Below are 72,089 nucleotides of genomic sequence, written 5' to 3'. Positions count from 1 at the left end.
ATGAAGTTCTAAAAGTCATTAAATGCTTGAAATCCAAATTGTCCTCCGGTTTGAATGATGTACCTGTATCAATAATTAAGAAAATTGCTCCATGTGTTGTCAAACCTATAGTGCACATAGCAAACTTGTCCCTTAATGAAGAGATATTTCCGGATAAACTTAAAATCTCTAAAGTGATACCTCTATACAAAAATGGTGACAGACATAATATAGAAAATTACCAACCTATATATCTCCTTCCATCCTTCTCCAAAATACTTGAGGAATTAATGAAAATCAGGGTTTCAAAATATCTAGAAAAACAAACTAATAAATAACAGTCAACATGGTTTTCGAGCAGGGCACATTACAGAAACAGCCATATTGCACAGAAATAGTAAGAATGTTCGAGTCAAATAAACAGGTTGTTGGAATTAATCTAGATTTAGCCAAAGCCTTCAATACTGTGAAAATGTAATATTACTAGGGAAACTTTAAGCAATATGCATCAGGGGTACCGTTAAAAATTGGTTTGAATCCTATCTGTAAAACAGGTCACAAGTTGTTGAGCTGAGGTCATCCAACAATCTTCACAATTTTAAACCCATATCTGAACCAAAACAAATTTAAATAAGTTTTCCTCAGGGCAGCATTCTGGGCCCATTGTTATTTCTAATTTATATCAATGACATACAGGCTCCAGACAGCTCAGCCAAAATTCTACTATTTGCAGATGACACGAGTATCATAATTAGTGATAAAAAAGAATCACTGTGCACTACAGCAGAAAAAATGCTCTCATACATACAGTCATGGTTTTATTCAAATAAGCTGACATTAAATAGAAAGAAAACGAACTTTATACAGTAAGAGAGCAAGTGACAAGTGGAAAATATGTGCCTTATCCTGGATAGCAAAGAAATAGAAAAAATGTGCACCACGAAGTTTCTGGGAATGCGAATTGACCAAGATTTCAACTCGAATGAATACAGTGTATATCTTACTCAGGAACTTAGCTCAGCATGTTTTGCCTTAAGAATAATATCCAAGGTATGTAGCAAGGAATGTATTAGAGCGGTGTAGTTATTTCCTATCAGTTGCTAGCTGTGGCATAAGCTTTTGGGGAGAAAACCAGGTCAAGACTAAATTATATTTTTATTATGCGAAAAAGAGCTATTCGTATCATGACACACAGCCCACCACAAACTCACTGCAGACCCTTATTCAGACAACTAAAGATACTGACAATACCATTGATATATATCTTTAAATGCCTGGAAAAGATCAGTAAAAATAACTGCGATCTCCAAATCAACTCAAGCTACCATGATCACAATACAAGGCATTGTAAAGACTTCCACATTCCCTATGTAGCAAAAACTAGAAGTCAGAAACATGTTAGGCAATTAAAGAATTGAAAGGCAAAAATAATTTCAAGCATTAAGTAAAAAAATACTTGATGGAAAAATGCTACTAGAGTAAGCAGATACCCGTCTCAGACTGTGGATTGAAACCTGTACTTATTTTTAAAAAAATTTAAACTAATTTAATTGTGTTTTCAACATCATAATTATGGTACTTATGAAAAATCTGTTAAATATCTGTAATACGTTTTGTGTACAAGGCGTAGTTCATGATCTGTAATTGTTTATCATGAGCACGTACTTTTGTTTTTGTGTAATAAGTTCTTGTACACTACTTATGTACTATGTGTATGTAATTTGTTTTGCTGTTTGTATATGTTCTTCCATTTATTTTGTGTAAGTGTTGTTATGAGTTACGTGTAATCAAATGACAAATCCTATATCACATATGTGATCTATTGGATGCTAAATAAATAAATAAATAAATAAAGTAAATAAATAAACAGACATCCAAAGGAACAGACACCACACTTTTATAAATATTCATGCCTGATGTAATATTGGCCTTTCAGTCCAAATGCACTGCAATGTCAGATATCCCACAGAAATACAGTAGACCTGCAAGCAAAGAACGCTAATATACAGGGTACACTACTGTGGAGATTTGAGTTAGGAAGGAAACAGACTGATACCAAGAGTATCAAAGAAATTTTCATCTGTCTCTTATCAGTTTTTTCAATGCCCTGTTGCAATAGAAGTCAAATTTCTTTCATCAGGCCTCAATAATGTTTCACTCCAAAGACATTCAACATGTCTATAGTGCTTGGCTACATCCAACAATGTCTTCTCATTTATGTGTAAATAATCTTGCAACATGAGACAGCCAATGCAGTGAGGAGTAAGACTGGAGTCAATGTGTACACATTGAAGAAGTAAATAAGGGTGATCTAATCAGTGAAGTATATAGTACATTTTGATTGGTTATGGATGGTAAGATAAAGTCTAGTAGGTACATATTGCACATATACAGCCTTGCATTATTGTGTTTACAGTCAGGAACCACTCATTTAAAGCAACACATTTGTGATAAAACCCACACTGACACAGCTCCTTCAGAGATACTGGAAGAAATAAACAATAGTATAACACGGAAGTGTGTTGCAATGTGTGCCAAAGACAGGGGTCCTCATAAAGCTGTTTCTGATGAAGGTTGCAAAGAACTAGGCCAATGATTAACACATTTATGTGCACAGTATAAGAATTCAGTAGTTCAGATGCCATACGGCATGCCATCTCTTGTGAACTTGGTTTTCTGTACACCTAAATTTCTGGATTTAGGAGGACATGAGTAAATGTTATGAAAATCAGAGGAGAGTAATGCTGTTTACAACATTTCACTGGACATGTTTCATAATTTTCTTATTTTCTCCAACCAGGGTACCAGAATAATAAAACTTTTGGAAAACCACAAAAGGATTTCTTGCTTTGTTCTGATCTCTGTGTTATTGGTTATAATTTAAAATTAAAGTAATCACTGAATAAAACAGGATTATCAGTCTTTTACTTTTATTAACCTTCAAAATAAGCAAGGTGTTACACCAAAATAGCAGGGTTCTCAGTGTTCCATAACAGCCATAAACCACTCTCAACTACAATGATCACACTAATTCCCCCCACCCCCCCCACCCCCACCCCCCTTCACCATGTTGTGCTGAAATAGCAATAATTTGTTTGAAGACAAAATTATCATAAACACTAAAAATCAGATAATGTGACTCATTTGTGGAACATCTGCTGTGCTTACCATAATCAGTGTCCCTGTGGAGCACACGGAGTATAATTAGTTTCTTGAGCTGCTTTACCCGCATTTCCTTTTCATCCACCTCATTAATTTGTGTACAGCATGCTTCACAGAGCATTCCTTTTTTGTCAATTTCTACGTTCCACAAGTATATAATTTCAGCCAGCCTCTGGCTGAGGCTGATTCTGCTGGTGCTGGTGAGGGCAGTCATGGGAGTCCCTGTAATTCCCACCGGTTCACAGCACAAAAAACAGCTACTTGTCCTGGCTGGTAGCTGTTCTTGGAACTGGAAGTACAAGCAAACACAAATCTGTGTTAAGTATTTGTCAATATTCATTTATGTTACACTGGACTACAATACTACATACCCTAAAAGGAGTACCTGTAACCACTACAACCAGTTATATTTGTGACAGTCTTTTTGTTGTGCTTATCTGCGACTAAACATCTCTGCTATATGGTGAGTAGCAACTTTCCTTTCCAGGGCAACTTGGGGACAAGCTACTTAATTTTAGGTGTATGTGCAATGCTGTGCTCTAATATGAAAAGCCACTGTGAACTACTTATCCAATTCTTTGACGTGAGCTCTTCTATCCTACTGTGTTTTCATTACTCCATTGAAACTCCACATTTTGGACGACACAAAACAGTCCACCTCTAAGTTTACACTGGAGCAGTAGGTGACAATTTCATTCTTTTTGCAACAAAATTCAACCATATGAAGCTCATCTGTTAGATATACATTTCACATGGGAATCTAACAGTCAGTTAGCTTGAGCATCAATATGAATTGCATAAAAGAACATGTTTGACCTGCTGCTGCAAGGTATGTTGCTGCTCACAGTGTTCATCCTCACACAATAGCCACACTGAGGACAACCTTGGAAGAAAGTGGCACTGTCTCCCACTTTATGGGTCAGTAAGACAACAAGACGACCCTGCAGGCTAAATCAGTAAATATAAATGAAATATTGACATCATCTTTAAAAATTCAGTGAATGCCAATGACAAATTGGGACGGGCAGTACAAAGTTTTCATGATCTCAGATGAGAATCATGAATGTATTAGAGAGACAGGAGGCCAAATGGAGAAGTGAAACAAGAAACTGGTAGTGTGAGAGATCTGGCAGGAAAACAAGATCTAAACCCTGTCAGTGACACAGATTTTATATGATGGTACTTGCTGTCTTTCACTGTCCCGCCTCTTCACTAATTTTGAAAAGGAATTTAAATTTCTTGAGTCTTAGAGAAACACGACACCATTGAATGAATATATCCAAGCTTAACAACTTATACAAACTAAAAGCATTTTTGCAGTAAGAATTAATGGTTTGTGGATTTACTAATGTGCTTGTAATTCAAATCATCTTATATTATTCATTAAAAAGACAATATTCAGAATTAAAATCAGTTATATTGCTACAAGTCCAACATGATGAAGATGTAAGTTAGGTAAGCATAGATCTGCTTGGTTTTCCTGAAAGTCTGTAAGAGGGGTGGCCAGGATGCAGATGGCTAACAATCTCATGCCATGCAACTGTCACTTACAGTGCAATGCTGATTTATAATAAACTCTTAATCGTCAGTGCATATGTCAAGAGGAACTGTTACCCAGAGAATTCAATGCTGTTCAGCAATGCTGTCATTGTTAAAATACGAAGGACCGATAATTAAATATTTATTTAAAATGTATTCCAATTTGTTCAATTTTACCACTACAATGTAATAGAATAAATATCTTACCGAAATTTATGAACTATTTTACCTTTAAATTTTCTAAGTATGTCATTTAGCCAAGTACATCTTTCACATATTTTTCCTTTCCTCTTCACCTAAAGAATAGTTATAGTAAAAGGATTGTAAGCCATAAATTATGGCCACAAAGGAGCAAGAAGGTTCTGAAAATACAGATCAAAAGGTGCAATGGAATTACTTTATTTGATTTACATTAACTATTTTTACCCCATTTCCAGGGTTCTGTTATATCATATTACACAAATAACTTCAGTTTTTCACACTAAGTCATTGACACTTTGAGTTAAATAGTTCCGTATATATGAAGAAACACTGCTTCACTTCTAAAGAACCCAATTGTGCATTTCCTGTCAGCACTCATAAAGGGAGTCCAGTCAAAGCTGCAAAAGGGTTCCACATGTTCTGAACACTTTGATTGTTTTATTCTAGAGCACAAGAACAACTAAGCTCCTATGTGCCCACGTCAGAGCATCTGAAAACTAAGACAAAAAAGAAGTTAAAAGTAAGTGCACATTAAGTTGAATCTACAGAAGAGAGACAGTTAAAACCAAAAAATTCCGTGTGGAGAAAGTTGCATAAAATTTTCCATAGAGACAACAGAGGTCGTGAACTAAAGATTAAATGTCATTTTCCAAACTGCTACGATAGATGAAAGGTAAAACAGGGTCAACCAAACTGTGCAGCTTTCACTAAAATGGGTAACAACTCAGGCAACAAACATAAATGAGAACACAAGTGATTCAAAAAAGGGAATTCGTTCAGGAAATGGCGAATTGTCAAAGGCTGATGACAAGCAGCTGGACTTTCCTGGAGCTTGTTCGCATGAAGGGGAGACCAGTGGCAATGCCCAAGGGTACCACCTGATGACCGATGGCAACACAGAGATCATCGTATGGTATGGAAGAGCTAGCAGGCTGAGGTAGTCTGTTGCCTTGACAGCAACAACAGAAGCTGCATTTCCTATCAAACCGACATGATCAGGTACCCACAAACATCACAGTAGCCCCATAAAGAGTGAGCAAGGGGAAGCTTTCTTCAACCAGTTGCACTAAGGGATGGATCTTGTGCAGCACACAGAGGATCTGAAGGGGTATGAGAGAACTGGAGCAGATGACAATTTAAAAGCCTGTGTCACCAAATATAATGTGTGGCTTGATATAGAACAAAGAGCTCTGCTGTAAATACTTAGCTGTGTTCTGGAAGCTGGTACTGAAATTTGTCAATACAAATGACAAAGGCACACACGACACCACAGTCAGTCCAAATGCAATTAGTGTACACAAATGTACTATTGCTACGTTCCGTGTGAAGGTTGAGAAACTTATGCAATAGATCAAATCTGGATTGGATTTCTTATGAAGTCTGTTGTGAAGACAGGCTGCTGCATGAAGCCGAGGTTGGCAAAGTGGCAGGTAGCATGTGTTTAAGCAGCTGGAGCAATAGCCAAAAGGGAAGTAACGGAAGAAGGATGCACCTCACACTGGTGGTGAAAAGAATCATCAAAAAAGAGGGCAGAGGATGAGTGGCCAGGCATGGCAGACAAACGACATGTGCACCTGTTGAGGAGAACATCACACCAGTATGACTGTGGTAATTCAGCAGCTTCTGCATTCATACTCTCCAATGGGCTAGCATAAAAGGCTTCAGTAGCCAAACAGATGCCATGATGCTGTAAGATGGATGCATAAAAAGAACACCAATAGCCTAGTTTTGAATGGGCAAGGGATCCGTAGGACTGGAGGAGTGAAGTCCAATCCACTCCCCAGGAAGTGCTGTTGAGGGGACATTGAGGGACAGAGTATAGCAGGCAGTCAAGTAAGACATGGGAGGACTAAGAAAATTTCCTATCAAGCATGAGCCCCAGGAATTTTGCAGTTTCGGCAGACAGAAGAGCAACAGGCTCAAGATGTAGAGACAGTGGAAGAAAACCATTGCACCGCCAGAATTCTTACAAACAGTTTTGTCAGTGGAAAAGGAAAAGTCTTTGTCAATGATCCATGAGTGAAGTTGATCAAGACATCACTGAAGACGCTGCTCAACAAGACTAGTCTATGGGAAAGTGCAATAGATTGAAAAATCATCAATGAAAAGGAAGCCAGAGATGCCCTGCGAGAGACAGGCCATAACAGTATCAATGGTGACAGCAAGGAGGACAACACTCAGGACAGATCCCAGAGGAACAGCATTTTCCAGGATAAATGGGTTTGACAAGCCAAAACCCTTATGTTCCTTTAAAGTTGTCTTATAAAAATTCCTGAAGGCAATGGAACTAGTATTAATCTAATCTAATCTAGTACGGAGTATACCAGTCCTCCAGCATGTGTTTTACACTTTCTCCAAGTCAAAAAATGTAGGTACAGTGTTATTTATGCAGAAATGACATGGGTTGACAAAGTTATGAGATGGTCAACTGCAGGATGGTGTATTGGAAATCCACATTGTGCAGTGGTTAGTACATTGCAAGACTCAAGCCACCACACCAGCCAGACCTGAATCAAATGTCCCAACACCTTGCAAACACGGATGGTGAGAAATGGGACTAGAACTAGAAGGAATGTGTTTGTCCTTACAAGGGCGTAGGTAAGGAAGGGTATGACAGTGGCTTTACACAAATGTCTGGGAAACGTGCCATCTGCCCATATGTGTCTGTATACATGACGGAGAATGTGCTTGCCCACAGGAGAAGAGTGCTGCACCATCAGAACGCTACATTGTCTGGTTTTGGGGCAGCTATCAGGAGGAAGTAAGAGCATGATCTAGCTCCACCATAGAAAAAGTGTCATTTCAGCATTCACAATTCTGAGGAAAGAATGGTATCACCCAAGCCTCCTCAACTCCAATGGAGAAGGCAGGGTGAAAAGTGTGTGGAGCTTGAAATCTCTGCAAAATAGTGGCCTAAGGTGTTGGAGATAGCAATAGGATCCATCATGATATCATCTGCTATAGTCAGGCAGCAAATGTGGGAATGGATCTTGCTCCCAAAGAGCTACTGAAGAGTGGCCCACACAGTGGAAGATGAACTGGAACTGTTAAAAGGACTAGTAAGGCAAATGCACCTAGCATTTCTGCTTCCTGAAAAAATTCAATGACACTGAGTATGCAACTGTTTATAAAGAGCACAGTTTGCCATCACAGGATGATTGTTAAAAATGTGGAGAGTCCGTCTCCAAGGGCAAATTGCATCACAGCATGCCTCAGTCCACTGAAGGACCAGGACACAGCATGGTAGAGGTGAGATGTGAGGACGGCAATGTTCTGCAGCAGTAAGAATAATGTGCATAAGGTGTTCTACCTTGTCAGGACAACTGAGGATATCATGTTTGTCGAAGGGCATCGGTGAGGAGTAAAGCCTCCTGAAACCCTTAAAAAGCTGCCATTTGGGTTTACATGTAGGTGAGGTAGGAGTCCGCAAACAGAAATGGTAACTTGAGTATGTGTCAGAGAGAACACAGCACTCGAGGTGAATGGCAAGCTGGACAGTGCCAAACCAGAAGTCCAAGTGGGAAGGTGTGTGTGGATTCTGAAAGGAATGTGAGTGACCCAGTGTTAAGGTAGATGAGGTTGAGTAGATTGAGGTGATCAGCTGAAAGGGCACCTGTCTGACAGGTTCTGTGAGAGCTTCAAATGGGATGGTGACATTAATGTCACTGAGCACATAAAGGGATGGGAGAGTTGGCCAATAATCTGGAGGAAGGCTGCCGAGGTGACACTAAGTGATGGAGAGATATAGATGGTACAAAGAGAAAAGGTGAAGCAAGGAAGGAAAATGCAGACTGCAACAGCTTGCACCCGGGTGTTCAGAGAGATGGTGTGACAATGAACATCACCTCGGATGAGTTGCAAGACTCCCCCATGAGGTAGAAAGCCATCCTTGGGCAGGAAGATCAAAGCGGACTGAAAAAAAAAAAAACATGTGAGTGGCCAAAGCAACGCAATTTTGTTTCCTAGAGGCAGAGAACAAGTTGGCAGTGCAATTAAAGAGCAGCCATAATTCCTCCTCATTGGATCTAACACTGAACATTCCATTGGAGGAAAGTCATGACAGAGAAAGGGCTGGAGGTAAAAAATGAAGGAGGGGTCACCCAGATGGCTGCCAAGTGCCAAACTTTGAAGAATCACTGCTACATGGTGCAGGGACTGAAGGATTTTGCTTCACAAGCTCCACAGAGGTGTCAGCATTCTCCCTTGCTCTGCCTGCAAATTCCAGGGCAGAAAAGTAGTTGGCGGTGACCATTTGCCTTTGGTTGGTTTCTTGGATCCTTTGCAGCTGACAGATGAGGAGTCAGATGTTTGATGGCTGGAGGGACATCATAAAAAGTTTTCGTATGAGTATTCCTTCTATCCTTTCTGTCATGCTGGTTATGTAGCAGGTGATTTTGTTCTGGAGGTGAAAATTTAATGGCTTTTTGCACAGCTATAGGAGAAAGAGGTGGGGATGAACCATGGTGATGAACTTTATGTTGCAAGTCTGCATGCGCATGTCCTTTGTGGAGCGAGGTACACCAAGAATGGAACTGTAAGTTCCAGATGGTAAAATGCAGGCCTGTCGACTAGCCAAGAACATGTGAGCAACAGGGTAAGGCACTTTTTCCTTGATCCTGATCTCATGGATGGTCCACTCATTAAGATACATGGGACAATCTCTGGAGGAGACAGCACGGTCGAAATTGCAGTTGATACAGTGGAGAGGAGGCAGCGGGCAGTATCACTTTTGAACATCCCTACCATAAGTAACACATTTGACCAGGTTTCAGTGGGAGATTCAAGTGTGTGTGTGTGTGGGGGGGGGGGGGGGGGGCGGGGTGGCGGAGGCAGGAGGGGGGGGGGGGGACAGACAGGCACACAGCTCTGACTGGACATCAAATTGTGTAACCCTACTAGATATCAAGTTAGGTTTGCAATCGACAACCTATGTGGCTGTGCATTCCTTGGTGTTTTCCTTGTCTGCAGGTCAGCCTTACCCTATCCCACACTGATTACCAAGAAAAATGTGAGATTACTGTCACAAAGACAAATTGAAACAATGGTCTGTCCATTCTCGAACCATTCCCTAAACTTTCTGTTCTCGCACTGTAGCTCACTAAGAAAATTCTGGTGAGTACACTGAGCTTATTGCTATCTAGGCCTTAACACTCCTTTATTTTTGTTTCTCTCTTTTCAAGCAATGCTCACCACCAGCATTACATTAAATTCTGCTGAGTAGACAGTTACCTATTCAGCATCCTTTCCAAAGAAACTACAATGAAATTTTATGTGATAGTGTAAAGACTGTAGTGAAGTAATTTTGTCAAAGTAATTTGACAAAAATGTGTGTCAATCATTTTTTACAGTGTAATACAGGCATGAAGAGCTGCCCAGAGGGCACAAACAGTCATCAGAGCATAGTGATGACAGCCAACATCTCACTACTGACAAGGGAACTACTGCAAGTTCAAACACCTACATCCAACTGCAAACATACTTAAAACATGGCGATGTACCCCTCCAAGTGGCTATCAATGGTATTCACCAATAACAACACATATGTGACGGCTAACATCAGTGTACTGGTCTCACTGCATTGTAACTGTACACACAGTACAGATGAGGCCGCTGCTGTATTTGGTAGTGAATCAACAGATGGAAGTCATTTAACCCTTAACTCAAGAGACGACTTTTTTGTAACGTATATCCTGAGCTCCACAGCTCATGGTCTCGTGGTAGCGTTCTCACTTCCCGAGAATTGGGTCCCGGGTTCGATTACCGGCGGGGTCAGGGATTTTTCACCTGCCTCGAGATGTCTGGGTGTCATCATCATCATCATCATCATCATCATCATCATCATCATCATCCATCCATCCATCCCCACTGCAGTTGGAGGAAGGCAATGGCAAACCATCTCCATTAGGACCTTGCCTAGTATGGCAGTGCAGGTCTCCCGCAGTGTTCCCATATGCTCTGTCATGAGGCATGGGAATTGATTTCCATTTCCTACCACAAGGAGGGGTCTCTGGGAGCCCAATGTTTAAACTGGGATCAAGGCAAAAATGATTTGAAATTTTTAATTTATGCTATATAACAGTTATTTTTACAATTATTTAAGTGTTGTCTAAATGCTTCTAGTTTATTTTATTGCACTAAACAAAGTCTGCAGCATTTTACTATTTATCACACTAAAGCACAATTTTGTGTGGTTCTTTTAAATAGTACACATAAACAGACTGTTAGATTACTGAATTTTACATCCTGTAAAATTATACAACTTCCGTAGCAAACAAATTTACAAATGAAACTAACGTCCAGGGTTTAAAATTACACATAAAAAGTCCACCTAATAGGGACAAAAAGAAACTTTGTCAAATTGAAATTCATTGCTAGGAACAAATTTTTCTTATCACCACTCTTAACACAATTGATTTTAACAGACTAAGTATTTCCTTGAAGAAACAGACAAATCCTCATCACAGTTTTCCTGACGTTCTTCCTCTGAATGATACTCTAGTTCAATAGCAGAACTGTGGTCACTGGATAATGTAAAATCATAGTCTTCTTCATCTATTTCTTGATCTATATCACTGACACCTTCCTGCATAGACCGACTAACAATTTCATCAAACTCGGGAAAGTTAAAAATGACACAATTGCACCAACACATTTTGAACTATACGGTACCATACAGAAGAAAACAGGTATGTAGTTCAGGAGACATGGTCCAGGAGACTCCAATGCCAATCAGTCAACAATAAACACAGAAGGTGATAATGTAATCGACAACAAAACACCATAGGCTTGGCAATTTAAGGAGGTTAGGTGGAGTATAGAAGCATTCCACCACAACTGGCCTTGGAGAGCGAGTTCGAGAATTTTCATTCACTCTGAGAGACCAAAACTTTGTGAGTTGAGGGTTAATCCTGTGAATGTTGTTCAGGTGATGTGCAAAAACCTAAGTCAGATTTACACATTCAATAGTGAAGATGCAAGAGGAGTGGAGGATGGGATGTTATATGATATCATAATGGAAAAGTGTTATGGGACATTAATTAAACTTCCAGGATAAGAGCACATGGTGGAACAGTAGAAATTCTTCTTCCTAATGTTTCATTGCCAATTGCAGGTAACATCTGAGTCGAGCCATGACTGGCTGCTAGGGTTTGGAGGTCCAGTTTATAAATAGAGGATACCACTACTCATCGTGTGCTTTTGCAGTAAAACTCACTCTAACATCATTACTCTCAATCAAAGGTCATCTATTGTCACATCATTGGTACAAAGCCTACACCATATCTTATCCAACTTTAAGCCTTCATTTTTGCTAAAATTATTGTGGTGTTTATAAATCTCTATGGCTTTTTCTGTACACACATACATGCATGCATAATAATGTGATGCTCATTTCACTACATTTTATTTTGTGATCGCCATCTTTTGAAAAACCATGTTCTGTTAAAGCTGATTTGTCAGTTTGTGTTCTGATAATTGCGAATTAACACTTCCTTTTGTTGATCCAATATAAACCTTCTACAACTACACACAAGTTTATACACCACAGGTGTTGCAAAAGGGTGTCTTGCATCTTTCACAGACGTTAAACATCCACTAATCTGCTTGGTGGGTCTGAAGAGCAGCCAGAAATTTCCCAATATGCCCTATAATATTGTAAATAAATGGAAGAAAAACTTTCCCACCCAATGGTGGTGGTTGTTGGATGTTTATGGACATCTTTCATCTATGAGGGAGTGCTCGATCTCTCTCTTATCAGTGTATTTGTTTTTCTTAAAAGCTGTTCACAAGTGATTTAATTCCTCTCACAAATAAACTGGCTCACAGATTTTGTCAGCCCTGTTTGCCCAATGTTCTAATGACACCTCTCTTTGGCCTGGGATGATGGACCGAATCCATATGGAACTAATGATCGGTATGTGTATCTTTCCTTTATACCTTTGACCTGAAGTCCTATTTGCCTATTTAGTTATTAAAGCATCCCAAAAATTAAGCTGTCCATTACTTTCCTTCTCCACAGTAAATTGTATCTTTGGATTAATACTATTTAAATGCACCAAGAAACAATTCACTTCACCCTGACTACATAACACAAAAGGGAACTGGGTGTGTATCATCTATGATCATCAACAGTGGCTAGATCAGGCTCCGTAAAGATTGGGACTTTCTGTGGGCACTGATTACCATGCAGCTGAGTGCCACACAAACCAATCACCACCACCACCACCACCACCACCACCACCACCACCACCACCACCACCACCACCACCACACAAAAGTGTCATCCACATACTGATACCACTTCAAATGACTTTTATTGGCTCACTGCAGTGTCTGCTGTTGAAAAATTTAGCTTGACTCAGAGGGCTCCAAATTGCCACTCTTTCAGTTTGCTACTGATACGTGTCATGGACAGTATGAAGGGACACCCTCCTCTATCATTACTTTTCCTCAAGAGAATTAGGTGATACCAAAAAATATTTACGAATTTGTAAGAAGGTTAATATCATCTCACTTTTTAAAAAAAAAAAAACAAAGAAAAAGATTTGCATCTGATTTTGTACATGATACATTATATTTCAGGCAAAAATGTATAAAAAGAAATTATTTTTGTTGTTACAATGTATAGTTAAAATTACCTTTTTTTTTTGAAGTATTTGAAATTATGAAATATCCGGTGTACTTAAAATTCCTATTAATAATTGCATAATCTGATGGTATCTATCAAATTTACCTCTGGATTCATTTATAAAATAATGACATAAATTGATAAAAATTCGTCAAGAAAATTATAAATTATTTAGAATATTGTTAGTACCACAGAATAGAGTAGTAGTGGGCATGCCTCTGGAGTGATCAGACGCGTTTTTATTTCTGGCAGTAACAATGTAGTTTTCGATTTTGAAGTGAAAATTGTAATGACAGTGTGATATAGAAAAATGTGAGAGAATAAAATTAACTATTCAGGCAATTCTTCAGGAGGTATTACATCACTTGGAACCATGAGAACCTACGATATCAAAAATTTTAGCTTCAAGAACCAACCCCTAGAAGTGAAAGAATGGAACAACTTTTTAGCTCAACAGATTCAAAATAATCAGCAGGTTTAATTTAGAGCTTTTTTTTTCCACTGCCTTTAATATATTGCACCATCCAAAATGCAGCACCACTGTAAATGCAATTCTCAAACATGGGACAAGTTGGTTTACATTTGTAAGCAGCTAGAAATTGCTTCGACTACTGACAAACAATTGACAGTTGCTGCGAATTGGTGTGTTGGGAGAGCTCTAAAGAGCCAGGTACCTGTGATACGTGTACCACAGGTACCTCAAGTACTATGCTCTGTGTGGATCCTGTCTCCTCTGCAGGAAGTACAGGATCTGTTATTACCCATCCACTTAACTGTGAGTGTCATGTTAATGGCACATTTAGGCATCCTGTACAGGGTGGACAGGGACCATGGACAATTCAGAGTGTTGGGCTGATCCCCTAAACCAACAAGTTTGCGACACTGTCTTTCAGTTAAACTGAAACTGGCCCATTGAGAATAATGTCACCTGTCACATGGAAACCTGTCCGATGACAGGAGGAGGCAAACACAAAAAGGTAGGGTTCTATTAATTGTCAGCAGTTCAAACATATGGAAAATGCCTCAGAGAAATAGCAGTAAGGGACAGCAAAGAACACAGGTGCACTCAGTGGGCGTGCCTGGGGCTTCATTCGACATGTTGAATTCCATTGCAGCAGCCATTGAGGAACAGGGTGCAACCTATTGCAGACTGTGGTGCACATTGGATGTGAAGAGACTGTCAGCTGGGCTCTGCAGTAATTCTTGGATCATTCCAGTGACTGGCAGAAAAGGTTGAGAATACCAGCTTTGTGCGTGGAGTTTCCACGAAGCTCCAAATTTGCAGCATTGTCCCTACAACTGATCGTGGCCCTCTGATTCTCAGTAGAGTGGAAGGACTGAACCAGAGACTTAGAAAGTTCTATGGTAAGCTAGACTGTGACTTCCTGGACTTGAGCCATAAGGTTGAGAACTGAATGGTCCCCCAAAATAGGTTGTGTGTGCTACACATCAGAGGCTGCTAATCAGGTAACTGACTGTGAGTGGGTAGCACAAAACTGTTTCTTTGATTAGGCAACTCTCCCTCCAATCCAGATAATGATAGCTGTAGGAAACACAGAAGTATCAGTGTGAGATCAAAAGAAATGCCTCCCCACAGGTGAGAGTATTAAAATCCTAATAATAAACTGCCGAATATTTGCAAAGAAGTGCAAGAGTTAGAAGAGCTCATGAAAAGCATTGAAATGCTCATAATACTAGATACAGAAAGCCAGTCAAAACTTGAAATTGACAGCAGTGAGATTTGATGGTGAAAATTTAAGTGTATATCAGAAGGATATGATGATGACCATAATTATGATTGATTGAGGCAAGAGGCTCTCAGCTTCATGGTCATCAGTGCCCTGACGAGAAGTCTTACGGGTGGGGACAAAGGCTGTCCCCACATGTGCAGCAAGTTATGAGGTATTGAAGTCTGCCTCCCTTCCCGACCAATTTATGTATGAGGCCTGAAAGTTCTCATAATTTCCCACTGTTGTTACATTGGAATCAGTACCGGTATGGATGGTGGGCAAATCTTCATTGATAGAGAGCTACCCTAATATCAGTATATAGGACACACATTGCCAAAATATTCTGAGGAAGAAACCACCTGTTAAAGTGATGTGTCTGATGCAGAGCCTGCTAAGCAGGATCTTGATCCAGTTGTGAGGCTGACATACCTGTGTGGTTGATTTGAGCAGCTGCACTGGCCTCTAAGCCAGTGGTCTAGGGGTAGTGTGTTTGATCAGTAAAAAAAATTTCATCAGTTCTGGGCTCAAAACCCACCAATAGTGTAGCTGTACAGTAGTGGATTTCTTTTCCTATATATGCACAATATGTTACATTTATTTACATTCGGAGTCAACTGCCAGAGTCTGCACCGTTGATCAATTCTCTGCAGGTCATTCTGCAAATTCTTACCATCATATGCCATTGCTGCTTTGTATAAACAACTGCATCATCTGAAAATAGCCTTAAAGAGCATCCCACACTTCCTACTAGATCATTTACATATACTGTGAATAGCAATGGCCCTGTAACACTTCCCTGTGGTACTCCAGATTTTATCTTTACCTCTGTCAATTTAGTTCCATTACAAGCGACATGTTGAGTTCTATCTGCAAGAAAGTCTTGAATCCAGTTGCAGGTCTGGTTGGTTAGTCAGTTCGTTTAAAGGAAGGATAAGGGACTGAACTACCAGATCATCGGTCCCTTGTTCCTAATAAAACAATTCCAGAAGTGTGAGAATAAAATGGACGAAACATATAACACAAAACAGAAAGAAAGGAAAAGCCACAAGAACGAAGGGAAGGCAACAAACAATAAAAGGAACAGAAGCGGACAAGAAAACAACAGGGAGACACTAGAAACAGAAAAGAGTAAAACATGAAAGCAGATTAGAGTGGCTGGGAAACCACAAGAATAAAAAGGGAAAGCTAGCCACTCTGCAAGACATTGAAAACCTCGAATCTAAAAGCACTACGGTGAAGGACACAGAGGGACAAAGGACATGTGCTAAAACCTACATAAAAGTATAAAACCTGCTCTCAGAAATAAAACTTAAGACTAAAGATTCTTTGGAGGCATTGTTGCCCAACACTGAAGGCAGGGTGCTGGGAAAGTTAAAAGTCTGCTGCAGAGTGGCTAAAAGTGGGTAGTCTAGCAAGAGGTGGATGACTGTCATTTGGGATCCACAGTGACACTGAGGTGGGTACTCGCGCCAGAGTAGGTAACCATGTGTTAGCCACATATGGCCAATGCGGAGCCGGCAGGTGACAACTGAATCCCTGCGAGAGGCCTGCATGGAAGACTTCCACATATGCATAGTCTCCTTAATGTCACACAGTTTGTTGTGCATGCTGTTATGCCATTCCATCTCCCAAAACTGTAAAAACTTGCAAGTCAGCTTCGGAGATGCCTATTTCCAGAAGCAGTTTTTGTGTCGCCTGTTTGGCCACCCTGTCTGCAAGTTTGTTGCCGGAGATTCTGACGTGTCCTGGGGGTCCACGCAAACAACACAGAACGTCGGGACTGTTCCAGGGAATAGATGAACTCCCGAATGGACGCTACCAGAGAGTGGCGTGGGTAGCACTGGTCGATAGCTTGTAGGCTGCTCAATGAGTCAGCACACAGGAGAAATTATTCGCCAGGGCATGAGTGGATGTAATCAAGAGCACGAGATATGGCCACCAGCTCTGCAGTGAAAACACTGCAGCCAACTGGCAAGTAGTGGTGTTCAACTTAACCTCCATGAACATATGCAAAGCCTATGTGTCCATCAGCCATTGAGTTGTCAGTGTAAACCACTTCAGAGTCCCGGAACCCGTCAAGAATCGAGAGGAAGTGACAGCGGAGAGTGGCGGGGTTAACGGAGTCCTTAGCACCATGCAAAAGGTCCAGACGAAGCTGTGGCCGAGGTGTACACCATGGACGTGCATGTGAACGGACCTCAAGTAGAGGTGGTAAAGGGAAGGACTCCAGTTTGGAGAGAAGGGACCACACGTGAACTACAATCGTTAGGCCCATTCTGGGCTCCCGATGTGGGAGTTGGACTGCCGCAGGTGGGAAAAGGAGATTTTAATCCAGATGCTCAGGTGAACTATGAATGTGTGATGCATAACTGTTGGGCAGTTGCGCATGTCTGATCTGCAGTGGAGGGACACCAGCCTCCACCAGTACGCTGATCACCAGACTCATCCTAAAAGCTCATGCCGCTAATCAAACAACACAGTGGTGCACAGGGTCGAGTAAATGCAATGCTGAAGGTGCTACCAAACCATAAACCACACTCCCATACTCAATTCGGTGTTGGACAAGGGCTCTGTAGAGCTGCAGCAGCGTACAGCGATCTGCACCCAAATTGGTGTTGCTCCGGCAACAGAGGGCATTGAGGTGCTGCCAGCAGTTCTGCTTAAGCTGATGAAGTTGAGGCAGCCAAGTGATCGATCATCGACAACCAGTCCTAGGAACTGATATGTCTCCACTACAGTGAGTGGATTGCCATTAAGGTAAAGTGAGGGTTCCAGATGAACGGTACGACGCCAAAAGTAGTGCCTGACACACGACTTTGTGGCAGAAAACTGGAAGCCGTGATAGAGCCAATGACTGCACCTTGTGGATGGTTCCCTGGAGGAGACGCTCAGCAACAATAGTGCTGGAGCAGCAGTATGAAATGCCGAAGTCGTCTGCATACAGAGTAGGTGAGACAGAGGGCCTGAGAGCTGCTGCTAGAATGTTAATGGCCACTAAAAATAGTGAGACTCTTAATACAGAGCCCTGTGGGACTCCATTCTCCTGGATATGGATGGGACTATGGGAGTCACCAACTTTGACATGCGAAGTATGGCGCGACAGGAAGTTTTGGATAAAAATCCAGAGTGGTCCCCGGAGACCCCACTCATACAATGTGGAAAGGATATGATGTCACCGATTCATGTCGTATGCTTTATGCAAGTCAAAAAAGACGGCAGTCGGGTGTTGCTGTCTGGAAAAGTCTGTTCGGATGGCAGATTCGATGGACACAAGATAATCAGTGGTAGAGCGACCCTTGTGGTAGCCACCATGACATGGAGCCAGAAAGAAGCCACGTGACTCCAGGACCCGACCCAACCCAACCGCCAACATACCATACATTCCAGTAGCTTACGAAGAACGTTGGTGAGGCTGATGGTCTGATAGTTACCCACATGAAGAGGGTTTTTACAAAGTTTGAGCACCAGAATGATGGTGTTCTCCCGCCATTGCTATGGAAGGACGCCATCGCACCAGAGCCAGTTGAAGATAACATGCAGATACCGCTTGTAGTGAGATGAGAGATGTTTAATCATCTGGCTGTGGAAGCAATCAGGCACAGGAGTTGTGTCGGGGCAATGTGCAAGGGCACTGAGGAGTTCCCACTCTGTCAATGGGGCGGTATAGGATTTACTGAAGCGTGTAGTTAACGAGAAAACATTCACTTCTAGCAGCCGCTTGAGTATGTGAAAGGCTGGGGGGGGGGGGGGTGATTCTCCTACACAGAGGCTCAGGCAAAGCGCTCGGAAATCGCGTTCACATCGGTACATAACTCGCAATTTATGGTAACCACGGGGACAGCTGTTGGGGCCTGCTACCGGAAAAGACGTTTGACCTTTCCCCAGACTTTGGAACATGACATGTGGCACCCAATGATGGAGACGTATCGCTCCGAACACTCCTTTCCCCATTGTTTGATAAGGTAGTGAACACGGTACAGAACCGTTACAAGTATATGAGGTGCTCCAGGGACGGGTGCCGCTTATGCTGCTGCAGACCTCGCCAACGCTCCTTAATTGCTTCAGTGACTTCCGGCGACCACCAAGGGACTGCCTTACACCTCGGGCACCTTAAGAGTGAGGGATCACGTGTTCTGCCACAGAAACAATTGTGCTAGTCACCTGCTCAACGATTACATGCATGTTACCGTGTGGGGGAGATTCAGCGGTGACAGCAGAGGTGAAGTTCCCCAGTCCGGCTTGTTCAAAGCCCATCTGGGCAGGTGTCCATGTGCCTGATGCTGGGGCAGTGACAGGAAGATGGGGAAGTGGTCACTCAACACAGGTCATCATGTGCTCTCCAGTGGATAGATGGGAGAAGTCCTGGGCTGCAAATTGATAAATCGATGGCCGAGTAACTACCATGAGCCACATTGAAATGTATGGTGGTCCCAGTATTTAAGAGGCGGAGGTCAAATTGCAGAAGTAAAGTTTTGACATCTCCAACTCAGTCAGTGAGCATAGTACCAACCCACAAGGGCTTATGGGCATTAACATCTCCCAGACGTAGGAGAAGTTTAGGGAGTTGATCAATCAGTGCAACTAATACATTCAGGGGTACTGCACCACCTAGAGGAAGGTATACATTGCAGACAGTTATTTCCCACGTCGTCATTATTCTGACAACCACAGCTTCAGCTACAGACCGAGTTTAGGACATAAATGCAAACTCCACCTGACACTGGATTGTAGTCGCTTTGGTTCCTGTAACATCCCTTATAGCTGCGGAAGGCAGGGGTCCGCATTGCTGGGAACCAGGTTTCCTGGAGAGCAATAGAGGCAGCAAGTGTAAAGTGTAACAGTTGCCATAGCTCTGCCTCCACTGGAGGATGACATCATGAGACTGGGAAAGCATGGAACATTCAATGAGGCAGTTTCTCCCTCCCCCCCCCCCCCCCCCCCCCAGAGTCACCCACTGCCACCAATTTAATGCCTGAGCAGTCTATATCCTTTGTATCTGAGGTTCTGACTAGATCTAGGTCCTCAGCAGATGCCACAACCTCCACCCCATCCTCAGCCACAGAGCTTGTAGGTAGCGGTGGTTTGGGTGCCACCGCAGTTTCCTTGGCCTGGGGGGTTTTCTTTTTGGATTTCTCTCGCTGCTCCTTGGGTTTCCCTGGCTGGGAGGACTTCACAGTCTCTGGGACTGAGGATGAGGGTGAAGCCCTAAAACCAGCTGCTTTTGGGCTCTTCAGACACTGGCGGGTGTCGTGTTTCCCACTATAAGGAACCTGGGAATGGAGGGTCCCAAGGGACCCTTCCTTGTCAGAGAACCAGAAGAAGACTTTCGCTTCTCCAGCTTATAAATGGGGACGAAGATCCCTGATGGTTGAGGGGTGTTGCTCCTGAAGTATATGGTGCAGGAACAACAGGGACGAAATGCCCCCCCACCATCAAGGGGGCAGGTGTACTCTTCCGGCTCTGAGAGGTGACCTGGGTTGGCGGAGCTGATGGTGCCAGAACTGTTGTAGTGGCGGCATAAGATGGTGTCATACGCACAGGATGCAGATGTTCAAATTTTCTCTTAGCCTCAGTGTAGGTCAGGCGGTCCAGGGTCTTATATGCCATGATTTTCCTTTCTTTCTGGAGAATCCTGCAATCAGGCAAGCAAGGTGAATGGTGCTCTCCGCAGCTGACACAGATGGGAGGCGGGGCACATGGAGTATTGGGATGTGATAGGCGTCCACAATCTTGGCATGTGACGCTGGAAGTAAAGCAGGAAGACATGGCCAAACTTACAGCACTTTAAGCACCGCATTGCGTGAGGAATATAGGGCTTTACATCACACTGGTTGACCATTGCCTTGACCTTCTTGGGCAATGTATCAGCCTCAAAGGCCAAGTTGAAGGCACTGGTGGCAACCTGATTATCCTTCCAACACCAGTGGACACGCCAGATGAAATGTACACCTCGCTGTTTTAAATATGTATGCAGCTCATGGTCTGACTGCAAAAGAAGGTCTCTGTCAAATATGATACCCTGGACCATATTTAAGCTGTTATGAGGTGCGATGGTTACAGAAACATTCCCCAGCTTGTCACAAGTGAGTAACTCCCGTGACGGGGCAGAGGACACTGTTTTGATCAAGACTGACACATTTTCAACAAGCTCTCCCCCTCCCTGAACTCGTCCTCTAAATGTTCAACAAAAAACTGAGGCTTCGTCATAAAAGATTCCCCATCAGCTCTTGAACATATAAGGTACCGGGGCGAATAAGATCCGCTGTCATCCTTAGCCTGATGTTCCTCCCATGGTGTGGCCAGGGAGGGAAACTATTTGGGGTCATACTTCCGTGCATTGTATCGAGTTCGTCATCGCTTAGAGACTGCTGGTGTTTCATCACCAGCAAAAGATGATGGACTACACTTCATCGCGTGTCATCCACCCTTATGCCACCCACTGACTAGGGGTCCTCCCCACGGGCACAACCCAGCTGCAGCAAAGACCACCTGGAAAGGATGGCCATTATCATGAGTCCTGATGCCCCAAGGGGCTGGGCATCTAACCCTTGCCATACGTGGGGAGTTAATGGCACAGGCATCAGCAGAGCAATCCCTGTGTGGTCAGGGGGCTACAACCAACAGGGTACATGGCGGTCCCACCAGAAGACTGGCCACTGTACTGGATATTAGGTGCAAAGAAGTCCATGTTCATCGTCAATGCAGAAATCGACGCTGAATAGTAAATTGTGGAAAATGCACCCAGGAAGGTGTCCTCACCCACGAGATGGAGAATGGCAGGACTGCAAGTGTGCTAAAGATGTCAATTTATGATGGACACGATACACCTTGTAAGGTGCCCTTCCCCAATTGGCTCGCTCTTTGAAAAAATTTTGAAGAATTGAGGTCAAACTCTACAGGGGACCATCACGTAGAGGCTGAAATGTGTGAAACTCCTTTCAGTCACCTCGTATAACAGGCAGGAATACCTTGGGCCTATTCTAACCCCCGGACCCGCAGGCGAGGCTAGGTCTGTTCCGATACTCCGTAAGCTCGGAATTTTTTTTTTCCCCTCTTCATTAAATGGCAATGCGGCATGCTGTCAAATGCTTTACTGAAGTCAAGGAACATGGCATCAGTCTTAGCGCCATTGTCCACTGCACTGTGGATCTGGTGGAGGAACAGAGCCAACTGAGTTTTGCATGATCTCTGTTTGTGGAATCCATGTTGATTTTTTTCCAAGAAGTCATATGTCCTTAGCATAAAACATGTTCCATAATTGTACAACAGATTGACATCTATGATATAGGTCTATAATTATATGGATCTGTCTTACAGCCATTCTTAAAAACTGGAATGAACTGCACTTTTTTCCAATTGTTGGGTATCTTTTGTTGTTCAAACGATCTGTGATGAATTACTGCTAGGAAGGGAGAAAGTCTTTTGTATAATCTTTATAGAATCTCATAGGTATCTCATCCGGTCCTTCAGCCTTTCCACTACTAAGCAATTGTAGAAGCTTTTCAATACCGCAATCGATTATCTCAATATCTGCCACTTTGACGTTCGCACAACGATTGAAAGGACGGACAGTGTTACGATCTTCCATGGCGAAACAACTTTGGAAGACTGAATTCAGTATTTTGGCCTTCTCTGTTATCTTCTGTTTCGGTGCCAGTGTGGTCACTGAGAAAATAGTAGGTGATTTTGACCCACTTACTGATTTTACATATGACCAAAATCTCTTACGGATTTTACTCAGGTTGGTTGACAACATCTTACTTTTCAAATCATTGAACACTGCTCCCATTGCTCTCCTTACACTCATTTTTCCTTCGTTCAGCTTTTGTTTGTCAGCTAGGTTTTTACTTCTCTTGAATCTAAGATGAAGTACTGTGCTTACGTAGCACTTTCCTAACACGGCTATTAAACCATGGTGGATCTTTCCCATCCCTTAAAACCTTACTCAGAACATACTTGTGTAGGGCATACTGAATGATGCCTTTGAATGTTTTCCATTTGTTCTCCACCTCTTCATCCTCATCACTGAATATTTGTTGCAGACTGCCGAGTATCTTGAAATTTGTATCCTGTCTGCCTTGCTGAGGAAATATATCTTCCTACCTTTCTTGACATTCCTTGTACGACCAGTCGCCAGATTTTCAGAGCACTCTCTTGTCCTTGAGTAAAAAGCTGCTCCTAAAGGTGGAAGAATCAGCAATGATCAATGGCATGAGGATGCAGAAGGCAACGGGAACCTCTATATTAAAGGCACCTAGTGTTGTATTCACAGAACATGTGGCCTGTAATTGAGAAAGTGTCATGATGATCACTCCATTGCCAAAATATTCTGGACTAGTCCTCCATTCAGATCTGCAGGATGGGACTGCCAAGGGGGAGGTGACCATGAGAAAAACATTGAATGATCAACTAAAAGATAACATCCTGCATCTCAGGGCATGGAATGTAAGAAGCTTGAATGTGGTAGGGAAGCTAGAAAATCTGAAAAGGGAAACGCAAAAGCTCAATCTACATATAGTAGTGGTCAGTGAAGTTAAATGGAAAGACAAGGATTTCTGGTCAGATGAGTATAAGGTAATATAAACAGTGACAGAAAATCGTATAACAGATGTAGGATTCATTATGAATAGGAGGGTATGGCAGAGAGTCTATTATAGTGAACAGTTCAGTGATATGCTTGTTCTTGTCAGAATCGACAGCAAATAGACACCAGCAAATATAGTTCTGATACACGTGCTGATGCCACAAGCTGAAGACGAAAATACAGAGAATGTACGTGAGGATGTTGAAAGGGTAATACAGTACATTAAGGGAGACGAAAATAAAATAGTCATGGGGGACTGGAATGAAGTTTTAGGGATGGAGTAGAAGAAAAGGTTACAGGAGAATATGGGCCTGGGACAAGGAAAGTTAGAGGAGAAAGACTAATTGAGTTCTGTAATAAATTTCAGCTAGTAATAGCAAATACTCTGTTCAAGAATCACAAGGGGAGGTGGTATACTTGAAAATGCATGCAGATAAGGAAAGATCTCAGGTAGGTTACATCATGGTCATACAGAGATTTGGAAATCAGATACTGGACTTTAAGGCATACCCAGGAGAAGATACAGACTCGGATCACAATGTATTGAAGTAGTGATGAAGAGTAGTCTGAAGTTCAAGAGATTAGTCAGGAAGAATCAATACTCAAAGAATTGGGATACAGATGTACTAAGGGATGAAGAGATGCACTTTTAAGTTCTATAAGGCTATAGATAGCACAGTGAGGAATAGCTCAGCAGGCAATAAAGCTGAAGAGGAATGGACATCTCTAAAAAAGGGCAATCACAGATGTTGGAAAGAAAAACAGAGGTACAAAGAAGGTAACTGCGAAGAAAGCATGAGTACGAAAAAAATACCTCAGTTGATCGATGAATGAAAGACGTACAAAAATGTTCAGGGAAACTCAGGAATATAGAGATACAAGTCATTGAGGAAGGAAATAAATAAATAGGAACTGCAGGAAGTTAAGACAAAAAGACTGCAATGAAAGTTTGAATAAATCAAAACAGAAATGATTGTTGGAAGGGCTAGTCCGCATACAGCAAAGTCAAAACAACCTTTGATGACACAAAAAACAAGGGTGGTAATATGAAGAATGCAATAGAAATTCCAGGTATGTTGAAGGCCTCTATGAGGGGAAAGATTTTTCCGATGTGATAGAAGAAGAACCATGAGTCAATTTAGAAGAGATAGGGGATCCAATAATAGAATCTGAATTTAAGACAGCTTCGGAAGACTTAAGATTAAGTAAGGCAGAAGGGATAGATAACATTCCATCAGAATTTCTAAAATCATTGGGAGAAGTGGCAACAAATTGGTGTCTAGAATGTATGAGTCTGGGGACATATCATCTGACTTTCAGGAAAATATCATCCAGTCAATTCTGAAGACTGCAAGAATTGACAAGTGCAAGAATTATCACACAATCAGCTTAGCAGCTCAGGCACTGAAGTTTCTGACAACAATTATACACAGAAGAGTGGAAAAGAAAATTGGGGATGTGCTAGATGACGATCAGTTTGGCTTTACAAAAGGTAAAGGCACCAGAGAGGCAATCTTGACATTGCAGTTGATAATGGAAAGAAGACTAAAGAAAAATCATGACACATTCATACGATTTGTTGACCTGGAAAAAGCATTCGACAATGTAAACTGGTCAAGATGTTCGAAAATCTGAGAAAAATAGGGGTAAGCTATAGGGACAGACGCTAATGTGCAATATATACAAGAGTGAAGAAGGAATAATAAGAGAGCACAAACAAAAATGAAGTTTTCAGATAAAAAAGGGTGAAAGACAGGATTTAGTCTTTCCTCCCTACTGTTCAATCTGTACATCAAAGAAGCAATGATATAAATAAAAGAATGCATCAGGAATGGAATTAAAATTCAAGTTGAAAGGATATCAATGATACGATTCACTGATGACTTTGTTATCCTGAGTGAAAGTGAAGAAGAATTACATGATAAGCTGAATGGAATGAACAATATAATGAGTACATAATATGGATTGAGAGTAAATCAAAGAAAGATGAAAGTAATGAAAATTAGCAGAAATGAGAAGAGTGAGAAACTTAAAATCAGGACTGATGGGCATGAAGTAGATGAAGTTAATGAATTCTGCTACCTAGACAGCAAAATAACCAATGACCAGTGGAGCAAGGAGGACATCAAAAGCAGACTAGCCCTCTCATAAATGGCATTCCTGGGTAACACAAGTCTACTAGTATCAAACATAGGCCTTAATAGGAGGAGGAAATTTCTCAGAATGTACGTCTGGAGCACAGTATTGTATGTCAGTGAAACACGGACTGTGGGAAAACCAAAACAGAAGGGAATCGAAGCATTTGAGATATCGTGCTGCAGGCGAATGTTGAAAATTATGTGGAGTGATAAGGTAAGGAATGAAGAGGTTATGCTTGGAAATGGAGAGGAAAGGAATACACAGGAAACACTAAAAGGAGAAGGGACAGGATAATAAGACATCTGTTAAGACATCAGGGCATGACTTCCATGGTACTAGAGGAAGCTGCAGAGGGCAAACCTGTAGAGGAAGATGGAGATTGGAATACATCCAACAAATAATTGGAGACATAGCTTGCAAGTGCTACTTTGAGATGAAGGGATAGGCAAAAAGGAGTAATTTGTGATGGGCCACATTGAACCAGTCAGAAGACAGATGACAAAAATAGTTTGTTTTGTGTCACATGCAACCATTTAGTCTCCTACTGACACATGATGCATTTGTCAAAAAATGAGGTGGTGGCATGCAACAAAATGGGACACTGATGAACAGCAGCATTCTAAAATGAATCCTCAGTGACTTTGTTGGCCATATAGTTTCCTTGTATCATGACGTGGCCAGGTACCCAGCAAATTATCACTTCCTTGCCACAGTGTTGGCATCACTATAGTAAGTCATGGATGTGTTGAATCAACTGGTCTTCGATATTTCTGGATACAGTTGGTGAATTGCTTGTAGTAAACTAAGCAAGTCAAAACAGACAAGAAACCTTGTATGGTGATGTCTGTATCCTCTTCAGTGCCATCAGAGTGCCATTTAACTCTGCATCAAAATTTGTGAATTATTCTGGAAGACACACTTTGCAAACCTATTAAGGTAAAACAGCAAAACAACCGAAGACATTTTTTTGCTGTGATCCATCTGTATAAACAATGATAAAACAGTGGTATGTGCTTAAAATGGAGGAAACCAAAGTTGGGAGCATTGCTCTAAATGCCAATGACTGAGGTTACACTGATATTTTCAGCACGTGTCCAGCCAAATCCAGAGAGAGACTGAAATGGACTTGTCCAAAAGGCTCCAGTCAATATCAGAAAGTCCTCGTGTTGGACAGCATCTAACACCTTGAGATAGGAAATAAGGATTGCCATAAACTAAAAGTGATTGAACAAATGCCCTATAAAAATGCAGGAGGGAGGAGCTGTCAAGCCTCCTATATTTGTATGCTAAGGCATTTCCATGTATTCAATGACTGGAAGCTCTTTGTTCATATGTCTTTCAAGTTAATTTTGAGTCAAATAATAAACCCAAAAAGTGCTCAGTTTCTTGAAAACGTAAAATACTGTCCCTCATTGTGAATACTGGTTGGTTAAAACTTTGACAAGGACAGTTAAAATTGGCATGCGTGGTCTTCTCTGGTGATAACCAAAAACCAGTAGTCCTGGTCCAGGTTATCAGCTACATCGTCACTGTTGTAAGATCGGAGGAAGAGTAGAAGACTACACAGTTATCCACAAACAAAGAGTATTTGACAGTGCTCCTGACTGTGGAGGAAATGCCATTGACAGTGATGGCGAATGGTGTGACACTGAGTACACTGTATGAGATTTTCACTCTGCAGCAGAGTGTGCGTAAGTCATGCTTGGGTAGCTCAGATGGTTGAGCACTTACGAGCAAAAGGCAGTGTCTTGAGCTCAGGTCTTGCTCCGGCACAAAGTTTTAATCTGTCAGGAAGTTTCACTGAGTACACTGCCTAGCATGACAATTCTCTTTAACATATCAGTCAGCCAAGGAATTTCCAATGTGGTATCAAAAATGCCAGTACTCAAGAAATAACTGGATAAGAAGTGGCAGATGTCCATGTAGTCCCCATTCATGAAGTTGGCAAAGGATGTTGTACAAGCAGAAAGTTTCATACTTTCTGGAGGTTTAAAACGTCCCACACCAAATGGTTTCAGCATAAGGAGGATTCCTGTATCGCTGTCCAGTAAATTTGGATTGTCAAGAGTAGAATTGTAGTGCCTGAAATCACACCGGTAGGGGCTCAGGTGACCTCACGACACGAGCAACCTGAGGAGGCAGTAGTGGACCATGCATTCAGGAGTCTTACAGATTCCACTCATAAGGGCTACACCCCAGTAACAGTTAGGGGCACTAAGGTCTTTGCCTGGTTTCCAGAATGGAATTAATATTGCCTCCTTCGAATTCATGAGGTAGTGTCCACGAAACCAGATATGACTAAAACCACAAAGGAGCCATCCTTTCAGTTCAGAGCACAGATGACAAAGCCTGGCATAGTGGATCTTATCACGACCTGGAGCTGTGTCTCTGGCTACAGACAAAGCTAATTCCAGTTGACAAATGGAGACCAGAAGGTTGTGGACTTCCTCATTACATGAGAAGAAATTGAATTTCCTCATCTCTGCAATCCTATGGAACACCTGAAAAGCAGGAGCTTGTCTGGATGACTTGGTGACAGCAGAAATGGGTTCAGCTCAAACCTGAGCCATGGCTTGTCATATCTATCAACACCAAATTCATTGAAAAGCCCGTAATGGGACGTGTACTGCGCTTGCCTGAAATCCACTTTACTGAGTTCCAAACGTGGGCAGCAGAAGTGGACCAATTAATGTAAGTCGAGAATTCCTTCCAGGAAGACCTGTTCTTTTATCACTCACCTCGCGTGTGCTCTTGCAGACCTGTAGGCATGAAGGTTTCCTGTACTTGGATGGTGTTTGAAGTTCTGCAGAGCTGTTAATTTGGCCCTGGTTGTCAATCTAGTCTTAATTCCACCAAGGCTCAGGCCATCATCTGATGTGGCTACTAGACTGGGGGATGGACTCTGCAGCAGCCGATTGGATCTCAGAACTGATATGGGCCATTGTGTCCTATGCACAATCCTTTTGGTCAAAAATAGCCTATCGACTATACTGCAACCAATTTGCCCTTTGTATCATCCATCTGCGTGGTCTCCTATCAGCCACTGTTGGCAGACAGATCCACACTCAGAAGAGGTCACTGGAATGTGAATCTGTAGCCACTTCCCACTGAACTCAGTCTGCAACAGCTGGGGAACAATAACAAAGGTCAATGGCTGAAAAAGACATTGGAGCTGTGGAAAAGTGCATCGTCTGACCCAAGTTCAGAAGGCAGATATTCTCAGAATGGATGCATCGCTAGATCACCTGACCCCTGGAGCAAGTGGTAGGCGAGCCCTACAATACAATGTGTGCACTTAAATCCCCCATGAGGAATGGGTGTGGGAGGGCCTGAAGAGTTGTGTCAGTATGTTTGCAACCAAATCATCATTAGGTGGAAGGCACAAAGAACACGCTGTGATATTAAAGGGTGTGAGAACTTTCTCAGCAATTGCTAGCATGGTCATGGTAAGAGGGACAGGAGAGGAGAGGTATCCGTCATCAATGAAAACAGTCACACCAATTCTAGCCCTGCCTCCAGTATAATCATCTTTCCTGTAGGGGTGGTAACCTCATAATGCTGATGTGTCTGTGACTTTAAGATGAGTATCTTGTACGCAGATGCAGAAGGGTTTCTCCTGGACCAGGAGCTGTCATTCTTCCAAATGTGAGCGGTATCCATTTAAATACAACTGCAATGCAAAAGTCCCTATGGGAGCCATTGTTTAGTGATGGCTGGTCTTTTCCTTCTCCCTCAGAGGTGGTGATTTGCCGGAGAGATCAGGGGGAATTTTTTTTTTCTTGTTTTGGGGCGCAAAACTGCTATTGTCATTAGCGCCCGGTCTGTGGCTTAGGAAAAGGTAAAAAACGAAAATGGAAACCGGCAACAATGGGAACGAAACCCGAAGAATTGGAGAAACTAAAAGCAGAAGGAAAGCTTAAAAATCTACCACAGAAAGGGGATGGTTGTCCCCAAAAAGAGCTTCAAATTACTGACATCTCACTCGCACAAATAAACTCGAGAACGCGATCAGCCGAGCGCGTGTCATCTGCTAAAATGGACGATATATCAGGCGACAGCTGTAGACGGGCGCGTAGTGAAGTAAAATAGGGGCACTCAATTCAAAGGTGTCTTACCGTCCACAGCTGAGAGCAGTGGAGACAGAGTGGGGGAGGATTGCCACTTAAAAGATGTCGATGGCTAAGAAGACAGTGCCCTATCCGGAGTCTAGTTAAAATTACCTCCTCCCGATGACGCGTTCGGGAGGAAGAGGTCCAAGCACAGGGAAGAGCTTTCACGTCCCGCAATTTATTAGGGGGAAGTGTCGACCAATGTGCGTGCCATAAAAGAATAACACGTCGACATAAAACACTCCGCAGATCGGCGAAGGGATTTCATCGAATAGCTGGCCGAAGAAGAGAGACTGCAGCCTTGGCCGCTATATCGGCAGCCTCATTTCCACAGATACCAACGTGTCCTGGGAGCCAGAGAAACGCCACCGAGACGCCCCTCAGGTGGAGCAAGCGCAGGCAGTCCTGAATCCGGTGGACCAGAGGGTGGACAGGGTAGAGAGCTTTGAGACTGAGGAAAGAGCTGAGACAATCTGAACAGATAACATACTGTAACCGCTGATGGTGGCGGATGTATTGGACAGCCTGGAGAACAGCGTAAAGCTCCGCAGTATAAACAGAACACTGGTCGGAAAGCCGAAATCGATTTGGGGTGTCATCAACAATATAGGCACTCCCTACACCTAACGATGTTTTCGAGCCATCAGTGTAAATAAATGTGGCTTCCTTCATTTGTGCACATAGAGCAGCAAATGCCCGACGATAAACAAGTGAAAGTGTACCATCCTTGGGAAACTGACGAAAGTCACGGAGCAGGCAGGTCCTGGGACGGAGCCAAGGCGTTGCTGCACCACAAGTTGTCAAGAAGGTTTTGGGAAAGCGGAAGGAAAGAGAATGGAGCAGTTGACGCAAGCGGACTCCCAGTAGTAGGGAGGAAGGGCGGCCAGCATACCCTAAATCCAATGAGGCGTCGAAAAAAATGTCATGGGCTGGATTAGCAGGCATGGAAGACAGACGGCTAGCATAACGACTCAGAAGGACTGGTCGCCGATTGGACAGCGGAGGTTCAGCAGTCTCAGCATAAAGGCTTTCCACAGGGCTGGTGTAAAAAGCTCCAGACACTAAACGTAATCCACGGTGGTGGATAAAGTCGAGACGACGAAGAATAGACGGTCGAGCAGAGGAGTAAACTATGCTTCCATAGTCCAATTTCGAGCGCACTAAAGCGCGATAGAGGCGGAGAAGTACCACTCGGTCCGCTCCCCAGGAGGTACCATTCAGGACACGGAGGGTGTTCAGGGATCGCAAACACAGAGCCGAAAGATAGGAAACGTGGGAGACCAACACAGTTTTCTGTCAAACATAAGACCCAAGAATTTAGCGACGTCCGAAAACGGAAGGTTGACAGGTCCTAGATGTAAGAAGGGTGGAAGAAACTTCTTACGTCGCCAAAAATTAACACAAACGGTCTTACTGGGAGAAAACGGAAGACGGTTTCGATGCTCCAAGAGTAGAGGCGATCGAGACAGCCTTGAAGACGTCGTTCAAGAATGCTGGTCCGTTAAGAGCTGTAGTAGATCGAAAAATCGTCCACAAAGAGGGAGCCTGAGACATCGGGAAGGAGACAGTCGATAATTGGATTTATAGCAATGGCAAACAGTAGAACACTTAGCATGGAGCCCTGGTGTATCCCGTTTCCTTGGGAGAAAGTACGGGAGCGAGTAGCGTTCATCCGCATTCTAAATGTGCGCTCTGCCATAAATTCGCGAAGAAATAGTGGCAGCCGACCTCGAAAGCCCCAAGAGGGCCTGTCCTCCAACAGGTATCGTATGCTCTCTCCAGATCAAAAAATACTGCTACTGTTAGGAGTTTCCGGAGAAAATTGTTCATGATATAAGTGGAGAGAGCAACAAGATGGTCAACTGCAGAACTATGCTTTCGGAAACCGCATTGGGCAGGTGCTAAAAGACTGCAGGATTCCAGCCACCAAGCTAAACGGCAATTCACTATACGCTCCAGAACTTTACATACACTACTCGTGAGAGAAATGGGCCGATAGCTAGAGGGGAGAAGTTTGTCCTTTCCACGTTTCGGAACAGGAACGACGATAGCTTCCCGCCATCGTCTGGGAAAAGCACTGTCGGTCCAAATTCGATTATAAAGGCGAAGGAGGTAACGCAGACTATGGGTTGATAAATGCAGCAACATTTGGACGTGGATACCATCTGGTCCTGGGGCGAGAGGAGCGAGAGGAAGAGAGTGCATGTTGGAGTTCCCACATGGAGGAAACAGTATTATAGCTTTCGCTATTTTGAGAGGAGAAAGCAAGAGGTTGCACTTCCGCTGCACGTTTCTTCGGGAGAAACGCTGGCGGGTAATTTGAAGAATTCTAAATCTCAGCAAAGTGTTGACCCAATGAGTTAGAAATTGCGACAGGGTCCTCTAACTTATCATGCGCGACAGTTAGCCCAGAGACCGGGGAGAAAGTAGGTGCGCCAGATAACCGTCTAATCCGACTGCAAACTTTCGAGGTGGGAGTGAAGGTGTTACATGAGCTAGTAAAGAATTTCCAGCTTGCCTTCTTGCTATCGTGGATGACACGACGGCATCGCGCACGGAACTACTTATAGCGGGTACAGTTGACCAAAGTAGGATGGTGGCGGAAAACGCGAAGAGCACGTCGCCGCTCACGTTTTGGGTCACGGCATGCCTCGTTCCACCAAGGAACTGGGGGGCGCCGGGGCAATTCGGAGGTGCGTGGTATTGAACGTTCCGCAGCTGTAAGAATAACGTCTGTAATATGAATGACCTCATCGGCGACGCTAGGAAAGTCACGGTCATCGAATGTCGCTAGAGACGAAAAATGTGTCCAATCGGCTTGGGCAAACTTCCAGTGTCTCGGGCGCATATATCGCAGTTGTGGCTGCAATCGAAGGACACATGGAAAGTGGTCACTCGAGTGTGTATCATCAAGGGCGAACCATTCGAAGCCCCGAGCTAGCGGAACAGTACCGACCGAAAGGTCCAAATGAGAGAAATTTGTCGTGGAGGCAGACAGAAATGTATGGTCCCCAGTGCTGAGGCAAACTAGATCCGCTTGGTGGAAGACGTCTAGCAATAGTGAGCCACGTGGACAAGGATGTGGAGATCCCGAAAGCGGGTGGTGGGCATTGAAGTCCCCAACCAGCAAATCGGGGTGTGGAAGCTGATCAAGAAGATGAAGGAGATCAAGCTCATGCCATTGATGTGGACGATGGAATGTATACAGTACAAAGAGAGAAGGTGTATCCAGAAAGGGAAAGACGGACAGCAACTGCTTGGAAGGAAGTGTTTAAGGGGATTGGGTGATAATGGAGAGAATTATGGAGAAGAATCATTAGTCCCCCATGTGCTGGAGTGCCTTCAACAAGGGGAGATCAAATTGGACTGACTAAAAATGGGGGAAGACATAGCGGTCGTGGGGACACAGCTTTGTTTCCCGAAGACAGAAGATGACCAGCGATTAGGATCGTAGGAGGATCGTCATTTCATCCCGATTGGCTCGAATGCCTCCGATATTCCAATGGATAATTGACATAGGGTGGACAGAAAATGGAAGAATGTGACCAAGGTTGCCGTCAACTCAACGACTGCTCAGAGCTTGTGACCGACAGCATGGAACGGCACTCAGCCGAAGGCAAAAGATCCTGATCCATAGGTTGTTCAGGAGAAGCTCCTGCCACAAGCGATTGGCCGGTTCATCGGCCGCCAGCAGTGCGCCTCGGCGACACAGAAGACGGCAGAGGGCCGTTACCGCCAGGTGGTGCTGTAGATGAGACACGCCCTGGCGGAGAAGGAGAGGAACTGGGTTTCTTATTAGGTTTCTTGGAAACATGATGTTTAGATGAAGGAGGAAACGATGGTTGTGAAGTTGGGGTACATAAAAAATCTTCATGAGTATGCTCTTTTTGGAAGTCCGGGTGTCTGACTGTTGGGATCGAGATTTAGCAGAACCCGATGAAGGGTTAGCCATAGACTGAACAGGCGAAAGTGGGGTGGTTGAACGGGCGCTCTTTGCGCTGGCGGATCTGACGACCGTGTCACTAAAGGTGAGATGACAAGTCTGCGTGGCCGCCTCTTTGTTGGCCGAGGAGAGGCAAGGACAGTGCTGTATTTTCCTGTCTGAGGCACAGTGGGCTTTCGACTTGCGAATAAGGTCGACACCTTTTCCTTCACTCAGATTTCCTGAATGAGCTTCTCGTCTTTAAAAATGGGGCAATCTCGAGAGGAAGCAGTGTTGTCACCCATACAGTTGATGCAACGAGGGGATGGAGGTGGACAAGCACCCTCATGGGCATCCTTGCCAAACGTAACATATTTGGCCGGGTTTTAACTGGACTCGTTGGTGTGATTGAACCGCTGGCACCAATAGCAACACGTAGGGTTTAGGACGTAGGGGCAAACGGAAATTATCTCATAGCCCACTTTTATTTTTGATGGGAGTTGAACTTTGTCAAACGTGAAGAACACAGTGCGGGTTGGAATGAGGTTCGTGTCAAACCTTTTCATAACACTATGAACAGCCGTTATGCCCTGGTCAGACAGGTAGTGCTGAATTACCTCATCAGACAATTCGTCGAGGGAGTGTGTATAAACGAATCCACGTGAGGAATTTGATGTGCGGTGCGCTTCAACCCAAACAGGGAAGGTGTGGAGCAGTGAAGTACGCAGCAATTTTTGTGCCTGGAGGGCACTGACTGTTTCTAACAACAAGATGCCATTTCGTAATCTGGAACAAAATTACAGGACCTGCAATTGCGTCGACACCTTTCTGAATAATGAAATGGTTGACCATGGAGAATTCGTGACCTTCGTCAGACCAAGACGCTACAAGGAAGTGTGGCAACGATGGAAGAACTGTCTGTGGCTGAGACTCAGTGAACTTACGCTTGTGAGCAGACATAGTGGAAGATGAGGAAACCATTGCGGAAGAATCCCCCATTATTACCGGCGTTTCCGATGGCGCGCTCCTCCCTTGTGGGGCCCTCTCTGAGGGCACTCCCGCCTTAGCTGATTGTTCACACCTCAGGTCACACCTCCCGACAAACGGATGGAGGGACCAATCGGCACCTTCGGAAGGTATCAGCTCGGGAAATCACCCCTCCCTGGGCCTGGCCGTTACCAGGGGATACGTACGTGTCCTACCTGTCTACCTGGGGCGGGGAATTACGCAATACCCGTCACCAGCTACGCACGAAAATGCGTGGGTCGGCCTTCAGACACGCACAGGGTGGACGAAAGAGAGAGGGGAGGGGAAAGGCGTGGGGGGGGACCGCGAAGGGGGGTGGGGGAAACAGCGAAAGGGGGTGGGGGAAACCGCGAAAGGGGCGGGGGGGACCGCGAAAGGGGCGGGGGGGGAAACCGCGAAAGGGGGGGGGAAACCGCGAAAGGGGGGGGAAACCGCGAAAGGGGGGGGGAAACCGCGAAAGGGGGGGGGAAACCGCGAAAGGGGGGGGGAAACCGCGAAAGGGGGGGGGAAACCGCGAAAGGGGGGGGAAAACAAAGAAAGGGGGGAAAACAAAGAAAGGGGGGAAAACAAAGAAAGGGGGGAAAACAAAGAAAGGGGGGAAAACAAAGAAAGGGGGGGAAAACAAAGAAAGTGGGGGAAAACAAAGAAAGTGGGGGAAAACAAAGAAAGTGGGGGAAAACAAAGAAAGTGGGGGAAAACAAAGAAAGTGGGGGAAAACAAAGAAAGTGGGGGAAAACAAAGAAAGTGGGGGAAAACAAAGAAAGTGGGGGAAAACAAAGAAAGTGGGGGAAAACAAAGAAAGTGGGGGAAAACAAAGAAAGTGGGGGAAAACAAAGAAAGTGGGGGAAAACAAAGAAAGTGGGGGAAAACAAAGAAAGTGGGGGAAAACAAAGAAAGGGGAAAACAAAGAAAGGGGAAAACAAAGAAAGGGGAAAACAAAGAAAGGGGAAAACAAAGAAAGGGGAAAACAAAGAAAGGGGAAAACAAAGAAAGGGAAATGAAAGAAGAGAGGTCTCAAACGCCGCAGCGGAGAAAAGGGTAAAGAGTAGAGGTAAGGAAAGGAGATGGACAAAGGAAGGATGAAGAGATACAAGCAGAGAAGGCGAAGGATGCATTACATTTATGAGCGTCCGTCTCCGGACATAGGCACAAACCATACTCCCAGAGGGATGAAGGGGAAGGAAAGAGCCAGTGGTGAGGGGGGGGGGTGGCGGCAAATATGGGGGATACGGAAGGATGCGGAAAAGGAAGGTATGCAAGCCTGGAAAGGAAGGAGAGCCACATTAGCTCGGGGTCCCGTGCTCGCTACGCACGTATCCACAAAAGAGTTGTTGACCCCCTGGGGGGATCAGGGGGAATGTTAGCCAGTTCTCAGCTCTCCGGTTTCTGAGACTGGAAGGCCATATCTTCCAAAGCAAAGTCCCATCAGAGAGGGAGAGAGCTCACCAATCCAAAGATTTAGCTACCACTTTCTTGGATTTTGAATTACTTTTTGAATGACGTTTTCCTTTACAGATGGGTTAGAGGTATGGCTTAGTTTGCTTGTGATGGTGGGTAGCAGTATGTGGTTCCGGTGGTGAAGCCCACTGCTGATGCCTTTCGAAGACTACAGTTTGAAGTGGAGCGTTTCCCTCACAGGTACTCCAACAAGTGCATGTGCTCATATTTTAATTTGTGGTCTGAGATTGTGTTGAGGCATCACACTCAGTGATTGGCATCTTAAGGTCTCATGTAAAAGAAGTAGCAAGAACCTGAGGTTGCATAGCTTCGAAAGCTTTTATAGCTTCACCATAGGGTATGCATCCCTTGACTTTCAACTCCTGAATTTTCTGTTCCTTGTTGTAAACCTCACACTTCTTGCTCCACACTGGGTGATCCTTGGAGCAGTTTACATATTTTGCAAGAAGTATACAAGAATTGCCTGATTCATGAGCTGAGCCTCCACAATGGCCACATGTAGCACTCTCATTACATCCCATAGAAGTACAGCCAAATTATTCTGATTTTTATCATCGCTCTGGGTTAGGAACAAACGGGCAAACCTCAAGACAGATATAGCCTGCATGGCTATGTTCAGTTAATTCTGGAGTACTAAATGTTAGTATAAATTTTGCAGATTTTTCCAACTTGCCATTGACTCAGCTCACATGGTTCTGCACTTCCGTAATGCCCATAATTTTCTGTTCTTTGTGTAACTCTGTGGGCTCTGCCTCCATTATATTGGAACAGGTAACAACACCCTTACTAAAGTTAAGGGTGTTATGCAACTCATCCTCTAGTGCGTATTCATCTATGGCCTTGCATCCCGGAAGTTTAGATACCTGGTTTGAATTAGCAGTTTCAACTAGAAGTGTTCCATTACAAAGTTATTTTACTCATTTTTAGGACCAAGCAATACCTTTCAATGCCTTGAGATTATATAAAGGGAAGGCCTTCTCAAAGGTTCCTCCTGTTCTCTTTATTACAATGAAAGTGTTAGGGCACACTAATGCCCTGTTACTATGATTCTGAGACTTCTTTCTCGGAGGACTGGCCAACCAAGCTCTCTTTGATGAGTGGGTGTAGGTACTATCTGATGGTACCTCTGTTCCACAGGGATCCCAGCAGATGCTAGAGAAACAACCATCAAACCAGGCCGAGCACTGTATGCCTGAGAAAGACATACAACTGCAGGGCAGCAGGTGCCCCCAGAGGTTGCTCATTTGTGACTGTGTTCCTCAACAGTCATTCACCTCACCAGCACATAGCACACCATGAGGTTAAGGTTTTTATATATATATAGAGGTGTGTACCTTCCTGGCAGTCCAGGTGGTGAAGCCAAGGCTTCCATTCTCCAAAACACTCAACATTCCAGGGCTGCAATGCAGGGTTGTTACTGAATCATGCCCAGAACTTACAGTAACAGAGAACTGATGGCACTCACCAGTCCCCAGCTCAGGAACTCAGGATTGTCAAGCTTGTTCCCAGCAATTAAATGTTGAGGATGAGGATGAGGATGAGGATGAGGATGAGGATGAGGATGAGGATGAGGATGAGGATGAGGATGAGGATGAGGATGAGGATGAGGATGAGGATGAGGATGAGGATGAGGATGAGGATGAGGATGAGGATGAGGATGAGGATGAGGATGAGGATGAGGATGAGGATGAGGATGAGGATGAGGATGAGGATGAGGATGAGGATGAGGATGAGGATGAGGATGAGGATGAGGATGAGGATGAGGATGAGGATGAGGATGAGGATGAGGATGAGGATGAGGATGAGGATGAGGATGAGGATGAGGATGAGGATGAGGATGAGGATGAGGATGAGGATGAGGATGAGGATGAGGATGAGGATGAGGATGAGGATGAGGATGAGGATGAGGATGAGGATGAGGATGAGGATGAGGATGAGGATGAGGATGAGGATGAGGATGAGGATGAGGATGAGGATGAGGATGAGGATGAGGATGAGGATGAGGATGAGGATGAGGATGAGGATGAGGATGAGGATGAGGATGAGGATGAGGATGAGGATGAGGATGAGGATGAGGATGAGGATGAGGATGAGGATGAGGATGAGGATGAGGATGAGGATGAGGATGAGGATGAGGATGAGGATGAGGATGAGGATGAGGATGAGGATGAGGATGAGGATGAGGATGAGGATGAGGATGAGGATGAGGATGAGGATGAGGATGAGGATGAGGATGAGGATGAGGATGAGGATGAGGATGAGGATGAGGATGAGGATGAGGATGAGGATGAGGATGAGGATGAGGATGAGGATGAGGATGAGGATGAGGATGAGGATGAGGATGAGGATGAGGATGAGGATGAGGATGAGGATGAGGATGAGGATGAGGATGAGGATGAGGATGAGGATGAGGATGAGGATGAGGATGAGGATGAGGATGAGGATGAGGATGAGGATGAGGATGAGGATGAGGATGAGGATGAGGATGAGGATGAGGATGAGGATGAGGATGAGGATGAGGATGAGGATGAGGATGAGGATGAGGATGAGGATGAGGATGAGGATGAGGATGAGGATGAGGATGAGGATGAGGATGAGGATGAGGATGAGGATGAGGATGAGGATGAGGATGAGGATGAGGATGAGGATGAGGATGAGGATGAGGATGAGGATGAGGATGAGGATGAGGATGAGGATGAGGATGAGGATGAGGATGAGGATGAGGATGAGGATGAGGATGAGGATGAGGATGAGGATGAGGATGAGGATGAGGATGAGGATGAGGATGAGGATGAGGATGAGGATGAGGATGAGGATGAGGATGAGGATGAGGATGAGGATGAGGATGAGGATGAGGATGAGGATGAGGATGAGGATGAGGATGAGGATGAGGATGAGGATGAGGATGAGGATGAGGATGAGGATGAGGATGAGGATGAGGATGAGGATGAGGATGAGGATGAGGATGAGGATGAGGATGAGGATGAGGATGAGGATGAGGATGAGGATGAGGATGAGGATGAGGATGAGGATGAGGATGAGGATGAGGATGAGGATGAGGATGAGGATGAGGATGAGGATGAGGATGAGGATGAGGATGAGGATGAGGATGAGGATGAGGATGAGGATGAGGATGAGGATGAGGATGAGGATGAGGATGAGGATGAGGATGAGGATGAGGATGAGGATGAGGATGAGGATGAGGATGAGGATGAGGATGAGGATGAGGATGAGGATGAGGATGAGGATGAGGATGAGGATGAGGATGAGGATGAGGATGAGGATGAGGATGAGGATGAGGATGAGGATGAGGATGAGGATGAGGATGAGGATGAGGATGAGGATGAGGATGAGGATGAGGATGAGGATGAGGATGAGGATGAGGATGAGGATGAGGATGAGGATGAGGATGAGGATGAGGATGAGGATGAGGATGAGGATGAGGATGAGGATGAGGATGAGGATGAGGATGAGGATGAGGATGAGGATGAGGATGAGGATGAGGATGAGGATGAGGATGAGGATGAGGATGAGGATGAGGATGAGGATGAGGATGAGGATGAGGATGAGGATGAGGATGAGGATGAGGATGAGGATGAGGATGAGGATGAGGATGAGGATGAGGATGAGGATGAGGATGAGGATGAGGATGAGGATGAGGATGAGGATGAGGATGAGGATGAGGATGAGGATGAGGATGAGGATGAGGATGAGGATGAGGATGAGGATGAGGATGAGGATGAGGATGAGGATGAGGATGAGGATGAGGATGAGGATGAGGATGAGGATGAGGATGAGGATGAGGATGAGGATGAGGATGAGGATGAGGATGAGGATGAGGATGAGGATGAGGATGAGGATGAGGATGAGGATGAGGATGAGGATGAGGATGAGGATGAGGATGAGGATGAGGATGAGGATGAGGATGAGGATGAGGATGAGGATGAGGATGAGGATGAGGATGAGGATGAGGATGAGGATGAGGATGAGGATGAGGATGAGGATGAGGATGAGGATGAGGATGAGGATGAGGATGAGGATGAGGATGAGGATGAGGATGAGGATGAGGATGAGGATGAGGATGAGGATGAGGATGAGGATGAGGATGAGGATGAGGATGAGGATGAGGATGAGGATGAGGATGAGGATGAGGATGAGGATGAGGATGAGGATGAGGATGAGGATGAGGATGAGGATGAGGATGAGGATGAGGATGAGGATGAGGATGAGGATGAGGATGAGGATGAGGATGAGGATGAGGATGAGGATGAGGATGAGGATGAGGATGAGGATGAGGATGAGGATGAGGATGAGGATGAGGATGAGGATGAGGATGAGGATGAGGATGAGGATGAGGATGAGGATGAGGATGAGGATGAGGATGAGGATGAGGATGAGGATGAGGATGAGGATGAGGATGAGGATGAGGATGAGGATGAGGATGAGGATGAGGATGAGGATGAGGATGAGGATGAGGATGAGGATGAGGATGAGGATGAGGATGAGGATGAGGATGAGGATGAGGATGAGGATGAGGATGAGGATGAGGATGAGGATGAGGATGAGGATGAGGATGAGGATGAGGATGAGGATGAGGATGAGGATGAGGATGAGGATGAGGATGAGGATGAGGATGAGGATGAGGATGAGGATGAGGATGAGGATGAGGATGAGGATGAGGATGAGGATGAGGATGAGGATGAGGATGAGGATGAGGATGAGGATGAGGATGAGGATGAGGATGAGGATGAGGATGAGGATGAGGATGAGGATGAGGATGAGGATGAGGATGAGGATGAGGATGAGGATGAGGATGAGGATGAGGATGAGGATGAGGATGAGGATGAGGATGAGGATGAGGATGAGGATGAGGATGAGGATGAGGATGAGGATGAGGATGAGGATGAGGATGAGGATGAGGATGAGGATGAGGATGAGGATGAGGATGAGGATGAGGATGAGGATGAGGATGAGGATGAGGATGAGGATGAGGATGAGGATGAGGATGAGGATGAGGATGAGGATGAGGATGAGGATGAGGATGAGGATGAGGATGAGGATGAGGATGAGGATGAGGATGAGGATGAGGATGAGGATGAGGATGAGGATGAGGATGAGGATGAGGATGAGGATGAGGATGAGGATGAGGATGAGGATGAGGATGAGGATGAGGATGAGGATGAGGATGAGGATGAGGATGAGGATGAGGATGAGGATGAGGATGAGGATGAGGATGAGGATGAGGATGAGGATGAGGATGAGGATGAGGATGAGGATGAGGATGAGGATGAGGATGAGGATGAGGATGAGGATGAGGATGAGGATGAGGATGAGGATGAGGATGAGGATGAGGATGAGGATGAGGATGAGGATGAGGATGAGGATGAGGATGAGGATGAGGATGAGGATGAGGATGAGGATGAGGATGAGGATGAGGATGAGGATGAGGATGAGGATGAGGATGAGGATGAGGATGAGGATGAGGATGAGGATGAGGATGAGGATGAGGATGAGGATGAGGATGAGGATGAGGATGAGGATGAGGATGAGGATGAGGATGAGGATGAGGATGAGGATGAGGATGAGGATGAGGATGAGGATGAGGATGAGGATGAGGATGAGGATGAGGATGAGGATGAGGATGAGGATGAGGATGAGGATGAGGATGAGGATGAGGATGAGGATGAGGATGAGGATGAGGATGAGGATGAGGATGAGGATGAGGATGAGGATGAGGATGAGGATGAGGATGAGGATGAGGATGAGGATGAGGATGAGGATGAGGATGAGGATGAGGATGAGGATGAGGATGAGGATGAGGATGAGGATGAGGATGAGGATGAGGATGAGGATGAGGATGAGGATGAGGATGAGGATGAGGATGAGGATGAGGATGAGGATGAGGATGAGGATGAGGATGAGGATGAGGATGAGGATGAGGATGAGGATGAGGATGAGGATGAGGATGAGGATGAGGATGAGGATGAGGATGAGGATGAGGATGAGGATGAGGATGAGGATGAGGATGAGGATGAGGATGAGGATGAGGATGAGGATGAGGATGAGGATGAGGATGAGGATGAGGATGAGGATGAGGATGAGGATGAGGATGAGGATGAGGATGAGGATGAGGATGAGGATGAGGATGAGGATGAGGATGAGGATGAGGATGAGGATGAGGATGAGGATGAGGATGAGGATGAGGATGAGGATGAGGATGAGGATGAGGATGAGGATGAGGATGAGGATGAGGATGAGGATGAGGATGAGGATGAGGATGAGGATGAGGATGAGGATGAGGATGAGGATGAGGATGAGGATGAGGATGAGGATGAGGATGAGGATGAGGATGAGGATGAGGATGAGGATGAGGATGAGGATGAGGATGAGGATGAGGATGAGGATGAGGATGAGGATGAGGATGAGGATGAGGATGAGGATGAGGATGAGGATGAGGATGAGGATGAGGATGAGGATGAGGATGAGGATGAGGATGAGGATGAGGATGAGGATGAGGATGAGGATGAGGATGAGGATGAGGATGAGGATGAGGATGAGGATGAGGATGAGGATGAGGATGAGGATGAGGATGAGGATGAGGATGAGGATGAGGATGAGGATGAGGATGAGGATGAGGATGAGGATGAGGATGAGGATGAGGATGAGGATGAGGATGAGGATGAGGATGAGGATGAGGATGAGGATGAGGATGAGGATGAGGATGAGGATGAGGATGAGGATGAGGATGAGGATGAGGATGAGGATGAGGATGAGGATGAGGATGAGGATGAGGATGAGGATGAGGATGAGGATGAGGATGAGGATGAGGATGAGGATGAGGATGAGGATGAGGATGAGGATGAGGAGTATTTGTCACAGCAGACAAAAAAAATCAAATCCACCAAGACAAACACTGAAGCTGCATGTGGGATTGATTGGGCAATGCTCAGTATCTGGAATGGGCATAAAATGATAATCGGATCCTTTTATCTCCCACCAGACTTATCTGCTGCTGCAACTGAAAACTCCATAGAGTACCGCAATTCATTTGTATGCAAGTTCCCTAATCACACTTTAATCATTGGTGGAGACTTTAATGACCCAACTATTAACTGGGAAAATTACAATTTTGTTAATGAGGGGCATGATAAGACATACTGTGAAACTTCACTAAATGCCTTCTCTGAAAACTACCTAGAACAGATAGTTAGGAACCCTACTCATGTTGGAAATACATTGGATCTGCTGACAGACAGACCTGATCTCTTTGAGGATGCTGAAAAAGAAACTTGGGGCAGTGAACTGATGTGGTTGTAGCAACAATGATTACCAAACTACAAAGGACAACTACAACAAGCAGAAAGATATGTTGTGTAAACTAGATAAAAAAACATCAGCAGTGTCATATCTCAAGAGGAACTTTAAGCTTTCAGCACAGGTCAGGAGCATCTAGAGGAACTATGGCAGAAGTTCAAAAGAATAGTTGACCATGCACTGTATAGATATTTACCTAGTAGAACAGTTCATAGTGGGAGGACTCTCCATGGTATGCAGCCACTGTAAAGAAACTTCTAAAGAAACAGAGGCTGCTGCATAATAGCTGTAAAATAGAACACAGGAGTATAGACACAGAGATGCTGAATGAAACACATCTGGCTGTCAAAAGAGCAATGCATATTGCCTTCAATGACTACCATAGCATAATATTGTCAAATGACATTTAAAAAATCAAAAATTCTGCTCATATGTAAAGGCTGTAAGTGGTACTGAAGTTCAAATCCATTCCCTAGAGAATGAGATAGGAACTGAAACTGAGGGCAGCAAAGCGAAAGCTGAAATGATTAACTCCATTTTCAAAACCCAGGAGAATTGCCCAAATTTAATCCTCGTATAATTGAAAAGTTGAATTAAATCAACAGTACTTCAAGCCTGATGGAATCCCCATCATATTCTATACTGAATTTGCAGATGAGTTAGCCCCTATACTCACTACAATCAATCATATCTGCCCCGAGCAAAAACCCATGCCCACTAATTGGAAAATGACACAGGTCACACCTGTCTATGAGAAGGGTAGCAGATGTGACCCAGAAAACTACCATCCAAAATTGTTGATGTTAATTTGATGTAGACGCTTAGAACATAATCTGACTTCAAACATGATAATGTACCTTGAACAGAATGACCACCTCAATGCCAACCAGCTCGGTTTCTGAAAACACCGATCATGTGTAAACCAACTCACACTTTGCTCACATGACATACTGAAAGCTTTGGATCAAGTCAATCATTTAGATGAAATGTTTCTTGATTTCCAAGAATCATTTGACTCACCTATGCTTATTGTCAAAAGTATGATCATATGGGATACAAAGTGAAATTTGTGACTGTATTGAGGACTTTTTGGTAGGAATGGCACAGCATGTTACCTTGGATGGAGACTCATCATCAGATCTAGAAGTAACTTGGGGTGTGCCCCAGAGTAGTGTGCTGGGTCCCTGGCTGTTCTTGCTGTATATTAATGACCTCACAGGCAATATTAATAGTAAAACCCAGCTTTTTGCATGAGATGCAGTTGTTCAAGTGTGTGTGACCTCTACCAGATGGGACTAACAGGGGATATTGAATGTATACAAAGAATGGCAGCACAAATGGTCACAGGTTTGTTTATTCCATGACGGAGTGTCACAGAGATACTGAAGGAACTGAAATGGCAGACTTTTGAAGACAAACTATCCTGCCGATAGACTATTAAAGTTTCAAGAACCAGCTTTAAATGGTTACTCTAGGGATATACTACAAACATCTATGTACTGTTCAAACAGGGATCGTGAGAATAAGATGATGATAATTATCAAATGCTCACAGGCATCCACACAATCTTTCTTCTCACATTCCATACATGGATGGAAAGGAAGATACCTTAATAATGGGTAAAATGGGATGTAAACTCTGCCGAGCAGCTCACAGTTGTTTGCAGAATATAGAAAAGGAAACATGACATCAAAACTGAGGGCTTAAAGTTAATGTGTAAGAGTGCAGCTCAACAGAGCTACCATCAATGGATGAATTCTCTATTGTTGGTTCATTCAAGCATGTAATACGGAAGCTGTTAGAACAGTTTCTCTGTAAAATTTTAAAGCTTCTTCTCATTTTGTCCTTGCAAATCACTATGGTGAGCAGGGCATAACTGGACTGAGGCAACCAGAGAACTAGGGGTACACTGGCACCCACTAGAATGAAATAATTAAATAATGAAAAATTGAAATGCATCTGGAATATACGCGTATCATATACACATATACGCGCGCATATCACATACGCGTGCATATCACATACGCGCGCATATCACATACGCGCGCATATCACATGTGAAGTGTGTACTGTAAAATCCACCTTCCTTCAGGAAATGTATGGCTTCCTTAGCTACTAACTCATCATCCCATGTGTTTGGGGTAGTGTGGTAGACAAGTTGATGGCTCATCTCACATCAACTAGCAGAGCACATTCTACAGAAATATGAGTTGGTATAAGATGATGAGCACAGCTGCATCAAGGGGTGTCCTTTATTAAAAAGGACCCTATGGGAAACACTGTAGTGGCCACTATGCAGCCAACGGAGTAAAATTGCACCTTTCTGAGTGACCTGGAGTGACATATCCCCTACCTCAGCGGTCACACCAGTTACTCTCAGCTTGCTGAGGGCTGTTTTAGCCTGCCATTCATATCCTAGGCTTTCAAAATGTTATGTTGCAGCCGAGATCTTAGGTCTCTCTCTAGTACACATATTCAAGGTTGCCTCTTGTGGTTGACTCTTTAGCTGATTTGTCAGAGTTCATTTCATAGAAAACCCACATTGCTCTGTGTCCAGATGAATGTTAGTACTCTGGAGCTGTGTATGTCATCTACTAAGCCATGGATGTGCACTTCTGAAATGTATATGAGGTGATATGTCCTTTGTAAGTAGCTCACATAGTCCCTACAAACCCGTCGTCCTTTGTGGTGATTTTTTCAATAAACTGCAGAGCCTGGCCATGATGACCAACTCTCCAGTGCGTGCACTGTGTGCATGAGGCAGAAAATACATTCTGCATGTGAGAAAGCACAACCAAACCTGCCATTAACTTTCAGTCTGTCCATGTATATCCTCGTCGAATTAGGGTAGTTGTGGGAAACTAAACACTAGTTACCTGAGGGTGGTGGATTTGCATTTTTCCTATGGCCACAAAAGAGACCCATTTGAATCATAAGGCTGGAGGCATATCGCAGGAGATGCTGAGAAGGAATTATGTATACAGGCAAGAGGGGCCCGGTCCTCGCGTACAGCTTCCAATCTTATCTCAACTGTTCTAACCATTTTTGGATGATTCAGAATGAGTATGAACTGTTAGTTGTGAAACAGAGTTGACTAACACAGATGTTTAGGCATGTGGCAAATTTAGATTGAATTCTTCACCAAGAACTGCTGGCACTTGACCCTCAATAGTGAGATACCAATTCCAGCAGTATGTTGTGTATGGGACTCTTCACAGTAAGTGCCAGCTGCCAACTGCACACCATTGTGGCGGATAGGGTCTAACAAGCTCAGTATTGATGGTGGTATTGACTCACAAGCAACACATCCATAGATCAGGTAGGATAAAATCAAAGCTCTGCAAAATTGCAGGAGAGATGTGCAGTTGGGGCTCCAGGTAGTGCTGCTGAAAAATCTGATGGTATTGAGTTTCCGCGTGCAATTTGGAGAAACTACTAACAAACACAAAATCATTCACCATTCTGAAACATCTGAAGTTCAATCTTCATAAAAAGTCAAATATTATGTGGACACAGTGAAGAATTACATACCACAGATATTGTCTACACAATGAAAACTGTAACTTTGGAGAAGTTTAAATCCTCTTGAGACAAAGTGATTCATAATGTACATAATGTGAGAACTGTTGTGTATCACAGTTAGTGAAACTAAAGATAAAAGTATCATTTATGAATGGCAGAGCTAGAGTAGTGCTGGACAAGGGACGTCAAATATCCTTCTGACTTTCCCAAATGAAATAAGATGAGGTATATCAGTTCATCATCATGTCTCAGTAGAAAATAATTTCAGTAATGACACAGTAGCAAGATAAGAGATGCAGTTTTGAAAACTTTGATGATGCACCAGTAAATGTTGAAGACAAAACTGATATGCCTGGGGAAAAATGTACATTTTAATACAGCTGATGTTCCATTGCTGGAAATTTTGTAATTTATTTGTGTGAAACATCTGATTACATGCATTGCATTTGGTAGTACACCAAACACAGCAGTATACAATCTCTGCTATAAAAGGTACTGAAGCATATACTAAATTATTTTACGTATTAATATATTAGATTTTAGAGTGTATGGCAGGCTGTAGTAGCATTGCTAGGTGAGCTATGATTTAATGCATTTAGAATTTTGAGTACTTAAACAGCTGTGCATTGAAATACTTCGCTCCTTTTGTGTATGGACCATTTGCAATTCTTTTTCAACCTCTGTCTGCCATATGGTAATTTTCTATTTGTACAGAGTTATGTTCATGAATTTCTGTTTTATGACATGTATATTTCGTGTCTTCTACAGCCAGTACTATTGTTTCAAATACATACATAGAACAGACAGTCTTTATTTTAAAATCTATTAATTCACTGAAAGACATTCTTGCTTCTTTTTTACCTAATATTCTCAAAGATCATTTCTGCAGCTTAAAAACTCTGCCCAACTGAGGTATTGAAGCCCCACCCAATAATACTGCAGCATATGGAAGAAAGGGATGCATTAAACTGAAATGCATTAGGCGTACACTCATTGTTGGGTGTTGACATATAGAGCTATTCTTGAAACATGGATATTAGCCTTACTAACACACATTGCCAACTTCTTGGGTCCATAATAGTTTTCTGTCTACTCATATACCTACAAATATATCTAAAAACAAAGATGATGTGACTTACCAAAGGAAAGCGCTGGCAGGTTGATAGACACAGAAACAAACACAAACACACACAAAATTCAAGCTTTTGCAAATAACGGTTGCTTCATCAGGAAAGAGGGAAGGAGAGGGAAAAATGAAAGGATGTGGGTTTTAAGGGAGAGGGTAAGGAGTCCACGAGAAAGACAGGCCGCAATACGGAAGTCACTAAGGTAGGCCTGTGTGCGCTCGCTAGCTTAATTCAGCAGACAACTGTGTTTTTAGACCTGTTAGTACGCACACACCCAGTTGAGAGCTAATGAAAATTGCATCTTCTACTGGAATCTGCTATTATGAGGTCTCACTTATTATTAGTCGTACAATGAAATTTAAGATCAGTTATCATAAATAGCACAACAGTTTGTTTATAGCATTTAGTCTCTTGTGATGAACAGTCATGTCATGCAAGATGTAGAGCCTTATGCAACATACAATAATTTTGGCATGATTTTAACTTTATTATACCCCAGTAGAGCCATAACAAATTATCAGTAACCTTGTGGACTTCCTATCATTGTAGGGCTAGTAACAGTAAGACTTCATAATAGTGACTTCCAGTAGAAGATGCAATTCTAATTTATACATACATGTCTAGTTACTGGTTAATAGGTGTATAAATGCAGTTTGCAGGCCGAGTGGAGTGAGCTTGGCCTACCTTCGGGACATACGCGCCATGACCTCTCTTTCTCGTGGGTCTCGCCTCAGTGTGATTTCCAACATTTACTTTATCTGTGGTACAGAAGTCAGATTTTGCAATATGTATGAAGTAATCATTAAAAATATTACTTAGCCCTGTCTATTGGTGACAATATTGTTATTAGGTATCTGTATGTTGATGGTATTTTTCAGTTTTCTTTTACTGTCTCTTATTTCATCTTCTATAGAGCTAAGGTCTTGGAAATATTATCTGAGTTTTTTTATTTTTAAGTTAATCTTTTCAGCCTTCAATCTTTTGACTTATATTGTGCTCCTTGTTTTTTGTATCTCTTTGCATCACATATATTTTTTCCATTAGTAAAATTATCAAATTCTATGGATCTTCACCATAGTGCCATATTCTTACTTATATTTACCTTTCTGACAGGAATAGTCTTACTTAGATAAAAAGGTAAGTTATCTAAGAAGGCATCTCATTTATTGTTTACTCCTTGGGCTTTTAATACTAAATGTTGAATTCCTGACTAAGGCTCTCTCTCAGTTTGGCAATGTTGATAACAGAGAGTTCTTGATAACAGAGAGTTCTTCTGTATTTATAAATTTTCTTTGGTTTGATCGAAAGATCTCTCTTTAATACTAATAGTTAGCCTAGATGGTCAAAGATGGGACCATTTGCAATGGCAGCTGAAATAATATTATCACAGTTGGTGACAATATGATCAATAAAGGTACCACTAGTTGAAGTGATTGCAGCTCGTATGTCTCCTAACAGATCTTCTGCACCATAAGAATAGATAGTCTTTAAACCATTTACTTTCTTCGAAAACTTTTTGTGTGTTAACGTTAATATTCCCTTATGGTATAAAACACATGCTTTTGAATCAAGATTAATTTAAATCAAACTGTATCAAGGAAATCTAGAAATAATTGAAAACTTGAGTCTGGTGACCTATACAATGTTAATACAAAGTACACAACAGACAAGAATTTTAGGATATATTTTCAGAGGGTTCTGTTAAGTTCTTTGTTCTCAGGTAGATAGCCACTATAACTCCTTTATGGTCAATATGACAGTAAACAGGAGTCGAAGTGAGTAGGGTAAAGGAATAGATTCAAGCAAATTTTGGGCTTGCAGCTGGTCGTCGTTCAATACTTCGCACGATATTTCAACTGGGCACCTGCCAGTCATCTTCAGGTGAGCCATTGCAGACTGGCGATAACGTCCTCCACTCCGCAATATATAGCGTACTGTAACTATTCTGCGCATGCGTCAAAAACTTGATAGTTGAACCAACACTGCCCGCCGGCAGCGCCCTCGCTGGTGGAATAGCGGAAGTCAGTCGCCCTCTGCGTTGCTGTTTGCCACAGCCATCGACGCACTCTGTCGTCTTTGATTTGAGCAAATCGTGGAGATGATGGGATTCCATGCACTGTCCAGCTGGTAGCTGCTGTCACGGTTTAACAGATTTTCAGCAAGTCTTATTTCTACGGATTCTTTAATAATGGAGTCCCAGAAAGACGTTGCTGTGGACAAAATCATTGTTTTCTCCTACTCCATTGAATGTCAAGTAGAAATACAATGTTCAGCAATAGCGGACTTGCTTGGCTGCAAAAGGCGGGTGTAACGATGTTCAGTGCAGCGTTTTCTCACGGTGTGTGTGGTTTGACCTATGTAAGCCATACCACATTGGCACGGTATCTTGTAAATTCTGGCCTTTCATAGTAACAAATTGTCCTTAACTGAAGATAAATTAATGGAGTTTCTACATCACGTCAACTTCATTCATAGCAACACGCTGTTTACCATGGAAATAGAGAAAGATGGTTGTTTGCCTTTCTTGGATGTCCTGGTTCGAAGGAAGAATGATGGTTCTCTAGGGCTTTCAGTTTACTGGAAACCCACTCTTACTGATTTGTACCTGCAAGCATCGGTTGCCATCACCCATCGCAAACCATGAGTTTGCTTAAAATGCTTGTTCATAGAGCTCATACTGTCTCATATCTAGATAGCTTATCTCAAGAGCTCGCCCATCTGAAGACAGTATTCAGCGAAAATGGGTATTCCAGCCGGCAGATTAACAGGGCACTAACAGTTAAAACTAAGAAGCAGGAAGAGAATAAAGAGGAGAACATGCCAGAACAAACTTTAGCTTTTCTTCCTTTCGTTGGCAACACTTCGTTTAAAATAGCAAGAATCCTCCGAAAATTTCAGGTAAAAGTGGTTTTCCGCCCACCATCGAAGATTGCGGACCTTGTGGGATCAGTTAAGGACAATTTGTTACTACGAAAGGCCGGAATTTACGAGATACCATGCCAATGTGGTATGGCTTACATAGGTCAAACCACACGCACCGTGAAAGAACGCTGCACTGAACATCAACGTTACACCCGCCTTTTGCAGCCAAGCAAGTCCGCTATTGCTGAACATTGTATTTCTACTTGGCATTCAATGGAGTAGGAGAAAACAATGATTTTGTCCACAGTAACATCTTTCTTGGACTCCAATATTAAAGAATCCGTAGAAATACGACTGGCGGAAAATCTGTTAAACCGTGACAGCGGCTACCAGCTGGACAGTGCATGGAATCCCATCATCTCCACGATTTGCTCAAATCGAAGACGACAGAGTGCGTCGACGGCCGTGGCAAACAGCAACGCAGAGGGCGACAGTTCCGCTATTCCACCAGCGAGGGCGCTGCTGGCGGGCAGTGTTGGTTCAACTATCAAGTTTTCGACGCATGCGCAGAATAGTTACAGTACGCTATATATTGCGGAGCGGAGGACGTTATCGCCAGTCTGTGACGGCTCACCTGAAGATGACTGGCAGGTGCCCAGTTGAAATATCGTGCGAAGTATTGAACGACGACCGGCTGCAAGCCCGAAATATGTTTGAACAGTCAATTTGCCGGGAAAATTTTAAAATTCACAGGAGATTCAAGAATTAGACAATCAAATCAATAGGGAAAAGGTGATGAAACAACATAACAAAATTTATAAAGGATACAGCACAGGAACTGATACAAGATAACAATAACAGCATAATCAAGCACGAAGCATGGTTCAGTGACATACCTAGGAAAGCAGGACAGGAAGAGAGCCATACGGCAATAATTAGCAATAACAAATACATAAAACAAATAAAAGATAAGACAGCCATAAGAGAAATCAAGGGATTAATCAGATGAGAGTAAAGACCACTCCTTACACAGACAGATGGCAGAGGATGACTATAATCAGAAAAATATTGAACACTTTTACAGGACGCTGAGAAGCTCTAGAAAGGATTACATAGGTAAGCCTGTGGTAAGTATGAGAATAGGAAAAATATCACTACACATTAAGATAATCTAGAGAACTGGAGGAGATATTTCAAAGAATTGTTGAACACCCAGTAGACACCTACGACTAGGAATACAGGGCAGGAAATAACCAGGATGTACAACCATTAGTTGATGAACCTAGTCTGATGGAGGTGAAGGAGGCAATTAAAAAATTGAGAAATGGGAAGGCCCAAGGCATACACATGATACCAGAACAGCTGATCAATAAGTGAGGAGACAACACACAAATGGCTAGCGAAATTGATAATAAAGGTGCAAAGGAAAGAAGTAACGCAAGAGGAATGGAAAACTGCTGCTGTATGTCCCATGTACAAGAAGGAAGACAAAATGTTGACACAAAACTATAGAGGGATATCTTTACTATGCATGTGCTATAAAATAACACCTAGAATTATAGTGAACATGCTCAACCCATACACTAAAGAATTTTTAGACACAGCCCAAGTGGAGCTCAGAAGGCTAAGTCAACAATTGACCAAATATTCACATTAATACTAGACAAGAACTGAGAGCACCATCAGGATACCTTGTGTGAGTTTACAGACTTTGAAGAAGGATGTGACAGCACAGTGAGAGAGGAGATGTGGAGGATAGTGGCAAAGTGTGGGATACCGGACAAGCCGATAAAGCTAGCTAAAATGTGTGTGATGGAATCAAAGAGTAGAGTGAAACTACAGGGGCAGTTCTCAGAAACACCAAAGGTAAACACAAGAGTCAGACAGGCAGATGATACTTATATCAACAATCCTATTCAATTTGGCACTCAACAGCCCACTAAGGAGAGTAACAGAAGAATGTGCAGGAGTCACCATATGGAAGAAGATAAATATTTTGGCATTTGCCGATGACATTGTGGTGATAGGAAAGAGAATGCAAGACCTGAATAAAATGGAAACTGGAAGTTTAAGAGTGGCTCTCTACCTGAGATCAAAGAACTTAATAGAATCTCCTGAAAATACATCCTGCATAAAAGAGTGTCAATCTAAATTGCACTGTGAAATTCTTGCTATTAAGATAATGTTCTTGTCTGCTGTATACCTTGTCTCAGCATTGTATAGATGGCACAGATGGAAAAAGTTAAAGGAGAGAGAGAGAGAGAGAGAGAGAGAGAGAGAGAGAGAGAGAGAGAGAGAGAGAGAGAGAGAGAGAGAGCACACCACTTTCAAAAGTAAAGTGCTGAGAAAAGTTTGAACTCTGACAATTACACACACTACATGTAGTAACTGACATCATAGCAAGTGTGAAAATGAAGACACAGGTGTGAGGAGGAGAGGGGAGAACATGGTAATAAAGGCTGTATTGGATGGGGAGGCTGAAGGAATGAGACCGCTAGGATGACTGAGAACAAGATGAAAGGATAGTACCATGAGAGACTTTAAGATGCTGGGTTTGGGAGATGAAGATACAGCTGACAGGAACATGTGGAAGGCTGAACTGAGAGGAGCCAAAGACTGGTTACAGATTGTGCAGCCAGGATAAATAAATTAAATGCAACTGTAAAAACCAGATAAGGTGTAATTTTGGATTTTAAACAAGTGTACGATATTAGCATCTGTAAGATGTTATTACTCAGTCCCTCTACACAGTAATGCACAAAAGAATGATTCCTTTCTACAGATACATTTTGTGCATATTCATCCCCTCTTCTAGTTATTAGTTTCTACTAATATTTTAAAATGTTACAGATATCAGTCATCATAATACTGAAAGTCTAGGATCTGTACAGGATTCTTGCAGTTTGGATTATGTTTCGAGTTTCACTGAAAAGTTCTTCCTCGCTGGTGCTACATAGTAAATTTGTTCCAATATGAATGTAAACACCTTTGTAGATTCTGGTGGCTTTGTGTAGATGTCCCTGATTTGAATTTCAAATAGTGTTCAAATATTTAAGTGAAGGGTGCTGATCCCAGAACAAACTTCAATTCCCAAATTTGTCATAGCAACATTTTTTTCACAGTTTGTCACCTACAATGAGAAATTTGTCAGTTGCCCTTTTCAGTACTATGATGATTCTTTTTGTATGTAGCATTGTGATAATGACATTCATTTTTTGAATGTATGTTTTCACTTTATGTTTATTCACAAACAGTGGATCTTAAAGGTTCAGAAAACTAGACTTCACTTTCCCAGTTTTCATTTTCACATATTTTCACAGTTACTTTTCCATGACTCATGAGCTCACTGTTTACTTGTTTATTTCCAATTTTAGACTGTTTCAGGTATGAGGGATTTAAGAAGCGTTTCTTTTGTGTTTGCTGCTGTCATTAAAATTACATTTTCTGTATGTAAATAATCGAAACAAAGCCACTGAAAATCATCACTGATTAATTTTAAACACATTCCTACATACTAAGTTCAAAACCATCGTACAATATGCATTAGATGAGTATGTGCCAAGCAAGGTCGTAAGAGATGGAAAAGAACCTCTGTGGTACAACAACCGAGTTAGAAAACTGCTGCGGAAGCAAAGGGAACATCACAGCAAACATAAACATAGCCAAAGCCTTGCAAACAAACAAAAATTACGTGAGGCAAAATTTAGTGTGAGGAGGGCTATGCGAGAGGCGTTCAATGAATTTAAAAGTAAAGTTCTATGTACTGACTTGGCAGAAAATCCTTTGTCTTATGTCTAAAGCGGTAGGTGGATCAAAACCAAATGTCCAGACACTCTGTGACCAAAATGGTACTGAAACAGAGGATGACAGACTAAAGGCCGAAATACTAAATGCCTTTTCCAAAGCTGTTTCACAGAGGAAGACTGCACTGTGGTTCCTTCTCTAGACTGTCGCACAGATGACATAATGGTAGGTATCGAAATAGACGACAGAGGGATAGAGAAACCATTAAAATCGCTCAGAAGAGGAAAGGCCGCTGGACCTGATGGGATACCAGTTTGATTTTTCACAGAGTACGTGAAGGAACTTGCCCCCCTTCTTGCAGCGGTGTACAGTAGGTCTCTAGAAGAGCGTAGAATTCCAAAGGATTGGATAAGGGCACAGGTCATCCCCATTTTCAAGAAGGGACGTCGAACAGATGTGCAGAACTATAGACCTATATCTCTAACATCTATCAGTTGTAGAATTCTGGAACACGTATTATGTTCGAGTATAATGACTTTTCTGGAGACTAGAAATCTACTCTGTAGGAATCAGCATGGGTTTTGAAAAAGATGGTCGTGTGAAACCCAGCTCGCGCTATTCGTCCATGAGACTCAGAGGGCCTTAGACATGGGTTCACGGGTAGATGCCGTGTTTCTTGACTTCCGCAAGGCGTTCAATACAGTTCCCCACAGTCGTTTAATGAACAAAGTAAGAGCATATGTGCTATCAGACCAATTGTGTGATTGGATTGAAGAGCTCCTAGATAACAGAACGCAGCATGTCATTCTCAATGGAGAGAAGTCTTCCGAAGTAAGAGGGATGTCAGGTGTGCCGCAGGGGAGTGTCATAGGACCGTATCTATTCACAATATACATAAATGAACTTGTGGATGACACTGGAAGTTCACCGAGGCTTTTTGCGGATGATGCTGTGGTATATCTAGAGATTATAACAATGGAAAATTGTACTGAAATGCAGGAGGATCTGAAGCGAATTGACGCATGGTGCAGGGAATGGCAATTGAATCTCAATGTAGACAAGTGTAATGTGCTGCGAATACATAGAAAGATAGATCCCTTATCATTTAGCTACAAAATAGCAGTTCAGCAACTGGAAGCAGTTAATTCCATAAATTATTTGGGAGTATGCATTAAGAGTGATTTAAAATGGAATGATCATATAAAGTTGATCGTCAGTAAAGCAGATGCCAGACAGATTCATTGGAAGAATCATAAGGAAATGCAATCCAAAAATAAATGAAGTAGGTTACAGTACGCTTGTTGGCCAACTGCTTGAATACTGCTCAGCAGTGTGGGATCCGTACCAGGTAGGGTTGATAGAAGAGATAGAGAAGATCCAACGGAGAGTAGCGCGCTTCGTTACAGGATCATTTAGTAATCGCGAAAGCGTTACGGACATGATAGATAAACTCCAGTGGAAGACTCTGCAGGAGAGACGTACAGTAGCTCGGTACGGGCTTTTGTTGAAGTTTCGAGAACATACCTTTACCGAAGAGTCAAGCAGTATATTGCTCCCTCGTATGTATATCTCGCGAAGAGACCATGAGGACAAGATCAGAGAGATTAGAGTCCACACAGAAGCATGCCAACAATCCTTCTTTCCACGAACAATACGAGACTGGAATAGAAGGGAGAACCGATAGAGGTACTCAAGGTACCCTCTGCCACACACTGTCAGGTGGCTTGCGGAGTACGGATGTAGATGTAGATACTTTTTTCAGTAGCCAAGAGTTATATATCGAACACCTAATTGCTTTCATGACTTGTTTTTGATAGTTTTTAGAAGATGAATTCTTTAATTTATTTTTGTGGAAAGTATTGTGTCAATACACTTTCCTACTACTGCCATCCTGGAATATATCTGAATGATAAGAGTACCATAATGATTGACAGTAAGACTGGAAGTCATAACTAAGAGCAGAGTGAAGCTCGTCTATAGGAAATTAAAATCCAGATTCTGAAGAACGTGCAGACGACATTGATACTGAGCTTGAAAATAATGCCTGTAATGAATGTAAAGAAGAAAATAGTCAAATACTTCACTTTGCTGAATGAAATGGGTTTGGTAATGCTACCCACAGGAGTTTGCTATCTGAACACAGAGTGCTGAAACTGCAGTGAAAGGGAAAGGAAGTGACAGTATAGTGAAGGACAGTAGGCCTCAACACTGGAATGGTGTGTGTGTTGTATGGAAAACACCGTACAGCCAATTCAAGAACATTAATTGCCAGTGCTGAAGGACCAGACTCAGTGGCTGGCAGAATCTCTTATTAATTTAGAGACAACCTTAACCACCACAGCAATTGTAACAGTGGTAGCGGAAAGTGATACACAACTGCAGTCTGTTCACTTAACAAACCAGAAAAGAGTGGTTCAACTGAAATGTCACATTTGTAAATGAGGATACCCATTGACTCCATCTGGCAGACAATACCCCCACTGTCACAAATGGGGATAGTGCAATAATGGTATGGACAGATACTGCTAATCAATCTGACCAGACAGAGCAGTTACAGCAATGGAGAATAAAAGAAATTGGCTGTGACAAGAATAACTCATTTCTGAGCCAGTTTGTACATGTGTGTTGGTAACAGAAATTGGAGGTGCTGATACTACTACATACACATGTTTAGGATGCAACACAAAATGGTAATACGGACAATAATGACAATCTTCTCCATAGAAATTATGATTTAAGTGGTATGTAATATGAAGGGTGGTGGCCATGCTAACTAAAAAAAAATGGAGGTGGTGGTATCAAAAATACTATACCTGGAAGTGAAATTACCAGCAGCGACTAGGGATGGTGGGGAAGGGGGGGGGGGGAGAGGGAGAGAGAGGGGGATATAAAATGTAGACTGGCAATGGCAGGGAAAGCGTTTCTGAAGAAGAGAAATTGGTTAACATCGAGTATAGATTTAAGTGTCAGGAAGTCATTTCTGAAAGTATTTGTATGGAGTGTAGCCATGTATGGAAGTGAAACATGGACAGTAAATAGTTTGGACAAGAAGAGAATAGAAGCTTTCGAAATGTGGTGCTACAGAAGAACGCTGAAGATTAGATTGGTGGATCACAGAACTAATGACGAGGTACTGAATAGGATTGGGGAGAGGAGGAGTTTGTGGCACAACTTGACCAGAAGAAGGGATTGGTTGGTAGGACATGTTCTGAGGCATCAAGGGATCACCAATTTAGTATTGGAGGGCATCGTGGAGGGTAAAAATCGTAGGGGGAGAGCAAGAGATGAATACACTAAGCAGATTCAGAAGGATGTAGGTTGCAGTAGGTACTGGGAGATGAAGAAGCTTGCACAGGATAGAGTAGCATGGAGAGCTGCATCAAACCAATCTCAGGACTGAAGACCACAACAACAACAACAACAACAACAACAACAACAACAACAACAATAACAGGACACGTGATGTAGTCAGCCAAGAGAAACATCACTGTCAAGTAGCAGGAACACACGAACAGGGAATGTTAATAGTTTAAATTAATATACATAGTGTTGCTACAAGAAAAGCAGAGCTTTCACATATAATATTGGTCTCAAGCTGCAAGAGAAGCTAAGCTTTCACATATACTGTTGGTCTTTTTTGCGCGTGTTACACTTTAAGATACACCACACAAATATGCCAGTAAAATTTTTAGTAGTGACATAAATGTCTTATCTTCAGGGTTCGAAATTATTCTAAATGGCTCGTCATCAAAGAGTAGATTTTTTATATGAGAGTCAAACGCTCTGTGATTTAATGAATTCATGGTACATTCTTGCACATAGCTCAACTTATGTAAATGGATATTTACTTTGAAATTAACGCTTTTCAAACCACCATTCGCAATATTTTCCCACAGCCTATTAGAGAGTGCAGATAACAGGCGAGACCGTGCTTGGGTAGCTGTCATGACATAGGAAGTCCATATGCACGTACGTGTAAAACATTGAAAGATCATACATTATGTCATAAGAGAAACAAGACATCAGAGGATACTGCAGGCGCATTGGAATTTCATGAACCATATTAAAATGTGCACATTTAAAATGCATACTTAAAGTGCATACTTTAAGTGCACATTCGTATGTCCACATTAGTATGAAACTAGCCCATACTGTCTAATTAAACATTTTGTTTCAAATACATTGACTGCCTCTCCGGAAAAGGTTAACAAAAGCCTAATTTCTTTAGCAAACAGGCAAAAATAACTTCAGTGTTCCACAAGGCGATTAATGCTTGACTGTCTGAAAGGTGGAAATAAAATAAAATCTGAAACTAATGACATATTTCAGCCTTCCATAATTATGTTACTGTGTTTTAATTCACTTGATAGCTCCCAGCCACAGATATCCATTTTGTTTTCATTTGACGTGAGAGTAAACAAAGGGGAAACAGCAAAATCACTACCGCTAAATGTAAACACGGGCCACGTGGAGACAACGCACTATAGCTCAGACTGCTCTGCACATCAGTCCCGGATCCACGACATATGTGAAAAGGGTCATTACTAAAAAAAAAAAAAAAAAAAAAAAAATCGAATTTTCCAAATATGTACATCTTGTAGTGCACATCTTTCTGAAAAGTCTGAAACATAAAACATATGTATTCAAGCAAATGTAAGACATATTATTTGGTCCTAAGTATGCCAAAGTGCAGTGCCATGCCTCTTCATGAAGCATTTTTCTACCGCACGTCTATACTATATTCAGGAGAGTGGAAATTGAAATGTCCTCTGGTGCCTCTCCTGCTCCGAATTGGCCAGTTTGACAGCCTGCCCCTCATTAAAAAAATCTCACAATTAATAGCGGATGGGATTATTTGTAATCAAGAGAGCAATAACTCTTCAGAAAATCTGAACTCTTTATTGCCTAATAGCTAATAATTTGCTGTTTTGCGTGACATTTCTTTCTCTCTAATCTTGCTACTACAGCTTTACATGGTGTGCTTTCCATTCTGTGAAAGAATCTATTACCTCATCAAAGTTCGTCAAATGTTTTGCTACATGAAAAATCAAAAGGTCGTTATCTAGTACTGAAAAAGCTTTTAATACAAATACTACCCCCAAGACTGGTGTGGTTTCTCGATCTGATTACATCTATTTTGTCACTGTCTGCTAGATAAAACAAAATAGGCCTTTCTAATACGGCAGCAATTTTGTGACACACCAAATAAACAAGACTATTTTGGTACAAATGGCCATTTTTATAACACGACGGAATATAATCCAATAAGTACCAATATCTAATGCTCATTAGGCCTACTACGAGCAAAAAGCTTTATGTTAGGAAAGAGTTTCACATTTCGTTCATACACACCAGCTTCTCAAGCATGTGATTGAAAAGTAGTATTACGAAATTTTTATATAAATTTGGAATCACCTTATTCTTCCATAATTTGTGTGATGTCTCCGTTTCTTCTCCTTCCTCATTCTAACAAACAATCTTGTCATCAAAAACTCTGTAGCTATTGCTGCCACTGTCAAAATTTGTTCGCCGATTATCTTCACTAACCCCGCCAGAATCACAGGTTCAGTTATCCCACAATTATTTTCCGGTTAGGCGTTATTACGTGTTTGAACAACAAGTTTTCCTTGCTACTTCCAGAATAGAACTTATGTGGCTGCTAGCCAGGGCTATACTACTGGTCCTTACTAGTGTAGCGATCTGGCCAAAAATTTTCTGTCAAAATTTCGTTTTCTTGGATACACCTGTTATTCCTGTCAGTCATTTATTTCCACTCTGGTAGTCTGAATCTATGGATTTTGCTAGTAATTATAACAACACTGATCATTCACAAACCCAATAAACCACATAATCAGACAGCGATTGGCATTCATCCGTTCAGCTTTACTCTCTCAGCTCGTATAGCCCCGTCCCCTATTGTCTGCAGAAAGTTTATTTCTAGATGCGATGAGGATTCTCCTGACAGAGACATCACATACACTATGCATGCACTCAAAAGTCAACTTATGATTCATTCAGAAATGAACTTCAAATGTGTTCAAATACCAACAGGGAAGCGTTTCAAAATGATATGAATAATCGATAAGCAAATGGGCACTGGATGCTAGGTGCTTTGTGAAACAAGTTGTTTTCCTCAAGATTATGAATCTGGCACCCCCTTTTTCCAGTAGCATCTAGCTGCTTGCTGCGACTGCTTGTACAGCCAACAACCACATTCCCGTTTCCAGAAGCAGGAGAATCTGCTACCACAGTCTAGTTAGACTCTGCTACTACTCAAACGTAACTCAACTGTGCATGCACATGAGCCTGCTCGTAATTGCTAAAACAAAATCGAATGTAAACAGTTGCGACTTCACACCCATTGGAGGCAATTTGTTGTTATGAAGCACTGTATAGTCTTCCTAAAGCACTTGACACATTTTCAGTTGGCAGACACTTCCATGAGCACTGTGTGTCATTGTTGTATATGGCACCTTTCCTTTGCAATTGATTTTCGTTTTTTTCTCTCGTTTATGTTTCATTGTTGAAGTATTATTCTGCAGTAGCGGGATACAGTAATATCCTTTGTTAGAGTATCAGTTCTTACCAGTCAAAAATACATAAATTTAACTGAAAACTAAAACAATGAAATATTGCTGGAATTCTAAAAATATCCCGGGTTTTTCCCAGTTTTCTCCCAGATGAAAAAATTCCCGGGTTCTTCCTGGATTTCCCAGTTGTCCCGGGTTGTATACACTGTTTCTCTACACTTGGGATTATTACTACTATGTTATCCATATGGGACATTGTGTGATGATCAAGCAATGGTGTGTTTGTACAATTCTCCTGCATGAATGCTTTCTTGAACACAAAATTCAAAATTTCAGCTTTTATTTTGCTATCTTAAACTGCCACACCCAGACACTGATTTTACATAGAACCACAATTTTCTTAGGTCCCCTGACATCGTTTTTGCTACAGTGTGACAGCGGTAGTAGTTGTGCACTTCACATCTTTTCATAGATTCATGAATCTTTCTTCTAATCTTTGCTTCAGTATTTTACTGATTTCATTATTAAACCCCAGTAGGTCTTTCCCAACCTTAATTCACTTAAGAGGCACGCTATTTCTCCAGAGCACAACTAGCAATCTGTTTAAACTTTGCCTGTAATACCTCTACAACCATCATAAGGGAAATAAGCAATATCAATGACTGGAATTCGGTAGGAGGAAAAGGGAGAGAAGGAAACTTAGTAGTTGAATATGGATTGGGGCTAAGGAATGAAAGAGGAAGCAGCCTGGTAGAATTTTGCACAAAGCAGAAATTAACCATAGCTTACACTTGGTTCAAGAATCATGAAAGAAGGTTGTATACATGGAAGAACCCTGGAGATACTAAAAGGTATCAGATAGATTATATACTGGTAAGACAGAGATTTAGGAACCAGGTTTTAAATTGTAAGACATTTCCAGGGGCAGATGTGGACTCTGACCACAATCTATTGGTTATGACCTGTAGATTAAAACTGAAGAAACTACAAAAAAGGTGGGAATTTAAGGAGATGGGACCTGGATAAACTGAAAGAACCAGAGGTTGTACAGAGTTTCAGGGAGAGCATAAGGGAACAATTGACAGGATTGGGGGAAAGAAATACAGTAGAAGTAGAATCAGTAGCTTTGAGGGATGAAGTAGTGAAGGCAGCAGAGGATCAAGTAGGTAAAAACACGAGGACTAGTAGAAATCCTTGGGTAACAGAAGATATATTGCATTTAATTGATGAAAGGAGAAAATATAAAAATGCAGTCAATGAAGCAGGCAAAAAGGAATACAAACATCTCGAAAATGAGATCGACAGGAAGCGCAAAATGGCTAAGCAGGGATGGATAGAGGACAAATGTAAGGATGTAGAGGCTTATCTCACTAGGGGTAAGATAGATACTGCCTACAGGAAAATTAAAGAGACCTTTGGAGATAAGATAACCACCTGCATGAACATCAAGAGCTCAGATGGAAACCCAGTTCTAAGCAAAGAAGGGAAAGCAGAAAGGTGGAAGGAGTATATAGAAGGTCTATACAAGGGTGATGTACTTGAGGACAATATTATGGTAATGGAAGAGGATGTAGATGAAGATGAAGTGGGAGATACGATACTGCGTGAAGAGTTTGACAGAGCACTGAAAGACCTGAGTCGAAACAAGGCCCCCGTAGTAGACAACTTTCCAATGGAACTACTGACTGCCTTGGGAGAGCCAGTCCTGACAAAACTCTACCATCTGGTGAGCAAGATGTATGAAACATGTGAAATACCCGCAGACTTCAAGAAGAATATAATAATTCCAATCCCAAAGAAAGCAGGTGTTGACAGATGTAAAAATTACCGAACTATCAGTTTAATAAGTCATGGCTTCAAAATACTAACGTGAATTCTTTACAGAAGAATGGAAAAACTAGTAGAAGCCGACCTCGGGGAAGATAAGTTTGGATTCCATAGAAATGTTGGAACACGTGAGGCAATACTGACCTTGTGACTCACCTTAGAAGCTAGATTAAGAAAGAGCAAACCTACGTTTCTAGCATTTGTAGACTTAGAGAAAGCTTTTGACAATGTTGACTGAAATACTGTCTTTCAAATGCTGAAGGTGGCATGGGTAAAATACAGGGAGCGAAAGGCTATTTACAATTTGTACAGAAACAAGATGGCAGTTATAGGAGTCGAGGGGCATGAAAGGGGAGCAGCGGTTGGGAAGGGAGTGAGGCAGGTTTGTATCCTCTCCCCGATGTTATTCAATCTGTATATTGAGCAAGCAGTGAAGGAAACAAAAGAAAAATTTGTAGTAGGTACTAAAATCCATGGAGAAGGAATAAAATCTTTGAGGTTCGCCGATGACATTGTAATTCTGTCAGAGACAGCAAACGACTTGGAAGAGCAGTTGAATGGAATGGATAATGTCTTGAAAGGAGGATATAAGATGAACATCAACAAAAGGAAAACGAGGATAATGGAATGTAGTCGAATTAAGTCGGGTGACGCTGAGGGAATTAGATTAGGAAATTAGACACAAAGTAGTAAAGGAGTTTTGCTATTTTGGGAGCAAAATAACTGATGATGGTTGAAGTAGAGAGAATATAAAATGTGGACTGGCAATGGCAAGGAACACGTTTCTGAAGAAGAGATATTTGTTAACATCGAGTATAGATTTAAGTGTCAGGAAGTCATTTCTGAAAGTATTTGTATGGAGCGTAGCTATGTATGGAAGTGAAACATGGACAATAAATAGTTTGGACAAGAAGAGAATAGAAGCTTTCGAAATGTGGTGCTACAGAAGAATGCTGAAGATAAGGTGGGTAGATCACGTAACTAATGAGGAAGTATTGAATAGGATTGGGGAGAAGAGAAGTTTGTGGCACAACTTGACTAGAAGAAGGGATCGGTTGGTGGGACATGTTCTGAGGCATCAAGGGATCACCAATTTAGTATTGGAGGGCAGCATGGAGGGTAAAAATCGTAGAGGGAGACCAAGAGATGAATACACAAAGCAGATCCAGAAGAATGTAGCTTGCAGTAGGTACTGGGAGATGAAGAGGCTTGTACAGGATCGAGTAGCATGGAGAGCTGCATCAAACCAATCTCAGGAGTGAAGACTACAACAACAACAACAATTCATTTCCAAGTAATATACTAACAGCTGCTTACCTGCCATTTCTACACTGGCCTTCTTGACTGTTTTATTACCTTTTCAGTCATCATGATAATATCACAACCACTAATCCCCAACTCTGTATTGATGTCGTCGATTAGGTTGGCCTGTTTGTAGTTACAAGATCTAAGATATTGCCTTTGGTTTGTGGGCTGCTGAAGAGAGTTTTTGGAAAAGTGTTTGAAAGTACTTTGCAAGACTCACTGTACACCCTCCAATGAATCCATAGATGGCTCAATCTGTACTCAGTAGGTTAAAGTCATCTTTAAGTACTATTGCACTATCTGGATATTTATGCACTATGACCGTAAAGGTTCCTTTAATGACTCTGGAACAGCAGAATCAGGTGGCTGGAAAAAACATCCAACTTTACTTTGTTTCAGCTAAATCTCCTGTTATTTGCAATCAGATAACTTCACTGTCACAATGAACTTTGACCACAATAAAGACAATATTTTTGTCAATTGCAGTGAACATTCCTCATCTTATGGCATCGCTATTTCCCTAAGGTGCTGCACGATATGCATAACATTTGAGCTCCTAATAACTAGCAAACCCCTGCCCAAATGTGCCTGCTCAAATCCTTCTGCAGCAATGGTCACCTCTTTGCTCTTATGGCAAATAAGCAAAGCTAGATGGTCAGCCTGCACATTGGTCTTCCAGCTCAAGTTATACCGGCACTTTACCGCACTGCTACATGGGCAGATTCCCTTTTGTTGGGCAATGAGGTGCATCAAAAGCAGAGTCACTTGGTGAAACAAGTGCCACCCAAGGTGTCCCATGCGATACACCAGATTGCCTGCTACTGCTACAACCTGAGGCAGCAGTCTGAATGGGTCTGACCATAGACATACACGCATTCAGCTGTTTGCTAACTGTGGCCAGCTCCACCTGCATCCACACGCAGTATGCACAGATCCAATCTATCCTACTAGTAAGGCTAACTGAAAACGTTAACTGTAGACACTTAAGTCAGCACCAACTATTCTGGCATCTAGTAATACACTCTTAACAATTTCCTCAGTAAGTTGGTCAGTGAAGTCATTCCTGGTATACTGATGTGCCTCAGTCTTCACACAAACATCATGGTAACATTAATCTGCCAAAGTTCAACGAATTTGTTCCATGGTGTGACGAAGCAAGATGGGATCTTTCTTAACTTCCTGGCAGATTGAAACTGTGTGCCAGACCGAGACTAACTCGGGACCCTTGCCTATAGTGAGCAAGTGCACACAGTTTTAATCTGCCAAGAAGTTTCATATCAGCACACACTCCATTGCAGAGTGAAAATCTCAGTCTGGGATCTTTTTACTTCCTCTCTTGTTTTGCAATCTGCCTTTTCAAATTCATTTTATACTAATTGCCATTAACATACATGAGTATAATGTGCACTCTCATAAAAGAGAAAGGTTGTCCCTCAGTCTCAAGAAATAAAGCACCAGATCGAATGCCATGAATTTCCCTATTTATTTTAACTATTCCTAGTTCATATCATTTGTTATAGGGTGACATCAGTAATTGTTTCTATTGTTGTCTTATAAAGTAATATAAATTCCGTAATAATTATAAACAAACAAGACACCTATATTTGTTAGATCAACAACAATGCATCAACTTAACCATGAAATTAGTGCAACACAAATAGGAATGTGTTAAAGTAATGACAGTGTGTGTTCAATAGTGTCACACATACCGTACTATTCTGCAAGAACTGTGTGGTTAGGTTTTTACTGCTCATAGACATTCAGTGGTAAACTATTGTAGCAGTATGCTGATGTTTGCTTGCAAACTATTGATGAGGCGTATCAAAAGTTCACCAATACCAAACTGGCCATATTAACTGTGTAATATTTGAGGGTTGTGAACAGTGAACTGTGAAACGCAACTGTGCAACTGTCAGCTACATCATTTACAGTAGTCAGTGTTGAACTTCCATCCCCAATTTTTCAGCCAGTATAACAACGCAATACTGTGACTCCAAGAACTATCAAAGAAGAAGTAAAGCAGGCAAATGTCACAAAGGGGTAGTGCTGGCTAATAACTTGAAGCTAGCACAATGAGCCACACCAAGACAGGAACATCTAATTGTCAATGGTTCTGTTGGCTCCACAGCAAATGTGCGGCATCCATTTGGCAGGGACTGTTCTTTGTAGTTAGCAGTGTACAAAAACACATACTGAACTCCACTATTAGTTTAGTAGGTGGGTGGGATATGTAGAAAGGAAATTAATTGTTGAAATAAATTGTAACTGTTACCAGAAATAATGCACTTCTGCAAGGGGACATTTAGTCTCAGATGAAAAAATAGTTGGAGAAAGGGATATCAGCACACAAAAGGAAGGCCTATTGTATTCGCTTGGAGCTCCATGCACACGAAAACTGCGAGTGCCCTGAAAGCAGAACAGGAATGATTGTGGTGGTAACCATATGCTACTGACAAAACTCACCATTTCTCCTTCTTTTTCTCCTAATTCTTCTTCTTTTTCTTCCCGTCCTCTCTCACCAACAGTCTCCTCTCTGGCTGGTTGTTGGGTTCCTGATTGTCAGAGGAAGAAAAGATCAATTCTGAGTTACTGTCAAAATTTAGGCACAAATATATGACAAGTAAAAGACAACTAAGGATGTCTCATCATGGAATAAAATGGCACTAACTGAACAGTAGAAAACCCAAGTTGGAATATTAACAATATTCTGAAGAAGATAGATTGCTACCCACCCTAAAGATGACATGGTGAGCTTCAGACAGGTGCAATGAAGACTTTCTTGTGTCCGGCTGAATGAACCTGTGCGTGCGTGCGTGCGTGTGTGCACGATTTGGGGGGGGGGGGGGGGGTGACAAACATGATCCATTCTAAGAGTCACCATGCGCATTTTCTTTGAAATTTTGCATGTCTCAGTGATAACAGCTAGCCGTACTATAGATGCAACCACAAAGGAGTATTTGTTCAGAGATCAGACAAAAGTGTGGTTCCTGAAGGGGAGTGCAGCACCCTTTTCGGTAGTTGAAGGTGCAACAGTCTGGACAAGTGACTGATCTGGCCTTGTGACACCAACTTAAATGGCCTTGCAGTGCTGGTACAGCAAACAGCTTCATGCAAGAGGAAACTACAGCCATAATTTGTCCTGAGGCCATGCAACTCTACAGTACAGTTAAATGATGGCATTCTCTTGAGTAAAACATCACTAGGACTAGGAAAAGCAATGAAAGAGGAAGCTGCCTGGTAGATTGTTGCACAGAGCACAATTTAATCGTCACTAACACTTGGTTTAAGAATCATGAAGGAAGGTTACACACACTGAAGAGTTGCAGACACCAGCAGGTTTCAGACTGATTATATAATTTTGAGAGAGAGATTGAAATATGGGACCAAATTTTAACATATATCACAAGGTGCACATGCATACTGACCACAATATATTGATTATATACTGCAGATTATAACTGAAGAAATGGCAAAAAGGTAGGAAATTATGGAGATGGTATCTGAATAAGCTGAAAGATCCAGAGGTCATTGTAAGTTATGGAGGGAGCATTAAGCAATTACTGACTAGGACAGGGGAAAGGTACACAATAGAACAGGGAAAGGTACACAGAACAGGTGTGGGCAAACAGTGGCCCACTAGTGGTTTTTGTCTGGCCTGCCAAGACAGAATTTTTTGCAACAATTTATAACTTTTCTGAATTGCAAGGTGAACTACTGCACACCATTTTAAAAGGTGTGACCTTCTGCTAACCTCTGCCTACATACGAATGGCCCCAAGCCAAAGATATTGCCCATCCCTGCAGCAGCAGACCAATGGGTAGCTTTGGGAGATGAAATGGTGAAGGCAGCAGAAGATCAGTTATGTAACAAGACAAGGCTTAGTAGAAATCCTTGGACAATGGAAGAGAACAGAATTTAATTGATGAAAGAAAGGAAATCTAAAAATTCAGCAAATAAAGCATGTAAAAGTGAACACAAACGTCTACAAATGAGTGACAGGAAGTACAAAATTGCTAAGCAGGAAAGGCTAAATAAAGAAGGTAATACTAAAAGGAGTATAATAGAGGGTCTATACATAGGAGGTGAAGCTGTAAGCAATGTTATGGGAACAGAAGACTATATAGATGAGGATGGGATGAGTGATACGATACATTCTATCTACTCATTGATGATGGGAACCAAAAGAAGGTTGTTTCTTCAGGGTGCCACTTCTCAGCATTCTCCCACAGTGAAACAAACAGCAGTCCATCAATAATGGTCTCATTATGATTCATGGATGTTGTGTAATACAGCATAGTGAAATCAGCAGCATTTGCCACTATTTCGATTCCTTTTTATGTTCTCTATAACCATTCATTGAAGGTACCATAGAAAGTTAGCTTTATATAATCCAGCATTGATTTGAAAACATTAGTACTTTTTATTCCATTTAAAATTGTGTTTTTGGAAAAAATGTTAATCATGATGAAAATTATGATATATGTAAGTCCTTAAAATAGCACACAACTACCACAAAAAACAATATGGCATTACCTTCTTTTTGAGCTGTGTTTGAGAATTTTACTTTGAATAGACTCTGAGATAAGTCTTAGAATCAGGCAGTTTTTTTAATTATAGTAACTGTGACTCTTAAAGAAACGAAGTCCTTTCGTATCACAGTTGAGCATTTGTAAAAGATATTAATGCATGTCCACATTAGGCAACAGAAAATTGAGCTCCCACAGAAAGGACAATGTTTCCTGCAGTCTGAATTGAAATGGAACAGCCTGTACATGGCCCAGCCATTGGCAGAGAAGAAGAAGTTGCATGTAGTGTGCAATTTAGTGTGGTGGGAGTAAGTGCGGGACAGAAAAGGCTTGAGTTGGAGAGGAAGTTTAAGTGAAGAGAGAGAAATACAAGGCACAGGGCAGGGGCAGAGGTGGACGTATGTCTGGGAAAGGAGCTAGTGAAGAGTAACACATGGAGGATTCTGGGACTGAAAGGAATGACAAGGCTAAACCCTCTACTTAGATCAGGGAATCTGATACAGGAGATGAGGATGGTGATGAGGTGGAAATGCTTGGGAACTCAGATGCCATGGAATATGAAGTGAGGTAATAGCTGAGTGTCTCTTTCTTGGCAGCACATTCTGCCACTGGGTAGTCAATTTTGCTCTTTGATGCCATTTGATATGGTCACTGAACAGCTGTTTGGTGATGAAATTCAGGTAAAACATGATATGGAAGTTACAGCAGAGCTAATATACAATATGACTGATTTTTATTAATGCCCCTGCCTCTGATAGTGTAGAATATGAGTCTAAAGCTGTGGTAAATTCCTATAAAGGAACTGCCATATGATCCGTTATATTGCTGCATACAGCAGGTCTTGCATTTGCTTCTTCTTCCACAGGGGTATGACTGATGTTGCAACGGGTTGGGAGGAAGTACAACATAAAGATGAAGCAGGTTATTTTATTTGCCAGTTAGGTGGCAAATTTCCTCAGAGAGAGAGAGAGAGAGAGAGAGAGAGAGAGAGACAGACAGACAGACAGACAGACAGACAGAGAGAGAGAGAGAGAGAGAGAGAGAGAGAGAGAGAGAGAGAGAGAGAGAGAGAAAGACAGAGAAAGTGAAGGAGCCAGATACCAAGCTAGAACCGTGGTTAAGGTGTGCAAACTGTGGTAGTACTGACAGCATTCCTTAACAGCTGACACAATGATTAGTGTCACAAATGGCACCTGAAAAGTTTGGGAGATCTTAAGCATACTGAGAGAGGAATTGCATGTCTTTTCACATATGATGTCAGAATGGCCATGATGAAAAGGTGGCAGCTACCTAACTGAAGGTACAGTCAACACAAGTAATCTATAATTCACCAACACAAGCACCACCATTGCTGCAATTAAAAATTAACCTTGAGCAGTCTAGTAAGCCACACTAAGAATCTTAATGGTGTACAAATTTTCAAAAGTATAACGTGTGCAAAACATGCTGTGTAAGAAATCAGCAGAAAAGAGCATCATATGATTATACAGAAAAGTACACACAGTTATCACAGAAAAAGTATGATACAGTCACAAGAGCAGAGGCAATAATTATAATACAGTACTAAATTTGACAATTTGTCAAATATGAAATATAAGTGGAAATGTGTTCAGGTGGAGGGGGGAGGCATTAGAGACAATTTTCACAACTGTAGTTTTGACACACATTCAAATAGTCCACTTGGATCACCAGTCACTCTCACGTATTCATCCTTACTGAAAGCTTAGCAGTGTCATGCTGACACAGGAAACTGAACACTGGTTGTTAGGTCAGTGAGTGTGACAAGAGCTGCCTGCCCCATTTTGGGGACAGAGAGCAGCAAAAAGAATGCCCACTGAACTGCAGAAGTTTGCCAATGAAAAGCTTTTTTGTGTGTCCAGACTACAGTAGATATGGTGGATCTCCTTTCACAATGTCTTGAACTTGGCTGCAAAATTCCTACACTCCTGGAAATTGAAATATGAATTCATTGTCCCAGGAAGGGGAAACTTTATTGACACATTCCTGGGGTCTGATACATCACATGATCACACTGACAGAACCACAGGCACATAGACACAGGCAACAGAGCATGCACAATGTCGGCACTAGTACAGTGTGTATCCACCTTTCGCAGCAATGCAGGCTGCTATTCTCCCATGGAGACGATCGTAGAGATGCTGGATGTAGTCCTGTGGAACGGCTTGCCATGTCATTTCCACCTGGCGCCTCAGTTGGACCAGCGTTCGTGCTGGACGTGCAGACCGCGTGAGACGACGCTTCATCCAGTCCCAAACATGCTCAATGGGGGACAGATCCGGAGATCTTGCTGGCCAGGGTAGTTGACTTACACCTTCTAGAGCACGTTGGGTGGCACGGGATACATGCGGACGTGCATTGTCCTGTTGGAACAGCAAGTTCCCTTGCCGGTCTAGGAATGGTAGAACGATGGGTTCGATGACGGTTTGGATGTACCATGCACTATTCAGTGTCACCTCGACGATCACCAGTGGTGTACGGCCAGTGTAGGAGATCGCTCCCCACACCATGATGCCGGGTGTTGGCCCTGTGTGCCTCGGTCGTATGCAGTCCTGATTGTGGCGCTCACCTGCACGGCGCCAAACACGCATACGACCATCATTGGCACCAAGGCAGATGCGACTCTCATCGCTGAAGACGACACGTCTCCATTCGTCCCTCCATTCACGCCTGTAGAGACACCACTGGAGGCGGGATGCACGATGTTGGGGCGTGAGCGGAAGACGGCCTAACGGTGTGCGGGACCGTAGCCCAGCTTCATGGAGACGGTTGCGAATGGTCCTCGCCGATACCCCAGGAGCAACAGTGTCCCTAATTTGCTGGGAAGTGGCGGTGCGGT

The sequence above is a fragment of the Schistocerca nitens genome, chromosome 2 (assembly GCF_023898315.1).
Source record: "Schistocerca nitens isolate TAMUIC-IGC-003100 chromosome 2, iqSchNite1.1, whole genome shotgun sequence".
Lineage (NCBI taxonomy): Eukaryota > Metazoa > Arthropoda > Insecta > Orthoptera > Acrididae > Schistocerca > Schistocerca nitens.
The sequence above is the reverse complement of the archived record's forward strand: the minus strand, read 5'-3'. Positions refer to the sequence as shown.